The sequence below is a fragment of the Trachurus japonicus genome, chromosome 14, assembly GCF_045865225.1.
Source record: "Trachurus japonicus isolate A0001 chromosome 14, Traja_1.0".
NCBI classification, from domain to species: domain Eukaryota; kingdom Metazoa; phylum Chordata; class Actinopteri; order Carangiformes; family Carangidae; genus Trachurus; species Trachurus japonicus.
The window spans coordinates 29,040,095-29,112,183 of record NC_140920.1 but is presented as its reverse complement, the minus strand read 5'-3'; the positions used below and the strand labels follow the sequence as shown (position 1 = coordinate 29,112,183).

The window sequence follows — 72,089 nt, the reverse complement described above, 5'->3', positions numbered from 1 at the left end:
CCAGTTTGCTTGTTAATGTTTGTCTATCATTATCATTAATTTGTGGTTGTGTTTTATTCCTACAGTGTGATCTCATTATAGCTACTGTCGTTGTATAGGACTGTTGATAGGAATAGACCGATTTCTGACAGAGGAGGATGAATTCATTCAAATAGTTCAAATAATACATAGTATATGAAATGTGAGCATTTGCCTGATGGAAATGGCGTATAAAACCCCCGCTTAGCCAAAGTGGCAAACATTATTATTTTATTGTGGAAACCAAATCTCCCGACTTCCTGTCTAATCCATCTAACCGTATTGGGCTTGACGCAGTCGAGATGCGCCACATCAGAGATGCTGACAGGTCCAACACAACACAGCCCTCTGCCGTTTTTACCAGCGTACATTTGTGCGTAAATTAGCATAAATTATCCAAAGATGGCCGAAGTATAGAGCTCCGCCATCCACAGCTTTGATTCTTCTCCGTGTTCCCTGCAGCTGTGTGATGTGATGCTGAGGACAGGTGGTGAGGCAGTGGCCTGCACGAGCAGAGGAGTAGACTGCACTGTTCCAAGGTTGTTCTCCGAGATAACGCAGATCCCCTAAAAAAGACAGAGGGATCACTCCACCACACACTCTGATGCAGTAACATCTTCTGAAGCTTCACTGAAAGACTGGAGATACAGAACATGCATGAAGATTTAAAGTTAAACTTGGTTGATTTACAATATATGGTTGAAAAATACCTGAACTGTTGAAGATTAGCATAAAGTGAGCTGAAAATGAGAGAAATTGAAGTCTATTATTGGAAACTGACAGCTTATTATTGAAGTATACTGATGTAGATGAAGCAATGGCTGAAAAGTAAAAGTAGAACTTGTAAGAAGGAGGTTGAATGACATTAACCAGTTAAAAAAGACTGAATTGTTGAAGATTAGTGTAGAAAATGCCTGACGTGTAACTGGGACATAGTTTCACTTATCTATAGGTCACATACCAGACACAATTACACTCTGTTATAGCCTTTTTCCATTACACAGTTACAGCTCTACTCAGCTCTACTGAACTTGGAGCCCGTCCACACAGATAGGGGTTTCAGTGTATCCGCCTACGTTTTTTAAAAATCATTTTGGTGTTTCGTCCAGACGGAAACAGCGTTTTTGGGGGGTGAAAACGTTTTTTGTTTTTTTTGTTTTTTAAACATGCCCCAGAGTGGGAAAATCTCAAAACGCCACCCCAGTGTTTTCATGTAGACACCCATAACAGATCTTTTGTTAAAGTAGCACTATCACAAATACAGCAGTAATAGTGATTTTTACAGAAATGCAATAAATAGATCCAGGGGAGCCATAACTATAGGCTATACACAAAATATAGCCGCAAGTATAGTTGCAAATGCAGAATTCCTTGTTGTTATGAGACAAGCCGGCCCAGCGCTCAGCCCCACCTCCTGAACGGCACACCATGTAAAGAGGACGAGGATGTTTATATCTCATATTGCACCACCAGCCCCATCTAGTGGCCGAACAAGAATTGGAATTTGCGATAGTGCTACTTTAAATGATGAAGTCATGATACCCCCACCGCTCTAACCTGTAACCTGAGCCACAATATAACAACAACAGCCGACTACTCAGACACTGCAGCTGAATCTCGCCCGTTAAATCATCATTGATTGTCGTATTTGCACTGACACGATGACTCCCAGTCAACACTTAGTCGATTTGTAATGTTTAGGGTTTGAATACAGCGGGGCAGCTTTCTTTTGTCTTCTCTGTTTTTGGTGTTTTGTGTGACAGTGTTACAGTGTCAAACCTCCACACAGGCCTGGCATGTACTACAGCAATTTGAGTTGTTTTCAGTGGATGCGTGTGTACGATGCCGTGTTTACAGAGATTTCTTTGAAAATCAACAAAAAACAAAATTTTGGTTATTTTCCATTAGAACTGAGTACTGCTACAGTCGCTCAGTCGTCTGCACCTCGATTACGTACCACAGCGTGGTTTTCCACACAGCAGTCATTTAACTTGAGTCAAAGAATAACACTAGTCGCAGTACAGCACTGTTGGCAGTCGGTTGAAGTCACATTTTAGTATTTGGAACCTGACCAAAAAAGTACCAGGTACCAGGTACTATCGCTAGTGGGAAAAAAAACAAAGAAAAACGAGTAGAGTCGAGTCGAATTGAGTTGAGCTGAGTAGTGCTAGTGGAAAAGAGCCAATAGTATAGGGTTAGGGTTGGGTTGGGGTTAGGGTTAGTAGTATAGATGTCCTCACTCACGTGTAATTTATAATGATGAAGTGATAGTCAGCAACATTTCCTACACTAGTGCCACCCTTCATGCTGCAGCAGTACACCCACATTACAAATCAAAGTTAGAAAGTTTTACAGTACAACAAAATCTGAAATGTTGCCAAACTGCTGACATTATGCTAACAGCTGATGTTACACGACATACAATATTTTGTCTGTCTACCATGTGCTTGGTTTTTACTATGCGACACATGGATACATACAAATGTATGGGAGAAAGAGGTCAACAAACCCCTAAAACTCTCAATGTAAGACAAATCTGTACCTAACATGAGCAAAAATGTTATACGGTCAGAACCATGAGACCGTCCTGAACACTTTCATGTTCTATTGTTGTTTTTTGAGTTACATCTTGTAGAAACTGTTGTTATGGATTACAGTAATATGAATGTTTTTCTTTTTTTTCTCCAGCTCATCAGGTACATCTGCTGCACCCGTGAGGTGGAGCTCAGCTGTTGGCTGTTGCTATCAGCCTGGCTGGCAGACTATACAGGAGGCTTGAGAGCAGAAGGTTCAGAGCCATCAGCTGGCTTTCTCTGTGGTTTCTGAATACTGAGTTTGAATGTGAGAATCAAATGAGTCTTTTTTTCAAGCAACCTCTTTTAAAACTAGTGACTCTCACATACCCCGTGGCGTAGTGGGGAAAACAAATCTCACTATCACCTTTTAGAAAACAAAGACCTATCTTTATTTGAAACTCCATTTTGAGCATGCAGATTTTGAAGGAAAGATAAGTTTGTTAGAAAATCATTTCCATAAGAAAAGTGCATGTGAGTGCTGAAAGCTATTGCTGAAGTCATGCTAAATTAGCAGAAGAAATTGGCAAAGAGAGCACTTACAGCAATGACGTGCAACAAACATGTCAGAGGCAGGGATCAAACTCATGACTTCATGATTGGTAGCCTGACGCACTCTTGCACTGTTCGACATCTCCAGAACCTGATGAAACAACCAGCTAGAGTAAAGCACTCGTAGGATAAGTTACAAAACCTCCCCCATCCCTTAGGAGGTCTCTTGCCTCCTACCAGGCTGTTGCCCTTGAAAAGAATGTATTCTTAGCTAACTTGTCTGGTTAAATAAATGTCCATGATGATGATGATGATGATGATGATGATGATGACGACGACAAAAACTGTAGAAACTGACATAATAGACTTGTTCATATGGCAGTGGAGGAGATGACAACGTACAGTATTGTCAATGACATTTTAAAAATGAAGCAAAATGACTCTGACTTAAAGCAGAAGTAAGCAGAATGTTTGTGTTAATCTAAGTCTTAAATAGTTGTATCTTCCGACAGCAATCACTTCTATAGAGTGTTTGGTCTGAAACACGGGTCTGTCAGTCACTCTGCTCTGCTCTGAGCCCAGGAGAAAACTTTCCTTGTATCCTACAACCTTTATCCAATGAGGAGAGAGAGCGGCATAAAGGGGCGGTCCCAGGGGTGCAGATCCGATGTCAGGATTGGGGGGGGCACAAAAGTGATTTTGTTTTTGTTTTTTTTGCCCATATGCAGCTCATAACATGCCACCATAAATCACAACTTAGAGGCTCACCATATCATTCAAAAAGTACTGCACAGGGAATTATTTATTGTGCTTACCTTTCTTGTTTATTTGTCCTAAACAGCCAACAGCACATATCACTGCTGTTATATTAGTAAATTATCATTTTAAGGGTCTCGGACATGTAATGTCTACTCACATTCTTATCTTTCGCCTCCCTCCGACCTTCCCAGATCCCCAATTCTTCTCACCATCTTCCTTATCTCCCAGTGTATGGAACTACTTTATGCATGATTAATTGATATGGAGGAATATCAAAATATGAATCATAAGATTGAGGGGGGCGTTTTTTTTTTTATTTAAAGCCTGCTGATGTCATTAGTGTCTGTGTAAGAAACTACCCATTCATTTAAACATCATAGTGAAGGAGACCAGAGATTTCTTTGTTCCACCATTTCAATCATTTCTTTTTAGATGTTAATCTAAAATGTGAAGAATGTGAAGTCTGAAAATACATTTATTCAATTTGGAATAATTTAGGGTATTTTTATTGGGGGGGACAATTCATGTTTTTCAGAAATTGGGGGGGACATGTCCCCCCCGTCCCCCCCGGGATCTGCACCCATGGGTGGTCCTCTCTGTGTGTGCAGCCAAGGGATGCGCGTGAATGTGGTGACGTAGGGACGAGGGACTGCTAACTCCATCTGCTGACAGGAAGTTAGACAAAACCACCGGATCGCTTACTTCTGCTTTAAAGGGATAGTTCAACATTTTGGCAAATTGGCCCATTGCCATAATCGCTATAGTCATAGCAGTAGGTTCGTTACCTTTAATTGTAGGTGTAAGCTATTTTTAGTACAGCGGAGCGCAGCAGCAGGCTGCTCAGAGCTACGCTATGGAGGCTAAGGGAATTTCTTGGTTTCCCTCATTAAACTCATCAAATACAAAATCCCAAAGCTCCACAGCACTTTTGTAGACAAGTTGTGAGCTGCACAACCACCACGCTATGAGATAATGACGGAACGATACGAAACGGAGCCGTTTTCGAGGTAAATTCATACAAAACCGCTGATGCGCGTTGCGTTCAGGGACAGTTTTTCAGCAAGCAGTCTCTGTATTTACCCTGTATTTACCTCGAAAACGGCTCCGTTTCGTATCGTTCCGTCATTATCTCATAGCGTGGTGGTTGTGCAGGTCACAACTTGTCTACAAAAGCGCTGTGGAGTTTTGGGATGTTGAATTTGATGAGTTTAATGAGGGAAACCAAGAAATTCCCTTAGCCTCCATAGCGTAGCTCTGAGCAGCCAGCTGCTGCGCTCCGCCGTACTGAAAATAGCTTACACCTACAATTAAAGGTAATGAACCTACTGCTATGACTATAGCGATTATGGCAATGGGCCAATTTGCCAAAATGTTGAACTATCCCTTTAAAGCCTGCACACCACAATGTTTCAGTCATGCACCTTCATCAGATTGATGCTGACAGAGCGTAAGGCAGGCTACAACAAGGGGGTGGATCGGACTATGTGCAGGCATAACTCACAGGCAGCCATATTGGGGTCAGGTAACTTGTTCTGACTGTGGCTGCAGTAGATGGTGATCCAGTCATCTGCACTAAAAAAACTATTCATAACTCTGTGAATTTGTATCCGTATGTAGCTATTAACTATTTGCATAATGCTACTATGATGTTACTTCCATAGAAAAGTACAAGTGTGACCAGGGGAAGTGGGAGGAGGTGATTAAGACCAGGTGTGTCTGATTCCAATCTCTCACACCAGTAGGAGCTGTGCTGCCAGACAGCAAGGTGCTGGGAGCTTTGTTTGCTTGTGTGCAGAAAAGCCACGAAAAAGGGGTATGTACAGCAGGACACTTGAATTGCATTAAAATAATCTGATAGGGATTTAAACATTGTTTTATGCAACCACAGTGACGGAGGCCTATCGCACTGTCAGGCAGAGAACAGAGCAAACGGCAGGTCACAATCAATCAGGGTAATGTGCCATTATGTTTTTTAAATGTTTGTTTAAATGCTTGTAACCCTGTTTATGTGAATTCTCAGAGAGTAACTTATATTTTGTCATTTCAGGAGATTGGTGCATGGTGTTGTCAGCCGTTGTTTTAGTTTGGATTTCTTTGATTTTATTGATTTTATTTACTGACTTTTAACCTAAGCCAAAGCATTCTTTGTAGTGGTTGATTTATAGAAAGACAGAGACTGGGCATATGAAGCTTTTACTTGCATGGTTTTATTAGTGTGTTTTTAATTGCATGAAGTGTCCTCCTTATTTTATTTTCATATTGCCCAGTTGAACTGTTCTGTCCTCCACCTACAGTACTGAATGTGATCTCTGTTGAAATTAAAAAAAAGAAAGCGTTACTCTCTAACAGTTGTCCTAATTATTATGGGCCTTACCAAGTGGTTCTAACTACTACACAAGATTGAAATTATTCGTGTTTTTAAGTGGCCTATGCTCATATCTTGTATCATAACGGCAATTCTTATGTTCATAACCAAACCGTTTAAAAATCAGACAAAACTGAGTAAGTTCTGGTTATTTTAGTAGAACATGCACCATACACTTAAAGTAGCACTATCGCAAATAAGCAGGAATAGCAATAAAAAAAATTAAATATGCAATAAATAGGTTCAGGGGAGCCATAACCAGCTGTACACAAAATATAGCCAACAGTGTAGTGCCTGTGGAGCAAATGCAGAATTCCTTTTTGTTATCAGACAAGCCGGCCCACCTTCTGAACGGCACGCCATATAAGGAGGACGAGGATGTTTATATCTGATACGCTGCACCACCGGCCCCATCTAGTGGCCAAACAAAGTATTGGAATTTGTGATAGTGCTACTTTAAAGGGACAATGAGGAGTTTCTATTTGGTTATAAAAAAGTCTCACGTTAATGTGGATGAATCTACGCTACCCACACTTGTTAATGGCTCCATTTTCGATAAATATATTGTTTTGTCTCTATCATTATTTTGTTATTTTAATTAGTGACGGAAATGCTGGGCGAGCCGACCAGTGTTTCCTTACTTTCGGTTTCGCAGACGCTGCCCAGCGAGTCATGGGAATAACGCCGCCTAATCGTCGTTTATGGTCGGAACTACGACGGTATGTGATCGTCTTCGAACCGCCGACTTTCATTGTTGATGAATGAAAACATTCTGGGCAAGACGTCCGTCTTGCGCTGGTCCAAGAATTTCACCGTGCGCGCGGAGGCTCATGGTAAATGTAGTATGAGAACACTTCGCTTTCCAAAACTCCTCATTGTCCCTTTAATGCTCTGAGGGAGAGTTGCCTGACCCACAATGGCCGCTGTGTAGCGACACCGCGTCATTGGGCAGCAGCGTCGGATGAGTCACCTTTCTTCTTATATCTATGGGCTACACAACGACCAGTCACATCAGGTTAGTGACTAACTGCTCACACCTGTGGCTCAAAGTGAGCTCCTCCTCTCAGATTAAACCCAGGTCAGTCAAACATCTATAGAAGACATCAATGCTGCATTTCATTCCCACTCTCTGTCTCCCCATTTTCTGTCTCTCTCCTATCAATAAAAGACCCAAAAGCCTAAAGTAAATCATTTAATATATTATCATATTTGTGTTACAATATATATATTTGTGTAGTCTTCCCTGTCATAAACAAGAGACTGCATGTTACGAGTTGCATTGTATCGCGGTGCCACTGAGATGAGAGCTGGGACACCGGGTCGGAGGCTCTGATCTTACAAGGTTATTTTTTGTCCATGAGACGCTAGGTGGAAGGCAGAGAGCCTCCATTCTCCCTGGAACAACTTACAAGTCATTTATTAAACTCTGAATATGTTTGATTAAGGTAAAAATGCTGCATAGTTCCTCTGTAACTTCATTTTGTCATGTAATGCTTCACAATGGCCACTAGAGGGAGGCAGCATGTAACTTATATTGTCACTGACAATACATTATCTGGTTCGGTGAAAGTATATTAAAAAAAAGGGAAATCCACTGAAAAACAGTAAAAATACAGGTCATTGTGGGATACTTGATCTTAACATAATCATCACATATTGTTCATAGGTTTACTTGATGTCATGCAGATTAAAGATTTAAATGCGAAACATCTAAACATAAGTTTTCTATATACAAGTACTTTACATAGGGACTAATTCCTCTGGTTGCTTTGCTACAATATACATACATAATATAAACAAACAGTCTCTGCTGGTGTGTAGCTCCCCTGCTGAGTCTCTTGGGTGTGTCTCAGTCTGGGACGTGCCCCTCCTGCCCCCCCCCCCCCCCCATCCCGCCCAGGTCAGACCTGCTATGTAACACAGTCAGGAGACAACACACGGTGCTCGTAGAGATAAACCTTAAAAAGATGAGTGGGTTCACGTGTCGAAGGTCAGCTGGAGCGATTGTAAAGTGTGAGGGGGCAGGACAGGTTCACAGTGCACCGTCAGCAGCAGGGCCGAGAGGATGTGGCTCTGAGTTAAACTCTGAGTTTACACAGGGGTGAGAGGTGCAGCCTCGTGTTAGATAAGAGGAGAATATACTTCAGTATTCACCACACATTTTAGTTAGAGGTGTTCTGGAGGTTTCAAATTATTTGAACCTTATCTTAAAAAGATTTTTTAAATTTCTAATTATTATTGTTAGATTATACTGCATCACCTTAATTTCATGTCTCATCATGGCACATCTTACCTTTATACAATCAGCTGAACTCAGCTCAGCTGAACTGCAGCTGAATATAAGGCTACAAAAAAAAACCACCCATATACATACAATACAATCCTTACATATGTCATGTATATTTTCTCTACTTGTGTTAAGTTATATCAGGGCAGCACTTACCATGTGGAATAAAGCATGACATCCAAATATGAAATGACATAAAACCACTGACATGAACTAAAACAGAAGCATGGAAAAAAAACAGAAGTGCAAGATAAATAATCCTAACAATACCAACTTTAACTTTTTTGTTTGAGTAGCCTAAGAGGTAGGGTTTAGAGATATGACTATACATGACAATTTTGAATTATACACATCATTCACCACTGCGACTAAAACACAGAACTGTGCAAAGGTTTTGGGGCTTTAAGAGAAGACTTGGCAACGACACACCACTGTCTTTTTTTGCTTAAGAAATTCCCCGGAAGTGTCTGAGCAGCAGTCGTGAGCTGGTTGAATTCTCTAAATAATAAGGAAATGAGCTCCAGTGCTTCCTATCTTATCTCTTTTAGCATAGGAAACACTGGATCTTCCTTTATGAAAGGAAAGGAGAAAACGCCGTCCCACAGTTCCTTGCTGCAGCAACATTTCAAACAATGAACCACTGTAGTTTCATGTGGGCAGACCCATGTACTGTACCATGTGGAAACAACAGAGCAGCTGTTTTATCTCTGTCTGTAGAGAAGTGGATACATTCTGGAGAGACATGGTGACTGTGGCAAAGATAAATGATTATAACAGATGATTGAGGAAAATGCCTTCTTTGCACGCAACAACATAAATACTGCACCCTGTCTACTACGGTTCATGTAAAGTCACATTTTACTCACTTGTTGTGGTGACTTGTGTGGAGCCATGTAGTCACAGATTCCAAGATCCAATATACAGTTTCTGTCAATTCAATCATTTCAGTGTTTATTTACCATGAAATATAGATGTAATACTAGTGATCATGATATGAATGACTTCCTCAACAATGCATTCAGCTGAAGCCTTTTTTTTAATTCAAGTCATTCATTCATTTACTATTGAAACTTAATAGAGAATAACTATCCAGTCTTGATATACTGATTGTATAACGACAATACTTTGTGTTCCTTTTTGTCTTATTTCGTTTTCCTGTTTGTTTTTTTATTTCTAAAAACCACAGACCACTGCAAGTGTCACTTACTGTATGAGCCCGTACCATTCCACCTGTAAAACTGCAATAAAGTTGAAAAGAAAAAATACAGTAACTAGATTTAAGATCCTTTGTTTTATTCTTAATATTAGATTATAGGAACAGCCCTTACAGAAACCACGTGAATTTCCCATGTATTCCACATGTTATCACATACATATGGAATACATGTGATCAGATTGTATAACATGTGTTACTATGTAGAGCACATGTGGAAAACAAGTGGAAAACATTGTCACATCTGACTCACATTAAATTGGGCCAAAAACACATGTTTCTCATGTGCAAATAAGATGAGTTTCACATGGGGGTTGGCATTGATCTCACATGTGATGTTCCACAACATGGGAATTTACATGTGATTCACATAAAATTGGGCCAAAAACACATGTTTTCCATGTGCAAAACACATTTTCCACATATTTCACATGTGAAAAATCACATGTGAAGTTCATGTGTTTTTTCTGTAAGGGAAGTGTGAGAGGTAATTTAGCACGTGACTTGCAGCAGGGAAGTATTATTGAATTGATATTGAAGATTTCTTCCAGGAAACATGCTGTCTGTACCTGACCGTCTCATGCACACATTCTCTAACTCTCCTTCCTCTTCTCTTCAGCAGGGCTAGTGCTAATGTTTTCTCCTTTGCACAGGAAAGATACACATTGTTGCAATAAAACACACTTCCCACTCCCACTTAGTTGTGGATGCGTTCCAGAGTGAAAAAAAAAATGAAGCCAACACCAAAAAGTACCTTCTCTGACTGGACCATGTGAGGCTGGCTCCAACTCTGACATGATCCCTACTGATGTTAAAATATGCAACTTTACTTTATTTTTAAATGAGTATGATTTAAAAAACAACAGACTACATGATGGTCCATTTGACACACATACATACATATGTAAACACCTTCAGTTTAAAGAGGTGAATACAATGTTTTAATACTTTCCTCTTGTGCATTGACTGAACCTCTTATTCTCTCGTGACTGTGACGTCTTTGTGACGTCATACACAAACTGCTGCTGTTTAATGTGCATCCAACAAAGCAGCTTAATGATAATTAGTATTGAACACAATAGACGAGTCAGACTGCAGGTCAGCACAACCTGCCAACAATGTGGAAACAAACACAGCATGCAATCAAATGCCACGGAGTGAATCCTCTGCTCCCCGCTGCTCCTGGCGCACGGGTCACGCTGGTGTTTACCCTCTCTCTCACCTCCCTCACAGATCAGATAAGCTCTCTTTTGGGGTCTAACGCTCTGAGTTTGCTCTCAATCCTGCCTCAGATTTGGGTTTCCTGCAACACCCCTTCCTGATGGGGTACAGAACACAACGTGCTTACGCAAATAAGCCGGGGGAGAAGGCACAAGGAGCCAAAGGTGAGACCCTGTTCCCATATTTCACCAGAGGAACCATTGTTTAGCTTCAGACTTATTCCTTGCCATGCAAAGTAGTTTCCGTTCTTGTAAAATAACCTGAGCCAATAAATTTGTTGTTAACCTCGGGGAACGGGCGACTTACTGGCAGGTAGGTGAGAAAACAGACAACAGGGAAAACAAAGCGGCGGGCTGCGGAGCTGCTCTTTAATCCCACAAAACAGTGCATCACCTTTGTTCACCAGCAGACACAAACATGTTGTTATCGAGGAAACTATTACAGGACGTTTTTCAGATGTAAACAAAGTGCAGCCACTGACTGACTTATGCACTTATTCTTAAATGTTCCCTATGCACAAACAGACTGTATCAGCCCCACAAACTTCCATGTTTCACATTTTGCTGTCTGCTGTGAGTGTGTTTGTGTTTTGGGGTTAGAACAACATGAAATCAGTGTGAGGGAGTAAAGGTGAGGCCTCTCAGACAGGCCGTGGACTTCCCTCACAAATACGCGGCCTTTAAGGATGTCCGCTCGTCCACCCTGTTTTCCATGAAAAGATCTGACAACGCCGTCACTCACTGTCATCCCCACTCTCTCCTCTGTCCCCTCTGCCTCTCATCTATTTTTAACCCCCTGTGTTTGTTGAGGGTTATTGTGGGAGCTGCAGAGAAAGCAGCATTCAGTCACCAACAAGAGGAGACAACGTTGTTCTAATAATACTCCCATTCTGCAGAGCTACATATTTTTATGACCCTTTGCAAAACAGAAAAACACTATTTGAAATTTACTTTCTGCACAAAATTAAAAAAAAAGAATTGCTACATCGTCCATAGGCAAGACACTGAACCCTTATTCCCACCAATGATACATCAGGAGCCAATTGGTGAATTAGTATATAATACTGTAATAATAATAATAAAATATAAAATTAAAATAAAATAGAAAAATAAGAACAATACTGTATGTAGATAAAAATGCTGTATGAATATGTGTGTGAAGAGGTGAATGTGACTAGTAGTGTAAAATACTAGCAAAGCATAATATGAAACTTATTTACCATTCCATTCACTGTAATTATAGACAGGCCCTAGGATGTTGGTGGCCCCCTAAACAAGATTTTTGTTTGTGGCCCTGCACTCTAAGCGCAAACACCAAATCACTGGTTAAAACTGAATACAGACGTGTTTATGCCCTCTGAGGTTTGAGGCCATTTTCTCAAATTTAACATATTTTCTTAAATGTATCTTTTTAAGATACTTGCAGATGTAACAATACTCAAGTGTTTTATGTCTAAATATTAGAACCTCCGCTGTAAGCACACTGAGGCCAGTTTGTCCTAGAACACTGGAGAAAGAAATAATTTAGGACAAATGCTGGAAATTTGAGGTCTGCTTTTTGAAAAATGTCAAATCCCTTGTGAAAACACTCCTTCAGTCATGAGAATGAACTGTTTTGGTGCTTGAAATAGGATATGAATAGGGGAGAGCGGGGTAAGTAGTGCCAATTTTTACTTAAATTGCCTTTAAAGCAAGGGGATTATAATAATGCCCCCAACTAATATATGTACATATAGTTTAGGATGTTGTGCATCCCTGGGAACAATCACTTTTAATCTTAAATCAACTGTTTCAGAAATAGCTTTAGAAAAAAAAAAAAAAATCTGGCACAACTTGCCCCCGGTGCGGGGTAATGATGATAACGATGATCAGGCCCTCGCTTGTCCCCATGTAGTCGCGGGGGCCTGAGCCACGCTGGGGGCTGTGGCGCAAAGAAACGCCATGTTTTGTTCATCCACCAGGCTACGAGCAGAACCAGACTGGGCAGGTGTGTTCAGGGGCGGTCCCTCATCACACATGTTAAGTTTCAAGCAAATCCGTGCCCACTGCCATGTTTCTCCTACACACAGACAGCACTGCCACTGGCACAACTTAACCCAGGCCCTTTGGCACCAATTACCCCAAGCCCAGCATTTTGAGAAAAAAGGATTCCCCAGCTGTTTTGAGCTGGCATCATGCTAACTGTATAGACTCATGGTGTAGCTTAATAAAGCACTAAAACATGTGTGAACTGTTTTCAAAGTTATCTATAATTGTTCAAACACGGCAATCAAAAAACCTTGATCATAGAAATTTTACTTTGGAGGGCAAAAACTTGTTTTTTGAACATAAATGTGCTTTCCTCTCAAGCCATGTGTCTCCCTTCTTGATAGGATGAGTGAAATGGATGCCCCTTCAAAAATATGTTATCACATGACCAACTTCTTCTATGGTTTTCTAGATAACAGGGGTGGAACTACTTGCCCCATGGCACAAATTACCCCACTCTCCCCTACAGTAATATATAAGTGTAGAAAACAAGTCTAAAATGACATTTTGTAAGATTGCTTTTTGAGCACAAATGTTGTCATTCTGCCGTTCTATTTTCACCAAATGTCTCAAATGTGAGATAAAAGAAGCTGAATATTGACTTCACATTACATATAAAGCTCATAGCTGCACGTGCAGACCTCAGGATGTTTAAATGACTTGATGAACCCCGGTACCTTTCTGATCATGTGGCCCCCCACCTAACGGCTGTGGCCCTAAACAACCACATAGAGTGTTTATGCCAGGGGCCGGCCCTGATTATAGAGGGCATATAGCCTAAGTGGTGAGCAGTGCAGCAAAGCACACACTTCAGAGTTAAATTTAAAGTTCAAGTTCAAAGGTCTTTATTTGTCATTGATACAAGAACAAGACTGAGATGTTTTGAGCTGACTCAAAACAACAAGTTGTGGTCTCCAGGACTGACGTAGAACCTTCGTCACCAAAGAGGCTGACAAACATTTAAAGATGACTTCTTGAGATATCAGGGTCAGTTGAATCATTTTTGCTCAGGTCAAGAACTGAGATCCTATTTCCATCAGGATTTAGTCTAAGGTCACCGTCGTTTTTGTTGTTTTTTTCAAAATGGCCTGTGTGTTTTTTGGTCATTTTCTCCAAAACCACCGGCCCGATTTCAACCAAACCTTCTGCATTGGACTCCCCTCAGACCCCCAGATGATTTATGGTCAGGACCCTACAACATGATGACTCATATACTGTACAGTCAGTGATTAGATAATTAGACACATAGATCTGATGTACTGCAGTAAATCCTTTAGTTGATTCAGCGGTGGTGCAGAGCCAGTAGGAGGCAGGTCATGGCCCGTTTGCAGCCCGTCCAGTGGCATTAGTAGGCTACACATCCAGGGAGAGAGTCAGTCTGCAACAGGACACTCCACATCCCATGTCGCTGCTACAGAGTCAATGTGTTGCTCACTCTCACAACATGCAGCCCTTATGATGTTGTGTGTCTGTTGGACTTGCATGGAGATACATTTGTGTCTTTATTACTCAATCAAAAAAAAGTTGATTTGAACAAAAAATATATTTTCTATCAAAACAAACTTCACTTCAATCAAATAAACCTTTTTTTTTTCCTTTTTTACCTTTTTCTTTTTTCTTTTTTGTTTAAATCAACTTTTTTTTTGATTGAATAATAAAGACACAAATGTATCTCTATAGCCTTGGAGGCGAGTTGTCATTATATTCATTATACAGGTAGATGTCCATGTGTTCTTTGATTACAAAGCAGGTCAAGGTTCAATATTAGTACTATGAAAATAGTCCATGCACGCAACCTGTATTCAGAAAGAGAGCATTAAAACCAGCCGTCAGGGCTTGTGTAACGTTGTGATGTCACAACAAAGCAGTCATCACCCTTATCCACACCCTCAGCATGATTTATTATCTCATAAAGAATTTCTCAATAAATTCTAAATATCTTTTAAACCAGTTGTTTTCTATGCTGTCAAGAAAGTTATTTCTGATAGAGCACTTAATGACGACCACGACCTGGATGAACCTCCACAGATCGACCAGAAAGTGGCTTACTGTTACAACCTTAGGACTCAGTTTAAAGACGTCTTGTGCCCAGTGTTATTAGTCTAACCTGTTTGATGATACACAGTGGGAAAACAGCATGCAGAATTTCTGATAAATATAGTATCAATAACAACGGTAGGCTAAGTAGTAGTAGTAGTAGTGTGTCCAGTATATATACAGTATTTTGAAATGCATATTGATTATGTGTTTTTATTTATTTATTTTCTCATGATGTATAAGAATGTTTTGGATCAATGTGGACAAAATTTTAAAAAAAAAAGGATTATATTTTGTGTCAATTTCATTTATTGTATTATCATATGTGTACATGCACTCGTGTATCTACCATCCAGCCTTACAGGGTTTAGTTTCTTTGAGATCTGCTCTATTTTTATTGGATCAGAAAACAGTCAGGCTGAATGACCTACAGAGCATCGGAGGAAGTCTGGATGAGGAGAAGTAAAACAACACTGAGACAGACTTTGGTTCCTAAAAACACAAAAACATATCTTCTTATGATTCGACACCAAATGACAATACGGGACCTTTCAACTTCTGATCTGTAAATAAAGTATTTCACTTGTTGCTGATTGATTGATGATTAGGTGAAACAAACATTAATGCATCAACAGCCATCATTGAATATCGTTATGAATGATTATTACTTTAAACATTTCAATGAAAATACTTATGACCTTTAAAAAGTACTAGAAATGGGGACTCCTTAACAAAGTTTTTTTTTACCATTACTACTACTACTACTACTACTGTATTAGTACTGCATTTCACAGCAACCCATCCAAAGGTGCAAGTCAGGAGGTCTTTTCTCCCTGCTGCAATGAAACTTTATAATGAGCACTTGTGACCCTTTAAGTGACAGTATGAATGTTCTGGTTTTTAACTTTATTTATGTATGTATGTGAGCTCAATAATGGCTTATCGTGTTAAAAACCAAGCCTATTTTTTAGGCCTTTTCTCGAAAATTGCATATCCATAATAGAATGAGTATCTCTGCAACCACAAGGTCTATTTGAATACTGTTGGTGTCATAGTAAAGGGAAAAAATTGAGAAAGTGCTGAGATGTGTAAATTCCAGTATATGTGTTACTGGTGAAGAGTAAATGAAGATGACACACAGAAAAAGTTTAATGTTTGCCTAAAAAAATCATATTTTTGATGAGTGTCCTTCAGAATAATGCTATCCAAGCTCAAACCCTCTAAACCCTAAAATCATTGTACAACATATGATCTGCAGTGGTTGATTCTGATTAATTGAAGCAGTACAAAGTTATTGAGATTTTACTACAAAATATTCAGGCGAGCTTTCCAAAATGTCCATTTTTGGCCCAGCTTGGAACCACCTGCCACTATAAACCATTGTTTAATCTTTATTTTCACACAATTTGCATAAACTAACACCAGACCTATTTAGATGTAACACCAGTCGAAGTTCAACTGGAAATATTGTGGATTTACCCATAAAACAAACTTTTCACGGCAAAACATCAAAGGTAAGAGGAAATTTACAGCTACGTTTTGGCCAAGCAGTGTCTGTGTTTGCTCGACTTTGCTCGTTGTTGGCTTCTCTCTCTGCCGTGCTTCTGTGTAGCCGCGGGTGCTATGTATTGTTCCAATCTTTGTAGCCGGCTCTGTCAGATGAGCGGCAGCTGATGTGTTTTGCATAATGTACAGTAGTATACAAGTCAGAAATGTGGCGACTGGGTCCACACAGAGGTGCTTCATGAAGTTTGATGTCTAGTTGTTTGTTTGAGTAGTGTTTGGGCTGTGTTTGGGTCATATAAACATAGTTTTTACACATTGTAGCCCAGCTTCTGCTGTTTAATTTGACATATGACTATACAGTATTCTTTCATAATTAGTGCAGTGGTGGCTCTGTGATTGTTCTGCATGTCTTAACTCTTTCGCGACCACACTAATTGCTCATCACATCCGCTCCGGACCACATGTTTTTGGCTATTTTTTACCTTTTTTCTCACGTCGAACCGAACTCTGTACATCACCTAGAAACAAACGGTTTTCACGTGGTTGAAGAGTGACTTTACAACGTGCTCCTCGAAAAAAACGGTGAGTTTTTCCGCCGTTTCATTCGTGAGTACAAAGGAAAAGAAGAGAGCTGGGTTTCTCCAAAAACGGAGCTCCCGCTCTAGTTTCAGAGAAAAATGCACTTTTGTGTCAAGTGGCAATCGGCTCATTTTACTGGTAATCTGCAGTGTGGCGTCTCCAAAATGATTTCTACGGCTAAATAAATATATTTGTAGGTAAATCTGGGGGGTGTGGCAGCGTGGAGTGCAGCGGTGTGGGTCTCTGGCCACAGCGGAGCAGCTCCGTGACACTACTGTGTGACTGGCCGGCGATGAGTGCTCTGGGGCGGGGGCGGCCGGTCACAGCCCCGCTGCTCAGCGCCCGCTGCTCAGCGCCCGCTCCGCTGCACGGTGAAAACAGCAGAGATAACGGGCTTTCAGGTCCGAGTCTCCAAACCAGAAACGTTTGTAACAGCACCGGAAAAAGTCGCCAGATTTGTCGTCGGTCGCTTTTGTCAAAAAAAAAAAGTCGTCAAGAGGGTTTGGAAAGTCGCCAGATTTAGCGAGAAAGTGTCAACACTGCAGCCGACAGCCGCACAGCGCTGCACGCTGTCCCCAGAGCAGCATTCAAGGAGAACGATTACTCAAACAAAACCCAGATCACACAGTTTATAAAAAACATTATGTTTGATTGTAGTTTAAAACAGTTTTTACATATCAGAGGAACCATATTCACACACAGGGACCTCAGAGTGGCTATTATCATCATCTGTAAAAAAAAACAAAAAAAAAACGGTTTTGACGAGTTTACTCGTCAATGGTCGCAAAAGAGCATGTCTTAAAGTCCCCCATATGGGGGACACTGGTTTTCCCCTGTGAAGGATTAAATAAAGTAGACTCACTCACTCACTCACTCACTCACTCACTCACTCACTCACTCACTCACTCACTCACTCACTCACTCACTCACTCACTCACTCACTCACTCACTCACTTACTTCATTAATCATTATTATCATTACAGATACTTGGGGACAATAATTGATGATGCACTCACATTCAGTGCCAACACTGACCACCACCAGCACACATATTTTTTATTTATTTATCAGAAACTGAGGAGTTTGAATGTTGACAGGAGTTTTATGAAGATTTTTTTTATTCTTGTTTTATTGAGTGACGTTTTGTCTTGTCTGCTGGTTTGGGTCTCTCACTCTGAAAAACAAGACAAGGCTGGATTACTGTACATTGTGAGAATGCGCAGTAACTGGGATTGAGCAAGAAAAACTTTTTTATTTTTATATAGAGCCAGAGCCACAAGTAAGGCACAGGCCCTTCTGGCTGCCTGCCCTCACCCTCTCTCTACAGGCTATAAGCTGTTCTGGTCTCAGATATGCCCTGCTGAGATACAGGACTAGGAGATTGAATAATTAATTTGTCAGTACCACTACTGTATTTCTCAACAGCATCATGTGACATGTCCTCCCCCATTGGCTACTGTAACATGAATTGCCCCTTGGGGATAATAAAGTTCACATACTACCTAACTATTCACAGCAGCATGTAGGAGGTGTCTGACCAATGAGAGCTGGGCCAGTCTGAACCAAAAAAGACCAGAGCTGATTTCTCATCCCAGTTCACCTCAAATTCTCATGATGATCCATCCGCCACCGCCACCGTCACCAGCCGGTGGTGAGAGGCTCTCCACCATATCACTAGTTTATTACTGATGGTGGTGAATGTGCTGCTGTAATGAGGCCAGGTCTGAGGGGCCAGGGGATGTGCTCACATAAATACAGACATTCAGGGCCAACAAAGCCAACCCCTGTTTTTTTCTCACTATTATATAGATGTCAAAATAGTTTACACAAAGGAAAACAAATAACTCCACAGGTTGGGATGTTTACAGTGTCAAGTGGCATCAGGCCAGCACAGACCTGAGCAAAAATATTTATATCAGTGCAGATCCACCCATAACTTTTAGCACAAATCAAGTCCAACGGCATTTGAAGGAATCTAACCCAATGTTCTGCTGCCACTTTTTTAAGCAAGGCGAGTGATTTAAGATATTGCCAGAGTTTATTTTGGATTGATGGGCCTGCTTTGAACAAAGGTGAACTTCCCGTGCTCCATCTGTGGCCGAAGCCTGAGAATGATGATTTAATGCGGCTGTTGATAAGGAAACAAACAGGCTGGCGTGTCTGCTCCGGCTGACCTGGAGCTGAGCGGGCACCAATAGGCAGGGCCGCATGCACCTCCTCACTGCTAAATAAAGATGCACTTGATGGATACGCAGTGATAACATAAATCAGGATATCCCATCAGGAGTGACGAAGTGCACCATTGTTTTGGTTCAAGTGGGCAGCCATCCTGACAGACGGAGCAGACTGGATATGGGAGAGGACAGGAGGTTCTCTCTTTTGAATGTCATCCTGATTGGTCATGTCAGAACAGGCCGTTTATATATAGTTATATATAGTTATGTAATGTTGGACCACACCTCAGCCAAAAGCAGACTGGACTGAGTGAGTAAGACATTTTTGACGTTTGACAAAGCTTCTAAATATTCCACCGATGCTCGACTTGACAAGGCAGGTGGGATGAAGGCTGTGATGGAAAACTTCAGAATGAGATCCTGTTTCGTGGGTTAGTCAGAGTAAAATCCGGCCATTTCCAACTAAGACAATATTTAGAACATGGATTGTTACTGTGATGTATTAAAGTTATAACATCTCTTCAAATGACTCAACCTTTGCTATATACAGTACTGTATGTTGCTGAGTTGTGTTCTGATATTATTCCAAATATTTTTTGAGATTTTGATAATCTTTTTATCCCGTTTCAAGTCACATTTTTAAGCTTCATTTTAACACAATGATAATTGTATATTTCCCAAGTGAACAAATTTGGATGTCTGGATTATGAATTACTAGAGAAAAAATCAGAGTCAATGTTTGACACACAGCTCTTCGTAAAACTCTGAGTTTTGTGTGAAACTGTTATATTCAGGGTTTTTACTGATTGTATATCCATTCAGTCTGTTTAATTGAGGAGAGGAGGAAACTTCAGAACACCATTGACCTTGGTGTCAACACTATATTTTCAAGCACTGTGAAATTATGTAATAAACACAAATGTAAGCAGTTCTCATAGTAATAAACAAATCCTTTGGTTTTACAGCGTAGTATAAACTTCACAGAACATACACACAGAACAGTGTGTAAGCGCTACATTGTGCATAAATGATACTTAACTAAGCTATACTGTAAGCGAGTGTTAAAGCATTATTACTTAGCAACATTGGAATCTATGTAGAAAAATAATTTATATTAGAAAATGTGTGTGAATGCTGAGAGATGAAGAATGTTGCTCAAAACAATGCTGAAGAACCTAACAAAGTTGCTGAAGCGATGAAATTTAGCACTCAAATCAGAATAGTTCTGAAGCAATGCAAAACTGCTTGAAGTACACAATGATTTGAAAAGTTAGATATTGAAATTATTTGTAATAATATCATAAAAAATAATATATATATATAAAAAAAAATTGGTATCACTTGTGAATGTTTTTAATTTTGTACATACTGTTGAATCTGACCTGACAGCAGAATGGAAGTCTGTGTGTAAACAGTGTAAATCCAGTAAAATCCGATGTGATAACAGTTTGAATATCTATGTGTACGTACAGTACTGGGGCCATTGTCAAGCTGGATGTATACTGCAAAGAGAAGGGGTCCCAGGACTGATCCTTGGGCTGCTCCAGTGGGGAGGGAATGGGTGTTTTACCCTTGCCAGTGCACAACGAGGGCACACTAATTCAAACCAAGAGAATACTTTGCCCAAATGCCCATGTTGGAGAGGACGGACGGCAGGACAAGAACTGGTGACTGATTTTCAACGGTGGAAAAGGTTGTGAAATATGTGGGCTTAATCAGCACAGAATGATTGTCACTGGGAAGTTCAGACAATTGGCAGCTGATGATTTCACCATTAGAAGTCGCCATGACGGCATGATACTGGAATGAGGAGTGTTTATTTGGAAGCAAGAGCTGAATGATTGTTCATCCATCCATTGTCTATACCAAGGTCTTGGGGGGACAGGCGCCAATCCCTGCTGCTGACATAGAATGTGGGTGGGGTACACCTTGGACGGGTCACCAGTCTAATACAGGGCCGACACAACCTCATACACAATTACATTCTCACCTACTGGCAATGTTGAGTCGCCAATCAACGTGTTGCATGTCTGTGGACTGTGGGAGGAAGCTGGAGTGTCACACCAAGCATGTCCTAAATGAAACGACCACAGGTTTGAATCCAACCTGCAGGGGTATCATCCCCTCTCTCCCCAACTTTCCTGTCTCTCTCCACCATCCTACCATAATAAAGCCAAAAAAGAAAATGTCTCATAAGCACTCTATTTGTTTGTCTCATCTGGTTGTTGTGGTTTTACAGGGGAGTTACCTGTGTAGGAAACATTTTTTCACAGCGACTTCCTGGCAAACACTCGGTGAAGGAAGAACACTCGGCCAGACCAAGAAATAGTTCCACTATGTACCTCACTGTAATACCACTTTTCATTCAGTCGGTGCTGTTGGTATGACAGTTACAAACAAATAGGGTGTAATGTGTTGGAGTTTTTTTTTCTTACCTTTGAACTGAATCAGGCTAAGTGTTTAACCGGCTTGGCTATAGATTACTGTGATATGGGGAGCATTAATATAGAAGTCAGACCCAGACTCATTGGGTAATCTGTAAATGTGTTCTATAGGACTTCAAGCTATATAATGCACGGTTTTATATGATCTAAAACTAAAGTTAGATAATTCATATTCATGCTTAGATACATAAAGTGTTTCATCATAGGATAACAGCTGTATTATTGTTATTATAACTGGGGGTGTTACTGCTTGTTCAACTGGGTCAGGGGTTGGTATGAGCTGAAGAGTAGTACCAAGAGTCAAAACCGCACAGCAGCAGTGCAAAGTTTAACAACAAGGAACCAGCGCATGGTGAGTAAGAGAGAGAGAGAGAGATCAAAGCACAGTGGGTCAACGGCTAAAAACCTCTTTGTTTTCAAAGAGAAGTGTGTCACTACTGTGTGGTGTAAAACTGAAATGAGACACAACACAACTGACCAACTGACTGCAACATCTAGCGGGTGATTAACAATGATGACAACAAATAATAAAAATAAAAAACAACAACAAACAGGTATTTTGCCAGTGAACAAAAAAATCTGTACACTCTAAGAAAAGAGAACTCTTTTTGGTTCTTGGTAGAATCTTTTTATAGAGGACCAACCTGGAACCATTAGTGTTACCAGGTATACTTGAAAACCCATTCTTCAAAAAAGAACTTCTAAAAAGAAAAAAAAAGAAGAAAAGAACCCTTTTGGAACCCTTATTTCTAAGAGTGTAGTATGAAGCAGGCTTTAATGTTGTTATATGTGAGTTACTTCAGGTTAAACTCCAGGTTCTCAGTCCTATGACTGCAGCTCACTTCTTAAATCACCATGGTAACTTACAGTATGCTGAACTAATGATGTGGAGGTTCCATACAGTCAAACCAGAGACTTGGAAAAGCAGAGGCATGGCTCCCAGTGGGGCCTGAAGAATCAACAAAAAACTTTGATGAGTCAGTTTGATCATTTGGTGAGGCATCACTGAACTGACCATGACCTGACTGTAGCATCTCATGTACCGTATCAACTGTCTCATCTAATTCTCTGGAAGTTCCACTGTGTTCTGCCACCTGCTCACACTTCAGGTCAATCTCTTTCCTTTCAAAGCGAAAGCATGGCAAAGGGCAGTTGCTACTACGTATATAGGTGAGTTTCCACTGCAGAAGTTCCCGGTAAAGGGAGGGGGTAGGAACTTTTACAGGAACCGTCCACTCACTCAGTGGCCTTGTCTCCACTGCAGACCGGGACCCGCAGGGCTCTTGAGGCAATGTGCAACAGTTTGTGTAGTCATTGTGCAGCTTTTTTTAAATTTTACTGCTATTGTTGTTATTGTTTTTCCGGCAGTAGACACTTTCTAATAAAGCTGGGTTTTTAATTCCTGTCTCGATCGTCACGTAATCGCGAGATTGCGTATTTATCAAACTTTTTTTTTTACTACTACTATTCTCATATGTCTTTTACTCACCCTTTCCCTCTTTTTCTGGCTGTGTAGACACTTTTTAATAACACTGGGTTTTAAAAATGCCACTTATTTCGGGGCTTTCTCTTGGTGTCACGTCCCACTTCGAGTTTGACCAATCAGCACCGAGTAAATCTCAGAGTAAGTTTTTCAGGGCCAATCTGAGTACTGTACCTACCCCAAGGGACTCCTTTCGGCCCTGTAAAAGTTCCTGATGGCCCTTCGGGGGAGGTTCCTGCAGTGGAAACGCGCCTTATGTTGTGGTATAAATTTTGATGTGGTCTTATTGTGTGGAAGTCTGTTAGAGTGATCAGTGTAACCTTTTGTACCCTGGTAGATGAACCATCTGTTGGAAGTGAGAATGACCAGATGACCACAAGAGAAACATAGGACTTATGACAGTATGGTATAATACCTGGAAGGTAATACGGTAATACCTGAGAAGTAACACTTGATTGCTTTATTGCCTGTATCTTATCTTATAACAGTAAGATGTTTGCCAGAGGCTTACAGTAGAAGTCAGTATCAGAAGGAGCTGCAACCTGGTCAGTGGGAACAAACCTGAGCTACTAGGCAAGGCAAGGCAATTTTATTTGTATAGCCCGTTTTTACAAACAGTTTGTCTCAAAGGGCTTTACATGGCATCGTAACAACATCCTCTGTCCTTAGACCCTCACATCCACTGAGGAAAAACTCCATGGAAAACCCTTTTAACAGGGAAAAATCAGAGAAAGCTCAGGGTGAGCAACAGAGGAGGGATCCCTCACCCAGGACGGACAGACGGGACAGAGATGTTGTTACAGACAAGACAACAGTTTACAGTTTATGTCACAGAATGTGCGAAATATGGAAATGTTAGCAGGAGTTGATGAAGGCAGCCTCTGGTGAAAGGGGGGGGGGCAGCTCAATGGGAGCAGACTGGTCCATGGGAGGGGAGGGCAGGCCGGTCTAACTAGGCCTGTGTTGTGTCCCTCTCTATAGACAATTAAATCATTGTGCATGGTGTTTCATTGGGTTTTTTGACTCCCAACAGGCAGAGCTCAAACTTTACACAACAAATGTTCTGTTTTGTTTAGACACCTTTTCTTTCTAGTACGTTGTTTGAGAAATGGTTATGGAATATTGCTAGAGTGATAAAGTCATGTATATTATTTGTTGCTGTTGTTGTTGTCATGTATAGTACTTGAAGAGTGTTTGTATGCACAGATCAGTCCTCACATTCTGACCACTTACAGGTGAAGTGAATAACACTGAATCGTAATGGCACCTGTTAGTGGGTGGGATATATTAGGCAGCAGGTGAACATGTTGTCCTCAGAGTTGATCTGTTAGAAGCAAGAAAAATGGGCAGTGTGAGGATTTGATCCAGTTGGACAAGGATGACTGGGACAGAACATCTGTGTCTGTCTTCACTCTCTGACAAAAGTTGCTGTGCCAGTTTTATGTATTAAAACCCCACAATCTTCAATGTACACAAAACCAACAGACATGATAAGGTGAAAATGTTAAAAGTCTCATCATCGTCAACAGGAAGTTTCTCAGAATTAATTTCTTGAAAGTTCATGAAAATGTAATTCTCTGACGCAGTTAGAAATCACATTGTGAGTTGGATGCAATGCAATTTATTTCTAGCATGCACATGCGTTGTGTTTGATCTGAATGACAATTAAGTGATTCTTGAATTTTTTGGTCAGCAAAAAAAAAGTGATACATGAATCATGCACTGAAATATAGTTATAATGTGGTTAAATTTCAGTGTACCTGGATGTCATCCGATTTATTTCACTGTGCCACTGTGTCTCAGATATCTGGGGTACCTGGGAGAAGTGCTGCTCTCAGCCTCCACACATTGTCATAATTGAGCTGGTATAGATACAGTAGTCTATATGCTGCTCTGCACGAGGAGCAAACAAACAGAAAAGAGTAGGACCACGAAAAGTGCATGACAGTGTGAACAAAGACAGGGCATGGCTTGCTTCCGAAAACAAACAGCGAATACAACCAGATGGATTTTCCATTGCAGAGCTGTGTTAATGAGAGGAAGCAAGGGAGTGCTTCCCAGGGATTGCATTGTGATACCGAGGACCGTTCCACCTTAAACAGCTTGATCGAGGGAAACCTCCTAGAGTTTGGCCCGCTTGTCTGCCTGCCCTCAGTCAGAGATGGTAATCCCCACCTGGGATACCTGGAAAAACGCCACGCAGCATCCGCCTTCAGTCTGCTATACCAGAGGATGTCTGATAATGTCTCAGATATACATATGACTCAGAAGCCACTTGGCCAAACTTAACATTTAGTTGATGCCAACTACACTTAATGTTCTTCCTGTTCTGACGGACAGATTCGTGGAACTTATTAAAAATAAAAACATCCATGCGGTGCAGTCCCAGGTCAACGACCTCCGAGCTCTATTGTTGGTAACATGTAAACACTCTGAAGACATATTCAAGAATGTTTCTAACAGTTTTTTGTTTTGTTTTGTTCTCGTTTTTTTTTTTAGAAATACAGTATGAGTCTTGTCCTTGTGGTGCATTCAACAGTTTGCATGCAGATCTTGCATGTGGAGAGATCTGCAGGACTGAACCTGTTGCATTCAGAGGGACAGCGCTCTTACAAAGGAACTGTTAATAATAAATGTGGGACAAGAAAATAAATAAATTCTACTTGAACACAAATGCAGAGGAAACGCTTATCTAATATGCTACACTGTAAAACAAACAAACAAACACAAAAAATGACATGCATGAATAATGTAATGAAACTAGTTTTAGTGTTGAATTATTGTGATGGATCGCTAGAAAATAAAACTACGAAGGCAGAGATTTTTATTTTTTTTTGCAGAGACTGCACCATCAGTGAAGTACATTCTGTATGATATTGATATCCAAGTTGATGAGATATTATTGTATTATAATGCATCACATTATGTATAGATATATAATACAAATTATATATAGAAAAGAATGAATACAAGTTGATTTACTCTTAGTTCTGTTGCTAATACTCATGTCATTATGCAGATATGCATAAGTAATTTTTCCTTTTATACTGAGTCCACACATCAGGTTTATGATGTAATTGATTAAATACATGATGGAACAAACATGGTTGAAAAATGTATCTTTATTTCTAAGAGAGAAAAAAATCAATAGAACAACTGGAGTGAACACTGGGTAACAGGGATGTGTGTCAACAACTGTGGATCTGTACATTTAGAAAGAAGTGAAGGAGGGAAGGAGGGAAGGAGGGAGGAGAGACAGGTAGAAAGAGAGGATAGAAAGGATGGCAAGCATCTCTTAAACCTTTCTCTAGAACGCCACTGGTGGGTTTTTCTAGCTCCTGCTCGGTGTGTTGGCTGCCTCCAAATTCTTCTACAAAAGCTCAGAATAGCAACAGAAACCAGAGGCTGAAGATATTATATTATATTATATTATATTATATTATATTATATTATATTATATTATATAAGTTATTTATTTCACTTCTTCAACCCTAACACATACAGGTCTGATCAGTAGAGACACCAGAGGACCACCTCTCACCCCTGCTGCTGTTACTCTGCTCATGAACTGATACAGGACTGGAAGTCAAATGACTGTGTTTAAAGGGCAGAATTAACAAGTACATGAACTGTAGTTGCATGGCCTAGTGTAATCAGCTGGTTGTTTCAGAGTATTTAACTAAGTACTCCTCTACTTTAACTAATGTAAAAATGAGTGACTAAACAGACTGTTTTTGTATTGGTCATATTTGATCATGATGGTCTGTATTCTGCTGCCTTCATTGATGTTTTAAATGCTGTTAGATTTGAGGTACATGATATTTTATGGCACCAGTTCAGTACTTAATACAAACATACAGTATTTGCTCACTCTCCAGAAGCTGGCTGACCCTTGTCTGACATCAGAAACAGAAACACAGCTTTATTGTGAGTTCACCTGAACCCCCTGCTAAGACTGCCTCACTTTGTTTTGAGAAACCCACGAGCAGCTCGGGCCGTGAATAATCCGAGCGGCTGCTGCACCTTCACTCTGAGCGGTGGAGGGGAAGTTCCCTCCTACCGCACTACGTAAACTTGGCTCCAATAAAAGCATCCGTTGGCACCTCAGCGGACAACAGGAAGTCTTTGTTTATCAAAAAACATCCCGTTGTTGGCCCCGGGGTGTGTGACCCCTCTGACACGGCGGCACAGCGTCATGTAGCAGCCGCGGTGGAGCCCCATATTTCAAGATACGCTGCGCTGAACAAAGCCGACCTATCCTTTAAGATAAACAACAAAGGCACCGGTCCTGCGTCAGACCCTGTGGCCCATGTCTGTCACAGAGGTTGGTATGTATTGTTTAACATAGCCAGGGGCCCAGTATAGGGGAGAACAGTTGGGACAGTTCCAAGGACCTGTGACTGACAGGGCCCCTGAACATATTGTGATATAGAAGAAAAGGCAGTACAGTAGTCAGGGATGGACAGTAACTGAGTACTTGAGGACTGTATTTAAGTTTATAGGATTTTTTTTTTGGCAACATCTGACTCTTTTATTACAATAAAGATTAGAGAGATTCATCCATCCATTAGTAACATAGGGAAGGGGTGGGCTACACCTTGGACAGGTCGTCACAGAGCCACACATGAGCATGTGTTTGGACTGAGCACAGGGAGAACATGCTGACTCTACACAGAAAGATACTCCAACCAGTGTCGGCCACTGAGCCGCCAACAGTCATCCATGCAGTTAAATGTCTGCTGTGTTCATCATGACTTCACATAAAAAAATATGAATATGACAATTTATTGTTTTTCTTATTATTTAATGGTGTTTTTATGGTGATGTCCCTTACAGAAAAAAACATGTGAAAAATTTTGCACATGGGAATCATATTATTTGCACATGGGAAACATGTGGTAACACATTGACATGTGATCACATGTGTTACCATGTAGAGCACATGTGTAAAACATGTTACCACATGTGGAAAATGGGTTCACATGGGAATTCACATAAAATTGGGCCAAATCCACATGTTTCCCATGTGCAAATAACATGATTCCCATGTGCAAAAATTTTCACATGTGAAAAATCACATGAAGTGTATGTGTTTTTTCTGTAAGGGGTGTGCTGTAGCCTATCCTGCAACCTTTATATATCACAGGTTCTCTACAGTCAGTCAGTAGGTTGTTTCAGAGTCATCAGTATAGACATGCAACAACAAGAAAAGGTTTTGGCTTTTTTTCCCCCCGTCCTAAATAGTTTTAGCACTGGTGCTCTCCAGTACTGTACTCTGTACTATAAACTCCAGTGCTGGAGCTGCAGACTGTGACAACCCCTAATGATAACATAACCATTACTGTGAGTTTGTTTGAACTGAAATAAAGTATTTATACCCACAACAACAGAGTGGCTGCATCCATTTAATCTGCCCAGTCAATGGGTTTTTATTAGGGTTCCAGCAGCAGATTCATTTCATTCACAGTGAGAGTTCAACACATTTACATTTCATTACACTATTTCCTCACATATATATATATATATATATATTTATGCACTTTATACCAGAGAGTGGGTATATTTGAGTGGGTAAATATGTTAAAACAGGAAACATCCAAAATCATATTGCAGTGCATCTGCTGGCAGTTGTTTCTGCAATGACATGGGGGGGCGAAAGGCTAAAGGAGGCTGAAGAAGTTACATTTGAAGATACCTATAGCACGTATTCATTTATTCATGGGTTTCTCTAGATCAGAATAAAAACTACAACGTCTAATGAACTATCACGATGCAGAGTCTGTTTTCACATTTCCATTAAAGATGCACGTGCAGAGATGGAGAAATGTCAGTGAGTGAGCGTGTACAGTACGAGCAGTACCTGAGGGTCAAGTTTCTTTTTAAATGGCTGGTAACAATATCTGGTACAGTCTTCGGTCAAGGTGCATGTACATCTCATCGGTGCCTTCACAGCGTCTGTGACTGCTCTCCTAACACAAACACCAACAGCTAGTCTTCCCTCTGGCGTCTATTCATGTCCTCCATGTTCTCGGCGGGCGGGGGCGTGGCGTTCCTGCCGCCCGTCCGGCGGTTTCTCCTCGGGCGGTGCTCGGAGAACCAGTTGGAGATGGTCATGGCGAGCCGGAGGAAGCCCAGGCTGATGCAGTGTACCTCTGAGGTGATGGGGATGTCGGAGAAGAGGGCGTGGTCCCGGCACATGAGCACGCTGCTGCATTCGAAATCTTTGACAATGTTGAGGATCTCCTGACGCTCGGCCTGCCGCATCATCCCCCGAATGTTGAGCAGGGTGGAAACGTGCTTCTTCCTGTGGGGAGGAAGGATATGAGACGGAGGATGAGGGAAAGGGAGACAAACTGGTGTTACTGGACGTTTGGTCTGTCTGGCGCTGTCAAAAACTGGAATGGCTTTGACTAATAGTCACAACTGTCTGAGTCACATGTCTGTCTCTCTGAAAGGACAAAAGATTCGGTATCATTTTCCGAAAAAAGGCTCATTTCATTAGAGTTTTATGACCAATCTTTAGGGACGGGCTGTCAGCCAGTAATAAGAGAAACATCTGTTTGGATGCAGCTGAAACATTCCACACTGAATTTCACTTCACATTACTGACTAATCAACCTCTGAACCTTTCAACTCTTGAATCCTCATCAAGCCTCTTGACTTTCTGTTTTGGTGTGACGCTACAGGTGAATCGGGTACAAATTTAAACTAACAGATATCACCATTAAACTTCCCAAGTTTATCACTTACATTAAGACAATTATTTTTGTATTACAGGTTTTGTCAAATGTAATGTTCAAATGTGTAAATGAGGCAGTATCTATCTAAATATGCACTAATTTGAAAGGGACCCACCCCCTGCATTTAGGATTGGAAATTGTGATTTGAAGTGTTTCACTTTTCTAACAGTTTTTTCTATGTTGTCAAGTTTGTTTTATTTGATTTATACTGATGTATCCTCTGTGAGGGAACATGAGATGTGGGGGTTTGAGTTCTATGTACATATACTTCGTAATCAAATATGAAAAAATATAATAAAAAATAAATAAATACAATCTAATTTTGATTTGTTTTGAACTGATTTTGGAAGGTTTGGTGGCTGTAAGTGCTACTCAAGTGGATAATTCTGGCTCAGAGTCTGAGGAAAAACTCATTTTGAGAAAATGGCCCTTAAAGATTTGTATTTAAAATTCCATAGACTGTTATTGTCAGTCATACTTTTACGATTGGCTGCTGATAGGAAATTACAATTTTTGGAGCCCACATCATTGTTCAGGGGAAAGAGAGCTTTACAATGATACCTGGCATGACATGGGTCAGACAACAGGCACGGCACAGTTTGCCACAGTAGCATGTTCACGTTTGGTGAATTTAGGAGAAATTTACCGATGAAAGAAAACAAATTGAAGTAAAATAACCAACTTAATGTAGTTTTCTATCATTAGTTTCCACTATTCTGAAAGAAGACATGTTGAGGAAGCAAAATAGTCCAAAATCTCAAAATTGATCAGTGCTATGAGTCATGTAAATGATAAGTATTCATAAAACCATTATTTCCAATACTCCGTTAAAAAAAGCCTGTTTCATTAATAGAACCAATAGGTCACCACTTGGCAGTTAGATACGTGAGTGAATCAGGAGGAAAGGTTGGAAGGAGGCTGGAAGGACTGACATGTATTCCCATGTGCCACCACCGTCATGTGTCTATGAATGGACTTGTTCAATGAAGCACCCAGAAAACTCCAGGAAGGACGGCCCGCCTTTGATCTCCGAAAATACCAGCAGGGGATGCCACACAGTAAACACAAAGGGGGTGAGTCAAGCGGTGAGTGAGCATGTCTCCAGGTCCGAAACACTGTGTTTTGCTCTCCTCTTCCACACCTCTCCCTCTTTGATTCCGTGTGTGGCACCAGTCTGTCTCCTGCAGGGTGGCAGGAACAGGAAATACTCGGCAGCAGCTTCCTGTCTGCTCCGCCGAGGGTTTATGCGTCACATGCGGGCCGTCGCTTGCCAACTATCACCTGAGTCTTATTCTGTGCACAAACAGCCTGGGCGGTCGGCTCCCACAGGGCCTCTCAGCCTCATCCATTCTCAAAACAGAACCTCGCACACCTCTCCAAAAATAGCAGAGTTAATCTAGATATGTTTCCGCGCTCCTTTTCCTTGTTTTGATCCATTGTGACAAAAAAAAAAAAAGAGAGAGAAAAAAAAAGCCATACATAGTCTTACATTTTCTCTGCTTGGGCGAGGTGCCAAGAACAGCACTCTGAATGTGTAGTAGTAAGCATAAAAGAATATAAGGCCTTTGGGGGTATGGAGCAGACATATTTGTTTTTTTAGATGCTTCCTGGTTCCAACACAGTCAATGTGTCCACAACTCACCGTATATCTGGGAACTCTTTCACCAGGACGGCCACCTCCATCTGGATGGAAGGAGTGTCCTCCAGGAGGATGATGTCAGCCAGGTGACTGATGACACTGTCCAACCAGGAGGAGCTCGATTCCTTGAAGAGACAAAAGACAAAAGATGGAGAAACTATTTAATCACCAAGCACTTAAGACCATAACAAAACAAGAAATCCTCATGCTTCCTTTTGGGGGGGTTTGTTGTGTTGTCAATGTTTATTCAAAGAAGATGTATGATAAGAAATGTAGTGAAGCTTCAGGGGAAACACAGATTAATGTTCAGGCTGGAGGCCAAACACTTAGGGCCATTTACTGAGTGAATAACAAAACCCCACCTCTGTTTTTCTAGCTCTTGCTTTTCTTTTCGACACTCAGGAAAAAGAAGCAGAATTCTTTGGCTTGGCATTCACTAAAAATAACAGCGTCTCTTTTAGACAGCCATTAAAAACCAATCTCCACCCCCGCCTCCAACCCCGAGTTCCCAGTTTCCACAGACACTTCATCTCACTCCTCAGTGAAAGAGGCCATCAAGGCCATCCCAGAGCCACATCAAAGCCGGCCAGCTGACAGGAACAGGAAGTTCCTTCTGAACACAGCGGCTTCCTGTTGTCAGCCGAGGTGACGGACACTTGTTTGAACTTGTTTGTTGGCCCAGTTGTTTTACACCCCCCCCTCCCCCTCTGTGGCAAGTGCTAACGTAAGCCTGGTTCATCCATCTCCATCTCACTGACGGCAGCCATTTTTCAGAGCGCTCTCCTGTATCAACACTGTCTGAGTTTCTCCTGACCTAGGAAGTTGGAGGGTCAGGCTCCATTCGCTGCCCCCCCCCCCCCCCCCAGCTCTGCTCTCCGTTTGCAGCCATCAGCATTTTGTGATTATTTATAATAGTTGGTGTGCTGAAAAAGTAATTACTTGTTGTCTCCTAGATGCAGTGTGTGTCCCCGTGCAGGCTGAGTCAGTTCAAATGTATCCTGTACTATATTATTTAGATAAATAAATCCCACACTCACCAGATCTTTAAAGAGCCCTTTCAGCTGTTTGGCCTCGTCTTGCAGACGGAAAGCCATCCGCTTCCTCATCTTGGAGGATGTGCAGATCACCCGTCCCCGCATGATGGCTCTGGTGTACTCCACCAGGACTCGCCGATGCACCTCGCCCACCAGCGTCTGTCAGTCATTTACAGCATTCATCACTCACTGACTGCACACACACACATACACAGAATCTCCAAGTCAACCCAGACTGTGTTTGTCCTGCAGCTGTTACCTGGTATGGAGGAATATCCATCCTCCTGAACTTCTTGAAGTGCTGCTTGATGCTGGCTTCAATGGCCTCAAAGGCCTCTGTGTTGTTCAGCCACTTTCTCTTTATCAGTTTGTCAAAGAAAGGCTGAAAGAAAAGACCAAGACTCACGTTTACACATTTACACAAGCACCAAGTACAACTTTGAGGCACCTGTACTGTTCATTTCCATTTTCTTTATATTTCTGCCCGTCCAGTATGGCACTTTTTACCTTTTTATTTATCTTATTTAAAATGAATACAGAATATGATTTTTTAAAAATCACCCCAAACACTGTGCAAAACTAGTGTCATTAAAAATGGTTTTATTTAATGGTTGTTGTTTTTTGTGTCTGTCTGTATGAGATTCTGCTGCTGTCACATTACAATTTCCTTCATGGATTAATAAAGTATTTTGAACTTGAACTCAAGCTGTATCATTAAATTCCTGCTTAGATGTTATTGGATCAATAATATTTATAAATGATGAAAATCTGCAGCTTTCTGGCAGAACTTCACATTTGGAGACTTTTCTTTTGTATCAGTTGATGACAGAATTTCATCATCGCCTTTCAGACATTAGATAATTCAGTCAGTGACTAGAGAGAGCAGACATGGGTACTCCACAAAGGGCCGTGTGGCTGCAGGTTTTTGTTCCAACCAATCAAGAGCACACAGTTTGGACCAATCAACTGTCTGAAAGCTCAACCTGCACAGGTAACAGGCACATGGAACTTCATGTGATCATGTTGTGTGTTTGATGGCAAGCTGCAGCTGCATGGCTGTATTTACAACTACTGGCATTTTATTTTTTGCATTCAGTACAATTTGCAGGTGATAATAACTTTACTGTACTTTTTTTGGAGTGATTGTAACTGCCTCTTCTAATGGAGCATGAGCACACTTCCTGCTGGTCATTGGGTTGTAGTTTATTATGGTAACATCAGAGGGATTCTTTGTTTTGTTTTTTTAACAAATGAAGTGTGCACAGTTCTTTCCAGGTCAACTCTCATCTACGATGTCCGATCATAGCTCTCACCCTGATGTGCTCAAACAGTCGGTCGGTCAGCACCTTCACCGACTGGTTGATGATCCTGTCCAGGGAGGAGTTGGCTCTCTGGCCTGACTCCTCGCTGCTCTGTGGGTCACACTGCCTGCAGCGCTCCACAAAGGATCTGCAGGACACACAGGAGGACGCGTTATCAGCTGCCTTCAGGGTGTAGCACGTAGAATGAGTTAACTGTTTCACCATAACTGTTCTCCTACCTGAGAGGAGGGCAGCAGTTAACCAGAGCTATGGTCCTGGAAACATATCCATCCCCTCGGTCTCCAAACTCTGCCTGAGTCTCATGGAATATCTCCACCTTCCTCTGGAAACTGGACACAGAGGACTTTTGTGAGAACCTGTTGAATGCTTATATGATTTATGAAATATTTTTTGCCCTATCCAACTTGTACCCACCTATAGAGAAAGTCAGCCAACCCAGCCAGACTACAACGAGCCACTCTTGCCCCTAGGAACTGGTTCACAGATGTTGATCTGTCCAAATCCACCTTTAGCCTCTGGAATAGGGAAAGACATGGCCAAACACAAAAATTAAAGATTGAAAAAGTCAATTTCTTAGATTTCTTTTCACATTGAAATCGAGGAGTGAGGTTCTACCTGGATGACAGAGCGTGCAAGATGTGACTGATACTCCTCTATGTGCAGGGTCTGGGCCCACAGCCGCTCCTCTTCATCTAGAACCTGCAGCAGCTCTGTGGTCACCTTGTCCTGGAAATCACAGCAAAAGCAAAATAATTAAAACATGACAATCGATCAGGTTTTCAAAGACCTAGACCTTAAAAAGTGAGATTTCTTACCCGGACGATGCTGATGCAGTCTTGTTCCAGTCTGTCCACCGTGTCCTGAGGCAGGATGGGCTCCAGAGGGGAGTAGTTGATGGGCGAGGTTGTGCCGATCGTTCCCAGAACATCCCTGGTGGAAACGATGAATCATTACTGAACCGGTCCAGTCGGTCATCAAACTGAGCATCCAGCATCACTTTCTGTAAGTTAGCGCTCCCTACCTGTTGTAGATGTTGTAGAACCAGTCCAGCAGCGAGTAGACGTCTGTGATCTGCAGGGGGCCGCTGGTGATAGTGCGCAGACGTTTGGCCACGGCTCGGTGGTAACTCTCCACGTACACCTGGAAGGCGGTGAACTCCTCTGGGTAGATGGACACGGCGTTCCTCCTGGCAGCGTCCAGGTCGTCCACCATGCGGCTCCTCAGGCGCTCCAGGTAGGAGGCCAGCTGGCCGGCCTGGGTGTCCACCTGGTGGGGCAGGCTCCAGTCCGCGGCCTCGGCCACGGCCAGCCTCCACTTCATCTTCAGCCGGCGGGGGCGGTGGTTGGGCTGCACGTGGGGGCCCTCTCTCTCCGGCATGGTCTCCTCTCTCAGGGCCCAGGCGGAGTCGGCGTGCTCCTCCTGCTGGATGACCAGCACCACCAGCCCCAGGTTGGGCCCGGCGCTGGGCTGGCGGAGCGACTCCCGCACCACGTCCCACATCTCCTTCTGCAGGGCCTCGTACAGCAGCTCCACGTCCTTGGCCTTCCGCCGGCCCGAGTCCAGGGTGGCGTTGGAGCTGAGGGAGTCGTCGATGGAGGAGGACGATAGGGGGATCATGCTGGAGGGGGAGCTGGGGCAGAGCGGGGTGGCCAGGGCGGGGGTGCTCGGGGTGGGCAGGAGAGCCAGCAGCTCACACTCGCGCTCCAGCTCCTGAATGTGTGTGTCGGCCAGCAGGAGGTCGCGGTGGTTGACCAGCTGCAGGATCTCTAGTACTGTGGGGAGCAGGAGGATAGGTAAGTTCATCTGTCCTTGTAACATTCACAAAAGTGGGTAACACTTTACAATAAGGGTCCCTTAATTAACATTAGTTAGTACATTACTGTATTAAGCATTAATATATACACTAATGTGTTAATTAATGCTGAGTAATGCATACATAATGATAACTAATTACATTATTCAACTTTTAAATTTATTAACTAACTTTGAGTAGTAAACATTAATTAACTGCTTACTAATAGGCTACATTAATTAATGTGTTTCCTAATCCTAAGTAATACATAATAATGATTGTTAATATATTTGTTAACAGTTAATTAATGCTTAATAATGTATTAAGGGACCCTTATTGTAAAGTGTTACCCAAAAGGGTAGGGCTGATAAACAGGGGTGTTATTAGACACTCTGGAGGCCCCAGGCAACAAGCACCTTGGAACTCTAACCCCCACCCCCCCAACTGCGGCCACAAACACTGATCAATAATTAATCAAAAACTCCCAAACCATTGATGATTTTAAGGTCCAGTGTGTAAAATGGGGGGAAACCGTGATATCTAGCGTTCGTGCAAAGTGACCGTGGCCTCCGAGGACAAAAAAAACTTGTTTACCACTGGAACAACTGGGAGTATTTCAGGAGCATGGAGCGATGAGGTGAAGATCTAAACCATTTTATGATATTTCTGCTGTTTCCTACTCCTTCTTCTTTCCTCCCCTCCTTCTTCTAAGTTGGTTTATTTATGAACGCGAAACTCGCGAAACCTGCTCTCTGATTGGCTGGATTCTCCATTCGGGCTGCTGGGCAAACATGGCTGCGCAAGAGGGCGACACTCTATAATATATATAAAGCGAAACCCTTGCTGTGTTGTAGGCTATAATAAGGCTACATTTTTTTATTTTATAGCGATTATACACTTCATATTCATGGTGGTATATTCAGATTTTGCCAATAAACCTTGCCAATTTTTACACACTGGACCTTTAATTTTGCATACTATGCACAATGTTATATCAGTTGCCTGCCCTGCTACAACGTCTCTGCTGACAAAGTGTATACGTCTGTTCTTTATGGTCATTGAGTAGCTGTGGGGGGGGGGGGTCTGACTGACACATTAAGTTTTTTGTTGCTCACACTTCCATTCACAGCCAGGTTGCCAGGTTCCCTGTGGAGCCTGGTTGAACATCTCTGTAGAGCAGCCTGGGGTTGGGAATGTGTGGTCACTTCCTGATTTCACATTCTACTGTTGACTGAACCCGGTGACTCAGGAATCTGTGGAGGTCCCGGCCTCGACGGAGAGCTGGACAGGAGGAGGAATGTCCTGTGACTGCAGGGAGCTAAAGAGCTATTCTTCTTGATTACTTGATATGTAATCTAAGTTTGTGATCAGGGCCCAGATATTTTTACAGCTAGATGATTACCTGAGAGAGGCTCTCGAGTTTTGACCACCGGCTCCTCCTCGCTTTCCTCCTCGGTCTCTTGGGAGGTCTTGTCGGACATGGATTCCCTCTTCAGCTTCCCCAGACTGACCATCCTGAGGAAGGAGGGCCGTCTGGAAGCCTCCACCTCGGTCCCTGTGTTCAGGTCCCCGCAGGGCAGGCTCTCCCTGCGCTCCTCCTTACGCCGACCTGTGAAGCTGCACAACATCCACAGTGGCAACAGAGGGCATGAGCGACAGCAGCTGCAGGGAGCATCCATTACAAGACAGAGACTCGCATTCACAGGAATCTTTTGAACGGGAATGCCACCGGGAGATCAGATGTTTGCATTGTACTGTGCTGTACTGTAGCTACTGTGTACAGTCACACATCTGCTTTACTGTGCTGCTGCTGCTGCTGCTGCTGCTGCTGCTGCTGCTGCTGCTGCTGCTGAGCATGACGGCTGGAGTTATAAATAGATCCATTCAGTAAGCACAGCTAGTACACAACATGTCACAGAAAAACAAAAGAGGTTCCGTAGATCAACAGGTCGTTATGGTATGTTACATAACTCCTTAGGAAATAAGCACACTATATGCTGCTCTGTCGGCCTACGTAACAAGAGCTGTTCTATTTTTTCTTCTCTGGGACTGAGTCTAACACAGGCGTTCAGAAAACTGCCCTGACAGTTGAGTTGTTGTATTGTTTGACATATTTTTTGTAGGTAATCAATTTGATTTATTCATTTTTTATTCACATTACTATATACTATACTATTTTTATATATATATAAAGCTTTTTTTGACATCATGTCGAAACGTTAGCAGCCGCACCTGAATAAATCTATAAAACTGACCGTGTGCTCCAGTGTCCTCCCTCTGTTTCCACTATTTTTATATTCTCTGATTGTTTCTTGTTGGGCGTTGCTAGGAATACTGGGCCCCCTTAAAGAATACTAAAGTGTGCCCCTACCCCCTGACTTTTACACTTTTTTTTTCTTAGACCACATATATATTATCATTTTTTATTTAGCCTACTTTGTTTTGATGCCAATGCAGCATTACTATGAGTATTAGTCAGGGTCGTATGCAGAATAAATCAGTCATACAAAGATTAGACTACTGGGTTTTTTGTGGGCCCCTAGCATTATCATCACCTTTCTCCCCTATACAACGGCCCTGTGTGTTTCAGTAGCTTTATGTTTTCATTTGATTTATACATTGTTGCATAATCAAATAAAGGTATCTATGGCACTATTACCATATAAAAATCTTACAATTCAGTTAATCTTTTGAACTTATTAAGCAGCCCCCAACCCGTCCTCACCGGAGCAGGGTCATAATTCCCTCTGAGCTTCTGCGCAGTCCTTTCCTTTTCTCCTTCTCATGGGGGAGAGTGTTTGAGTCTCCAGGGCTGTAGTGGGGGGAGTTGTTGTTCCCCCACACGTTGCGTCCTGATATGCGAAGCCCCTTCCCCAGCTTTCCCAGGGTTTTGAGAGGCGACACTCCACAGATCCGCTCCAGGGTCCCTCTGAGGGGTTTCCCTTTGGGGGTCCCCGCCCCGTGCCTCTCAGCGTTCACCTCGTTCTCCTCCTCCTCTCCGTCACGGACCGACCTGAGCTGGAGGTTTCCCCTGACCGTCCCCATGATGAGCCCGGCGTCGCCTCCGTTCCTCTCGTCCTCGTCCAGGTCCACATCTTCGAAGGGGTTCAGGTTCTTGTTCAGGTCTTTCAGGTCGTTCAGCTCCTTCAGATCATTGAGATCGTTCAGGTCCCTGAGGTCCAGGTCCAGCCGGGGCAGGATCAGTTCTCCGTTCACTCTGGGGAACTCCTGGCAGCTCTTGGACCTTCCTGGGAGCTTCTTCAGAATGGGCATGGTTGCAACTGAGATTTTTTTTAAAACTGCAAAAAAAAAAAAGAAGAACAATGTGTAAGATTTTCTCAAAGAAAACAAGAAAGCAACAATTTCAAACGTTTTTACATCCGATTATCAGACAACTTGTCTGCTCTTTGATTCTGATTGGACAGGAATCTGCTTTGGCAATTGGGAGTTCACAAACAGGATATGTAAATTCCTTTACCCATGATTCCTTCATTTCAGGACATACAGGAAGTTCGTAATGTGTGACTGAAAATTGAACTCCTGAAATGTGGAAAACTGTTTTTTGTGTGTGTGTGTGTGTGTGTGTGTGTGTGTGTGTGTGTGTGTGTGTTTTCTGGTGGTAAATCTGCTACCAGACAGTTTATATAACCACAATCAAAAACATCCTCTCACATGCTGCTTATGTAATGTACTTCACGAAGGAAATAGGAAATATGTATTCAAAATATTGCTGCATTTACTTGTGCCACAGCGCAGCCTTTTATAAATATTACACCGTTCAGACACAAACAATTGTGTTGAGGTATATTAATAAGTAAGATATTAACTGTAAGGGAACTCATTCCTCATCATCTCGCCCCCTGATTTTTAACACAACCAGTACATTTACTGTTAGAAAATATTGTACTCTGATTCTGAAAGGTTCTCAATGCTGTTAATTCAGAGCAAAATTATATAATTGAAATATGACAAACATTTGTTAACATAATTCTAACACTGTTGTTTAGTTACAGCTGACCAGTGTCAGATTGAATGACTCAGGATTTGCAGATTTATCATTTATTTTAAGAAATTGTGCAACTGAAGACTTTCTGGGTGAATAAGAAATAAAAAATAAATCAAAGCCCACATGTTCACATTCCCACCTACAGGTTAATCTGAGACATCAGTGAACCTATAGAGCCCGTTCAGACACAGGGACAACATGTAAACTCCATATTAAGACCCCAGACCTGGGAATTGAACCCAGAACCGTCTGCTATCGACCACCACAAACAATGAGCCATGTGTTCCCATTTCTTGTTGTCAGGTGCTACTGGTCAGCACAGGTGTCAATGATAACATGTCACCATGGCAACATGGGCCTGGGAATAAGGTGTCTTTTTTGTTTGCTTAAATATGATTCTGTCTTAGAAACAGTCTTAGATATGTCAGACTGGTGTGTGAGCACAGACTGGACCAACACTACACTCCAGTCTGAAGCGTCTACGTGACCCTGGTTCTGAGACGCTCTACGGAAAGTGACGCACTGACAGATGAATTACTGTAAAACAAGTAAAGAAAAAAAGTTCAGGTGACGCAGAGTAAATCTAATTATTTCGAAATTCTGTCTTTGTGTCACTGTCCTTCCTGTTCTAAAAGCAAGGAAACAGAGAGGGCAATCTAAAAAAAAAAAACAGGCAAAAAACAGTGACCTTGGATGGGAGCCAGTTTAAGAGGATAATGCGGAGCCTTGTGAGTTTTGACCGGAATTAAAAGCAGTTTTGCTCCAGGAACCTGAGTTTTTATCTCCTACAATGAAATCTCATCAGGAAATGATCTGTTCACAGCTAGTGAGAGGATTAGGAACAATTAAGAGCAATCAAAACCTGTGCACTCTACAGCCTGGGAGACCATGAACCTCTCCTTACTTGACTGTTCTGACCAGAACCAGAAACAGTTCAGATTTAAAAAAAATTGTATCAATATCAAAGCCAAATACCTTTCAATAAGAAATATTAAAATTCTATCGCCGATAAAACCTTCATAGCATATAGCCTCAATGTATGAATAATCTGATAAATATATAAATCTGGAAAATAAATCTGCTCTAAATGAACATATTTAGAATTAAATAACCTTTAGTTATATCACCTGTTCTCACTTACTATAAAGTGAAATATGTTTTCATTTACAACCTCAGATGTTGATAGAATCGAAGCCCTTTACATCAGTTTTCTGAGTTAATGAGTGCAAGTGGATTTCAGATGACAGTCATCTGATCACAGAGCGACCTCTGTGCTCAAATCACAGTTAGAATGAATATATCAAAGTCAAAGTCAGAAAATCAAAGACCGGACTGGACTGAAAATGACAATCATCATCCCACAGGTCATAGAAGTTGATCCTCTGATGTACAACTGCTATATCTGGCTCTATTCAGTGATGGAACCAGTGAAGGTTTACAATTGAAATGATCAAATATGAAGTAATTTATGGAAATCTGACCTTGAGCTCTCCTTTACTGTGCACTGCTGTCTGTGGGTAAATAAAGTAAACCCCACACGCTCTTCAGTTTGGTCAGTTTTCTACACTTTGCTGTTATAACGCCTGTGTAATCTGATTTCTGAACCAGCCTGAGCAGCCTGTACGCAGGGCAAGAAGACACTGCTGTGAAGGAGTTTACCACTCCATGGAAATACATGTTCTTGATAGAATAATAAGTGATATGGAGATGGCAGACAGACATCTGTACAGGGTCTGCATCAGCAGATCAGGAAGGTCACACATAATCTGAAGTCAGACCAGCAGCGATGACCTTCTCCTGCAAATGTGACTTATCAACACTGTAACAAGACCAGATCACTGAGCAACACGAACAGTAAAAATACCCTTCAACAACTGGATGGGCACCAGCTGTTGGCTTGGTAACAGCTGAATAAATCTGACCTCAACAGTGAAATATAATGGAATGAACTAAACAATAAAAAATCAGCTTGTTCACTAGAAACACATGAGAATGAAGTGAAGAGCTGAGTGCCGGGCATGGACCTACCTGTTGAGATGGCCGTGCAGTGTTTCAGCACACTGTCATCCTGGAGTGTGCTGCTGGCTGTGCGGGCTGCCAGGTTGTGAAGTGTGTGCATGTGTGTGTGCGTCTGATGAATATGAGAGCGTGTCTGAAAGTACTCAGCGACTCAAGAGAGCAATGTGGCTGCCTGCGGTTTCCTGAGCAGCTCTATTGTGGTGGAAGGTGATATGTTTTCCTGAGGAAAGGCCCGTCCCGTCCTTTCTCCCCCTCCTACGCCACTGACATCCCCCCCACCACCACCACCACCACCACCACCAACCTTCCCCCACTCCTCCTTCCCACCACCACCACCACCTCCACCCCCCTCCCCCCATCCCTGCACCCCAGGGACCGCTGTAATCACACTAAATGCATGAACTGTACAGTGCAGGAAAGAGTTGAACAGAGCTCACTGCACTGCACGGCTCTAGTGTGTGTGTGTGTGTGTGTCTGATTCCTCTTAGAAGAAGATAATGAACTGATGATTCAGTGTAAGTGGCCTTGACTGTGAGTTCCATTCATCCACCGTCTGTGTATTTTTCCTCAGTGGAAAACTTAAAGTTGATGAAACTGGACTGAAACTGAGCTGTTGTCTGATTGGTCGACGCAGCGCTTCAAGGTCACTGACACGGCTCAAGTTGAAGGATATATGACAGAGGTGTGTGTGTGTGTGTGTGTGTGTGTGTGTGTGTGTGTGTGTGTGTGTGTGTGTGTGTGTGTGTGTGTGTGTGTGTGTGTGTGTGTGTGTGTGCGTGCGTGTGTTTGCAAGCCAAGCAACTTGTCAACAAGATCCTAGAGATCAGAGCTCAGCGGTTAAAGCTTTCCCACAGACTGTGTGTGTGTGTGTGTGTGTGTGTGTGTGTGTGTGTGTGTGTGTGTGCTGCCACCCAGTGTGCAGTCTGTGTCAGGACAGTGAGTCCCACAGAGACGACCATTTAATAATACAATACACTCATCATCTTAGATTCAGATTCAGAATGACTTTATTGAGGGACATTTTTCTTTGTTACAAACTCCTGAACACCTTCTAATACCTCACATGTATAACTAGTTTATAGGATACAGCTAAAAGCTCAGCATAGCAGCCTCACCTCCTCACTATCATTTCTATATTTAAAAAAAAGTGTCCAAATAAAAGGTAATGTAATGTGTGGTGCATTCAAAGGGTGTCATTATCAAATCATGCATAATCAATTAGAGTAGCCTACTTTTACATCAGATGCTATTATATTATATATTATAATTATTTTATAATTTATAATTCATTGGGTAACACTTTACAATAAGGGTCCCCTAATTAACATTAGTTAGCACATTATTAAGCATTAATATATTAACTAATGTATAATTAATGCTGAGTAATGCATACATAACAAATTACATCATTATGCTTAATAATTTATGAACTAACTTTGAGTAGTAAACATTAATTAACTGCTTACTAATAGGCTACATTAATGAATGTGTTTCCTAATGCTAAGTTATTAAGTAAGGGATAATGTATGTGCTATATAATATAATAAATTTCCCCACTGTGGGACAAAATAAATCTTTTCTTTTTTTCTTTTTTCTTTTATTTCACATGAGGTTGAAACGTCTTGTGTTTGAGGGGGAGTGTGTTTGCATTTCTGTTTAATATGGTTTGTATTTGTGTATATGGGAGTGAAATCTTTGTAAATGCTCAGAAACCTCAGATGTATAGATTTATGTGTCGGCTTGATGTCTTAGAAAACCATATAATTAATAGTTTGACCCACATGAACTTGTATCAATCTCTGTTCTGGAGACACTGGTACAGTTGTCTCTTTATAGTAACTTCTATTTTTGATATTATCAACTATGTAAATCTCTATTTCTATGTTTTTAGCTGTATTCTCTTTTCGTATGTGTTGTGTGTCTGTTGTTGTGTTTGTGTTTGTCCTGCTATCTGAGTCCATAGTGTGTGTGCTGTAGTGGACCGCATATATTATACTCATGTTCCAGTCTGTGTTGAGGACAAAACCCTTTGAGAGTTTAACAAGATTCTCATCTGATCCAGTGTGTGACATGGATTATGCAGGTGTACCAAATAAACCGACACCTCATGTGTATTTACAGTATAACCTGCCCACAGAAGTAGAGAGAACACAACACATACCACACACAGCCTGAAAGAAATGTTTTATTAGTTCCTCCTGCACAGAAGAAACACAATTTAGTGAATGTTTTTGACCAAACTGAAAATGCACCAACAGCACAACTAATAAACATGATGTCGGTGAAACATCATTAAAAACTACAGTGTGTTACATTTTACTGGTGTGTCCATTTCCTGTAACCATGACCATAAAGATCACAAATAGACAGATCCTATGGGCGTATAAGCTGGCAGTGTGTGTGAGTGGCAGGTGGGACATGGCTGTGAATCAGTGTGGAACATGTGATCAACACGAAGCATCCAAACCCCTCAGGTCGTCTGGAGCAGGTTCACTCAGTGTTTCCAGAATGAGAACGAAGACCAGGTAAAGCTGCACTTGTTTGCTCCTGAACCAGCTTCACACCTGAGATCGGCTCAAACTGTCAGCTCAGGTAAAAAAATCACTGTTTGCTGACATCATTACTGTAAATCCTGGTCTTTGAGTGAAGACACGCCTGTTGCTATGTAATGTCCTAAAAACTCTGAAATGTTAATAGCTGCTTAAAGGCACAGTTTGACAGTTTGGTAAACTTGCTTGTTTGCTTTCTTTCTTAACAAGGCTCATATTAAATATAAAAATTACAGGCAGCATGTAGTTAGTTTTGCATAAAGACACACCTATGCTCTGTACAAAGTGGCAGAATCCACCTATAGCTGCACCTCAAATGTCACCGCTGTACTAACTGTGAAGTCTTTGTTTCATTTCCAAAAATGTAAAAACTGCAGTCTGTGGTTTTACAGTGTAGTGTGCTGGAGTCTTGTTATTAGTTAGAGGTTGCCAGGTGACCAGAGGAGGCTATACAAGATGTGAATATGTCATACGTTACTGCATGCTTGTGCATGTGGATCCTCACACAACAAACAGGGACCGACTGGTAAAGAGTTTGCTTCACAGAGCCACTAGTGATGGAACCTTTAAGAGTATGAGCGTGGTGTCGATCTTCTCATCCATGTGTGTGTGTGTGTGTTGGGGGGTGGGCCGTCAGAGGGTCTGATTGTTGCCTCGGGTGTTGTGGTAGTGGTGGTGAGGGTTGGTGAAGTGGTAGGGCTCGTGGCGGTAGTGGCTGTGACAGATGACGGGATGCTCGATGCCTTCGCTCTGCAGCTCGTCCTGCTTCTGGACCCCCTCCAGCCTCTGCACCAGCTCCTTGATGAAGGTCTACAGAGGAGCACAGCAGCCACAGAGAGGGGGGGGGGGGGTCACACAGCTGGTCCACATCCATCAGTACTACCTCTGCTGTTTAACAGAACCTTTCAGTCACTTATGTCCAAAGTACATTGTTTATAATGTAGCAAAAGTCAGAACTAAAATATACAGTGACTTTGGAACAGTCTGCCTGAGGACCGGGCCATTGCATAGGGGAGAAAGGTGATGACAATTTTACAGTAGGGGCCCACACCCCAGTAGGGCCCACAAAAACCCCCCAGGAGACTGATTTTTTGATTTTTTTTAAAACTAAATTCCTCTTATACACAGTCAATCCAAAAAAAATGGCAATGAAAAGTCAGGGGGTGGGGGCCCACTTCCGTATTTTTTTCAGGGGGCCCAGAATTCCTAGCAACGGCCCTGCCTGAGGAGGGCAGCACCCAGTGTTCATATTTCAAAAAGCAATCTTATTACTTATCTTTTAAGTCTAGCTTTTAGCTGAATTTCATTTTATGTCATGTATTTTGTTTTGTTTTTTTGCAGCTGCATTTCTTTATTTATATTAATTTACTCATTTATTTTCTGATTAATTACACATTTTTAATGTTTAAATCTTTTTTATTTTATTCTAGGGATTAGCTTTTACGCCTTAGTTTGTCTTTATTTTGAACTTTTGAACTTTACCTCCTTATTACAAAGTAATAACAGCATTTCTTCAGCCAGAAACACATTACACACTTTGGTCTACTTTCATAGTGAGTTTTGGGGTGAGGGAGGGGCTAGTTTTTTATGTTTTACTCTATGTCTTTGTGTATGTAAAGCACTATGTGCAATTCCCGTACAAAATGTGTTATGTAAATAAAGTTTGACATATGGGTGATTCTTCAATTGCGGTACTATTGACCTCTGAAATATTGAAAAAATACATTTCTTTAAACTCTGTTTTTTCTACTTCAACAGCGTTCTTGGAACAAAGATGCGTTCTTAGAACAAAGATGATTATGACAATTTCCACTTTTTGGAGCAAAAGTCAGTTAAGTTTTAGACTTGTTAGCATAACTCAGCAGCTATCTAACAGTGTACGTTGGTTTTATGTAAATAAAGTGATATTTCTTGTTTCTGAATTAAAATATCCAAACAGTGACTTGTTTAGTAATAACGCCTAATAAACATACTCTCAGATCAGGATGCATCAATCTTCAAATTACTCACAGATCAATAAGTCAATCTTCTGCCATAGCTGACCATGTGCCTACTTTGAATAACAACTGAACAGTATTTTGAAAAAACCTTTATTGCTCTAAAACACTTGGGGCCGGATTTACTAAGATCCCAGATAACGGGCGCTATATTGTTTGCGCCCGCTATAATATTGCGAGTTTGGTTAGTGCACGCAAAACAGGTGATCTACTAAGAGTAACCCGCTAAATGAAAACACGTGCAAACCGCAATATGTAAATGAGGGTTTTGCGCGTGTAATCGTTTCCACCATGGAGAGAGTGGACAGAGAGCTGGACGGACGAAGGGACAGAATGACATTTGATCCGATGCTACAATGACAGCATGTGTGTTCATCTCTCTTGCGCTCTGTTTAGATAAATAAACACAAATCGCTACAGGGCCCAACTCGTCATATAGTGACGAACAGGCAGCAGCTGCAGCGACAATCACACACCTGTAATATGTGTGTGTGTGTGTGTGTGTGTGTGTGTGCCGCCCATGATCCAGTGGATTAATAGAGAGCTCAGGTGGGACACACGGATCTAAACGCTCTGACCACTGACCAGAGGGATCAAAGACGGGTGAAGGCAGCGGTGACGTCTCTCAGTCCGGGACCGGGACTGAGAGACGGAGCTGAGCAGCCAGGTGAGAGGAGAGGAGAGGAGAGGAGAGGAGAGGAGCGCACTGCAGGACAGACGTGCCCCGTGCGTAACGGCGCGTAAAAGACTTTTACCACGGCTGAAAAACTGTTAGAGAATTACCCAGACGTGAGGAAATGCAGAGATGTAAGATCATGGGGCTCTGACAGGTATCAAATCAATAAACGCATACGTTTTCACAAAGTTGTATCAGTTAGTACATGGTTTTCAGACGTGGTGAATAAAGACGCAAAAACAGCCACCGCAATCTCTTCCTGGTTTGGTAAATCACATTGCACGCGCTAAATAAATCGATTTGCATCTACTCCTCCCAGTATTTAGCACGTTCTGGCTGAAACGCCCAGATTTACATATTCATCAAGGCAAACACGCTAAATGGATCGCACGTGCTATTCTGCGCGTGTGAGGGACGCAATCCTCGGTGCGTCCGGTTAGTAGATCAGGTTCCACATGTGTTTGCGCGTGCAATCACGTTTGCACACGTTTTAATACACGCAAACCTTTAGTAAATCCAGCCCTTGGTGTGATGGCTTACTTTCAGTCAGATACAGACTCCCCCGCTGCTCAAGAGAGCGATATAAACATACAACAACATATAAACCAGATGAATTAGATGATTTTTTTCAAGTTGTTATGTGACAAAGTGAAATTTTAATGAATTCAACATTTTATTTTATTACTTAGCTATGAATAAGATGTTCAATAGTCTGGGCTGAGGAAAAGCCCAAAACATTGAAATTCTGGCGTAGTGGATTTTCAGCATGCGAAAAAAAATGTAAATTTTAGTTAAAAATAAATAAATAAATAAATAAATAAATAATTTGTTTTATTTGAAAATTCACTGTGGGGACAGAAAAACGGCCCTAATTGAAGAACCACCCGTATATAATAAGGCATTCCTGTCCACTAGTGATGGTATCTTTCGTTCATATTGTCAACAAATGTCATGGGAAAAGCAAAACCTTCATCAAATGTCCTCTAGGTTTCCTCTGTGAATCTACACTCTGAGACATCTTCCTTCCTACACCATGCTGCTGCCGAAATGCAAATTAATCCGCAGACAAAAATAGTCCCCACAGAATTACCACCCTTTACTCCCATTTGAGTAATAATTACTCAAGTTTTATAGAATTACTTGTAGAGACCGAAAGACAGTTTTTAACACTCATCTCTTAACTAAGACTCATTGGACTTGGCGGTGACTGTAAATTAAAAAGCACTGAGATGGAAAAAAAAAACACATATCTTATTTCCTGGCAATAAGCAAATATGTGGAGTATTTCCAGCCTCATTCTTTGGCTGTGATACTTTTTGTTCTCTTTCCTCTGTTCAGCAGCAGCCACAGCTAAACACATCTGTCAAGTCTCCTCTTCAGCACCAGCTTCAGTTCATACGGATATATATACATACACAAACTTGGCTGAAAAAGGAAAATGGATCTGTACTGAACCCACACTACACAGAAAATACATTATGTATAACCCATGAGAGGCCTTTGTGAGTTTAATCCTCTCAGAAATTAAATCAAGATACACAAACAAACAAACGAATAGAAAGCATGCTGCATCTAACTGATACTTTATAAGGAAACATCTGGAAGTATGTGGGTCACTGGTGTCACTCTGTGTCATTAATAATACTACAATGACCATGCACTTCACGAGTAAAACAATATCCACAGAGCTGTTATCAGACCACTTTCAAAAATAAACAGCAGCGTAGACATAGTGTTAAATAAAAGGGCTTGGCGTGTTTGGAGCGCTCTCACAGCCATAGATGGAAGAGGCAGCAGAGCAGCTGGGTCTCTGGGGGTCGACCCCCAGGCCCAGAGGAGGAAGTTCCCACTGTGTGTTGTGTTGCGGTGTAAAAGATTACAAATGGCCACTGTCAATATAAGATGCATAAATAATCCTCCATGTGGTCTCTCCATCACCACACTGTAAACACAACATCTAGTCTGGATAAGGGGCTGGGTCAGTATGAGGAGGAGGAGGAATGATGACAGGATTTCAGTGTTTAGGACAGACTGTAGAGAAAAAAACCTGGACCTGTCGTTGGATGTCGCTCTAATAACTCCAGTGTGTGTCTGTCGGTCGGCCCTCCCTGCTCTTTTGCCTGTGTTTGCATCTCTGAGCCCAGCACAGCGCCCAGAAAGACTCATTGTTTGCACAAATGGAAACAAAAAGGCAAGGGAGCACAGAACGTCTTTGTTGGGGCATGAGACGAGGTGTTGGCCTCTACGGGTTCAGTTTAGCCCCGTGTGCATGTGCACATAGGCGGGTGAATGCATAAAATATGTGATGTCATGACTGATCGTAATTGGGAAAATCATTTCTGAAAACATACCTCTGTGTTCTTCCTGCAGTTTCGGAGAAGCTCCTGTTGGGAAAAAAAAAAGAAAAAAAAGATCATGTTGTAACAAACCAGCCACACCATCACTCCTCTACTACACACTAGCTCCTCCCTAGAGGATTCAGAGTGAGGCGGATGTGACTGAAGCAAAAGCTTCAACAAGCCTCCCTCTCTGTCTTCATATTCAAACCTTCAGCTCCACCTGACACAGGCTGAGTGAGGCCATCACACACTTCACCTTACCTTTAGCTTTTTCACTTTCTCCTCAACGGTGGGCAGGTCAATCAGGTCATCAATGTTCACCTCCTCTGGCATGTCAGCAGCCTGAAGTCAGCACACACACACACACACACACACACACACACACACACATGATCTTCTCTTCTCTTCAACCTTGCCACATCATCTTCCCATGCATGCTCATGGCAGATCACAGTTACAGTGAGTAGAAATGTTTGTTTTTACAGGTGCATCAATGCAGGAAATGGAAAATCCAACATGTTTTGTGTGTGGTACAGACTCTCTGCTTATTTAAAGAGGTCATTCAAGCCAACCTTACATGGGAAACCATTAAACACATCAAAAAAGAGTGTATGGTGTGATGGTGCAAAGGCAAAATAAAGTTCCTGGGGTTTTTCCGCCCATGGACCCAGATCTTCACACATTTACCTTCTCCATCTTGGCCATTTCAGTCACCCCAGCGACAGCGGCCTGTGTGGGCCTGTGGCCGGTCACAGTACAGTAACAGGGGCCTAGCTATGTGTGAACAGACGGCCATTGTTAGAGCCGAGGGAGGGGACAGTCCCACACCACACCACTGCACTGTCTGTGTGATCAGGCAGTGACATCGGCTCATACAGTGGCATGCTGGTCAGACCGTCTGTTAATGTGAACAGTTCAGCAAGTGGAAGATGAAATGATTTCCAAAAGACATGAAGTTAAACATGAAACACTTAGTTAATTATTCATTCTTTTTTTAATAATTTGTTTTCTACAGTTTTAGAGTGAAAAGGGGAAAGAAAGCAGCAGCCTGCAAAGGAACGGGAAACCCAGGAGACTGGAGCTCTCAGATAACTTTGACCAATCAGACAAGATATTTACTATTTACATAGTTTCCAAAGCGGGGGCTACTAGCTACTAACTATGCAGGGTGGCCAAACACTTTTCCATTTCTGTCATTTTGGAAATGTAAAAGATGAAATATATTTGTATATATAGTTTAAAATGTAAAGAGAATGTGTCATCTGTAACTTTATAACTTTTGGAGATAATTCCATCTTCAACTGAACTGTTCACGTGAAGTTCGTGAACAGAAATTTTGACCAGAGGGCCCAAACTTTGCATGAGTCTGCAGCTCACAGAGCAGCTTCATCTCCACTCTGACTCTGACGTGCAGCAAGTCCATCTCAACTCTTGTGTTGTGCAACGTGACTTTGACCAACACAATAACACTTGTCTTGAGTTATATAACCCACCACAGGCTGTTTTCCAGTCACACTGATTACAGTAAAACTAATTAAGAAACATTCTGACTGGCCCATAATCTCTTTTTTGTGATATATTATTGGATATAGTTGACATTTTGGGTCCATGGGACTACGCCAGCTCTCTGTGGAGATAGGACCTGTTTCCTTACAGTCCACAAACTCCACTCTGGCACCACAATCAACTACACATTAACTACTAAAACGCAACCCCCCCTCCAGCAACAAACAGTGCTTTCCCTCTAATCTTTTCCTCTTCCTTTTCCTCATCCTTCACCCTTGTCTCAGTTTCATGCTGCCCATGTAAGGCAGAAACCCCCAAGACTGATCCAGGTCTGAGAGAAGGGGACAGCTCCTCATCAGGAGGCCCATGGCCTTGTAAGGAGAACCAGGCGGCCCCACCTCCCCATGAAGAACACCTCGTATATTATAGGAGGCCTGTTGCATGTGTGTCATCACATTTTTGACACTTTTCATGTCATATTTATATCTCTTCTCCATTTCACTGAGGAAAAGCATCTTTTTAAAAACGCACCAACTTTTTTGTTGGGTTATATACAAGACTGTGGACCACAGTATTGAAACAGTGACTTAAACCAGCTTCTTTCTTTCTTTCTTTCTTTCTTTCTTTCTTTCTTTCTTTCCTCACCCACCTGGCCCGCGTACAGCCGGTCCAGGCTCTCGTCGATCCACTTCTCCACGTCCAGCCGCTTCTGCAGCTCCTTCCTGTTGTACTTGACGGTGACCCGCGCGTGTCTCTTCGGGATGTTTCCTCCCTGCTCCAAAGACTCCAAATCCGATGGATCGGCGTCCTGGAGCCTCGTCCCTGTCCGGTCTGCCATCTCTGCTCTGCGCTGCTCCGACTGGTCTGAGGTCTGCTGCAGCGGCGCGGCGCGCACCCACTGGTTTCTCTCTCTCTCTCTCTGCTGCTGTTTATTTATACGTTATCTACACACGCACACAAACAGAGAGAGAGGGAGGGAGGGAGGGGTGGGAGCGGGGGCGGGGGAGCTTTGTCTTACTGTATCTGGTTAAACAGATTAAATCAGTGGAGGAACTCTCGACCTGCTCTATGTTTTCTGAATCTGTTGCTATTTTTCACCATCTTCAACTAAAACGGTCAAACCTGCTAAACTTGTTTACACTCTAGTGTCATCACTGACTGATCTGCAGCAAACACTCGCTCCTGATAGGCTACGCGCAGCTTCTTCCAGCGCTTTTTTTCCCTTATGAAAATCTTTATTTAACATTTGAAAAAATACAGACAATCAGTATGTCTGTAAAAATAGACATTGAGTAATGAGACAATATAGAAAAATAAATAGCCTATAATATAAATAGAATACAATAAATGAATAAATAAAGCACTTCTTATTTTGGGGTTAGTGAAAATGACTCTTTAAAGTGTTGCAATGTGCGCTCACTTTGACATTAACTTCAAGGTGTCCATATAAAAATCCAATCCTTCTGTGAAGACATTAAAGTTGTGTGTATTGTGTAATGTGTGTGTAATGTTAGAATCACAAGGTTTATTATGAAGCATATTGATTTGTCATTACATTCAAATTCTGAAATAATAGGCTATCTTTGGGTCTAATTGTTTTTAGTTTTATTTTAGATACTACATGTTTCCATGTCCCATGGGCAAACACAAAACAAATGCAAAATTGTCTCTGGGTTTCTTCCAGTGCTGACGACAGGAAATAGCAGCTCGTCACAAGGTGTGGCTTCACTCACTCAGGCTGCAGCAGGGAGGTGGGCCGTGTGGTGGAGCCTGGAACATGTCAACAACATTGGGTGGTTGTAACATTTCTGACATTTCTGCGTGTATCTTTGAGGCCAGTGTGTACTGAGTTAATGCAAACTGTAGATACACGTGGCTGCTTGTGAACACAAACAGAGGATGTCTGTTTAGTCTCTAAACACAGTGAGATGTTACAATCAGCCCTCAGCAGACCACACACCTCAATGTACCAGTATGACATGAGGATTACTTGGTACTGAGGCTTCTTCTTATTCAACACTTACATTACTTTTAACATACTACTTGGTGTGTGTTTGTGGGTGTGTCAAGTGTATTACTTTGTCAGTCATAGCACTAATTATAGCCCTTCCTTGTCTTGCAGGTTGTTCTGGGTGACTGGTTTCACCTGTGGAGGTCGTCGGCTGATGTTGCTCAGCTGGTGCAACTGGTGCACGTTTGCTCCCTCCCTTCCATCCTCTGACATCAGTTTTCCTTCTCTTTTGGCACATCCACCACCCACAGCACATACAGCACTCATCCTGACTGCATTCACCACCGAATGCATTGTGCATTTGCTTATTGCCACACCTACTGAGCCAGTTTGTGCAAATCTTCACCAGTTCCACTACTGATAGCCTACAGTGGGTACGGAAAGTATTCAGACCCCTTTAAATTTTTCACTCTTTATTTCATCGCAGCCATTTGCTAAAATCAAAAAAGTTCATTTTATTTCTCATTAATGTACACTCAGCACCCCATCTTGACACAAAAAAACAGAAATGTAGAAATGTTTGCAAATTTATTAAAAAAGAAAAACTGAAATATCACATGGTCATAAGTAACCCTTTGCTGTGACACTCATATTTAACTCACATGCTGTCCATTTCTTCTGATCCTCCTTGAGATGGTTCTACTCCTTCATTGGAGGTTACAAAAGAATTTCTGCAGCACTCAAGGTTCCTAAGAGCACAGTGGCCTCCATAATCCTTAAATGGAAGAAGTTTGGGACGACCAGAACTCTTCCTAGACCTGGCCGTCCAGCCAAACTGAGCAATCGTGGGAGAAGAGCCTTGGTGAGAGAGGTAAAGAAGAACCCAAAGATCACTGTGGCTGAGCTCCAGAGATGCAGTGGGGAGATGGGAGAAAGTTCCACAAAGTCAACTATCACTGCAGCCCTCCACCAGTCGGGGCTTTATGGCAGAGTGGCCCGACGGAAGCCTCTCCTCAGTGCAAGACATATGAAAGCCCGCATAGAGTTTGCCAAAAAACACATGAAGGACTCCCAGACTATGAGAAATAGGATTCTCTGGTCTGATGAGACGAAGATTGAACTTTTTGGCATTAATTCTAAGCGGTATGTGTGGAGAAAACCAGGCACTGCTCATCACCTGCCCAGTACAATCCCAACAGTGAAGCATGGTGGTGGCAGCATCCTGCTATGGGGGTGTTTTTCAGCTGCAGGGACAGGACGACTGGTTGCAATTGAAGGAAAGATGAATGCGGCCAAGTACAGAGATATCCTGGAAGAAAACCTCTTCCAGAGTGCTCAGGACCTCAGACTGGGCCGAAGGTTTAGTTTAGTTTAGTTTAGTTTATTTAGATCCCCATTAGCTTTTGCCACGCAGCAGCTATTCTTCCTGAATAAGGTTCACCTTCCAACAAGACAATGACCCTAAGCACACAGCTAAAATAACAAAGGAGTGGCTTCGGAACAACTCTGTGACCATTCTTGACTGGCCCAGCCAGAGTTTTAAGTTTTATTATAATAAACTAGTTTCTCAAAATGTTCTCAATTTCAAACAGATCTAATTAAACAATAGCTGGCAGTGGCTGGGGTCTGGAGAGTGTTACAGACTAAGAATGCTGTCTTGATTTGAATTAATTTTACAGAATGACTTGGCAGTGGAAGAGAAAGACTGACGGAGATCTTCTTCTGATGAGGTCACGAAGAGGATCCACTCATTCAGATCAGTTACAAATCAGGTACAGGACATCTGTCATGTAACAGGGATCAGACTCTGCAGCTGGGAGGTCAGGTTCCCATGATCCTCCAGGTGCAGGTTTGTTATTGATGGTAATGTAAGGCTTTTATGAGGTGAGGGGGAACTGGAGCTGAGTGTGGCAGGATGTACCCAGATCAGTGAAACAGACAGAGTACTGGTTATTACCACTAGGGGGCGCTGAAGCAGCACTGGACCAGTCACACCACTGTTCCACTGGAATTAGCAGGTTCACACAAATCAGGCAAACCCACTAATAAAAAACAATTGTCTCCTGCTAGTCCAGTCGTCTCTTCTGTCTGTACTGAGGACTCACAACTCAGACACACAGAGACGCGGTAGACAGAGTGAGCTGCCAGTCATCCTGCAGACTGGTGACACAAGGTGAGATGTGAGATGCTTCAGTCAGTGACTGTGTGTTTTAAAAACGGTGCGCAGTGTTTGAGTTTTAGTTTAGTCTAACTACACTGTGTTTTTTTTTAAATGTTTGATATTGCAATGAGTGCTGACACCTTTAGATTCTTAAAGATTCTTTCTCCAGATCAATAGTATTTCAATTAAAAAAAACATGTGTACATACAAAAGTGATTATGGTTAAGTACATTTAGTTTTACTCTGTTCAAGCATGCTGTGTGTTGACTGGTTGAGTACGGCCTCTCTGCAGTCATTAGAGGCTGCAGTTTCAGGACCATTTTAGGACCTAAACCTAACCCTAACCCCATAAACAATAAAACTGTTCCCACTTTCTCCCACATGTGTTTTGATAATCATATGTCAGAGAGTAGTTAACACAGAAATGAGTCAAAAGTGAGTTTTAAGTAATTCAAACAAACACTATAGGGACAGTTTGATAAAATGACTCTCATGACCCCAACAACAGACTAACTGAGCATGTGCAGTATGTCATCACTATAAGATGTTTCTGATTAAAGGGATAGTTCATTTTGGCAAATTGACCCATTGCCATAATCCCTATAGTCATATAGCAGTAGGTTTGTTACCTTTAATTGTCGGTGCAAGCTGTTTTTAGAACGGTGGCTATGGAGACTCACTGGATTTTTTTGGTTTCCCTCATCAAACTCATCAAATACACAATCCAACAACTCCAAAACGCTCTCAGCTCTTGGCTCTGCTCCTGAAACTATAGGGATTATGGCAATGGGCCAATTTGCCAAAATGTTGAACTATCCCTTTAAGGGAATCAAACTTGTTGTAACCGTCCTCTAACCAGTTTGGTTGGTCCAGGAAAGTATGTTCAACCTCAGATCATACCTCATATCAGGCTGAAATGATTCTCAAACTCCTGTATTTTCTTGTAACAGAGACTTCAGTCCAGACTCATGTCAAAGCAAATCTTTTATTCCATATAACAACAACCATGTGATGAAATTAAATAATATGAATGAAAACATGGAAACAAAACCCAAACTTTGGCATGAAATCAAAATGGCACATGAACGAGCATCAGTGATCAGTAGTACATATATAAATTACAGTGATGGCTGTTTCTGCACCATAAAGCACATTTTTCCACATATCCCTGCTCTGAATAGTTTTTTTTTTTTTTTTTTTTTTTTGGGATACTTCACAGCAGCGTGTACAGCCCAGGTACAACATCAAACATCTTCATCAGCATTCAGCATCATATAAATATATCTTTGTGACAATCAATGTGAAAGTATAAACATAAGTTTTCAAATAAATAAATAATATTAAAGAATAAAAATGATGGTACGCACAATAAGGTAATAATGACCAAAGGAAGATTGAAAAGCAAAACAAAAAAGTCTGTGTTTAAAATTATAATAAAAATTAAATAATAAAAACAAAGTGAACATGTTAAAGCCGATGACCCAATAAAAGATCGGGCTGGTTTTTCCAGAGGCGGCCTGCAGAGTATTGTGACTTCCTGTATTTGGTTGGTGTTGTAGGTCCTATGAAAAGCGTATCATGTTATTTGTCTCTTTGGGTCTTACACATGGAAGAGCTTTGCCCCATATACTTTTTTTTAATAATCTTTGTAAATCATCTTCATTGAAGTAGTTCATTTATCAATTTTTTTTTTGTCTTTTGTTTACATTTGTGACAGTAAATGGTCTCCAGCACCAGCAGAAGAGGTTTCAGCTCATGAATGTGCTCCTGTCCTCCCTCTGCATGAGAGAGAAGCAACAAGTGCTAATGTTTTTTTAATATTATTATCATTCCCCCGGTCTGAATGTCGACGTTTCATCTCATCCCTGCTCCAGCCAGGCCAGCCTCGTCCCTCCACATGAAGTCCTGCCGCTCTGCTCTGGCCAGGCTGCTCTCCACGGGACCGTGCCTGTACCCGGGTCTGTCGTCGGGGCACAGGGAGAGGCTGAGGCGGGCCGTGCTGTTGCTGATCTTGAACAGGCCGCTGGGGCCCAGGAAGGCTTCTCTCTCGCTCCCTCCCAGGTTGTTGACCGTCTCCAAGTCGTTGTAAACGGCGATGTCGCTCAGCTGCTTCCTCCCTTGCAGCCTCCTCCTCCTCCTCAGGAAGACGATCCCCGCCACCAGGACCAGCACCAGCACGGCCAGGACGCAGGAGACGGTGAGGGTGGCGGAGGAGGGCTGGGAGGTCTGGCGCAGGGCCGGCTTGAAGCTGGGCTGGAGCGTGAACTCGCAGCTCGGACCCATGAAGCCCTTCGGGCACTGGCACACCGGCCCCGTGAAGTGGGTGAAGCAGGTGCCGCCGTTCTGGCAGGGAAGGGCGCCGCAGGCGTCGGAGCGCACGCTGCAGTTCTTGCCGGTGTAGCCCAGGGTGCAGGAGCAGGTGTAGTCGTTCACACCGTCCTGACAGGTGCCGGCGTTCTGGCAGGGGCTGGAGGCGCAGTCGTCCACGTTGAGCTGGCAGTTGGCGCCGCTGAAACCGGCCTGACAGCGGCACAGGATGCTCTGGCCCAGGTCCAGACACTCTCCACCTGCAGGCAACACACACTCAGCTCAGCATCCAGGAGATCAGGAGGAAACACTCACAGCAGGCAGACAATTCATGGGATTACATTTAAAGGGATAGTTCAACATTCTGGCCAATTTCCCTATTCATTACCTTTAATTATCGGTGCATGTTGTTTTGAGATCAGTGGGGCAGAGATGCAAGCTGATCACTGAACACAACGGAGGTGAATGGTACACACAATCCAACAACTCCAAAATGCTCAGGTTGTCACATTCACCACGCTATGAAATAATCATGAGACATGAAGCAAATACTCTGAGCTGCATTTACCTTTACCTCTGTCTTGTAATGTTACATTATCATTTCATAGCGTGGTGAACCTGCAGCTCACAACTTGTCCACAAGAGCATTTTGGAGTTGTTGGATTGTGTATTTGATGAGTTTTGAGGGACAGAAGACCCGTACCATTCACCTCCATTGTGTTTGTTGAGCAGCTCACGTCTCTGCCCCGCTGATCTCACAACTACATGCACCGATAATTAAAGGTAATGAACCTATGACTATAGGGATTATGGCAATAGGCGAATTTGACAAAATGTTGAACTATCCTTTTAACACTGTCTCTGTAGAGCTGAGTGCTAACAGTAATGGAAAAAAAATCATCACAATGTTTGTGGAGAGGGGGTCTCACCGTTCAGACAGGGCCTGTTGCTGCAGCGGTCCAGCTTCTTCTCACAGTTGGAGCCGGTGTAGCTGGGGGGGCAGCCGCAGGTGTAGCCGCCGGTCATCGTCTCCACGCAGGTGCCGCCGTTGAAGCACGGACCGTCCGCACACGTCATGGCGATGATCTCGCAGTTCTTGCCGTAGAAGCCTTGCGGGCAGGTGCAGGAGTAGTCGTTCTCCAGGTCCTGAGGAGGGGAGGAGGAAAAGCTCCGGGTTAACGCGGCAAAGAAGGAGTTGGAGTGAGAAGCGTCTGACTTTGATTTGATTTGAAAGTTAAAGCTTTTGATTTTTTAATGTGTATTAAGTCCAGCAGAGGTCGACAACAGACACTGTATAAGCCAGTGGCTATTACTGCTGTGTCTGCACAACTAGACACATGTGACTGGTAACAACACATATTATTAACCCTTCTGTTGTCCTCCTGGGTCAAACTGACCCAATCTGTTTCAAATGGTCCTTCTTTCCTCCCTTCCTTCTGTCTCTCCATCCATCATTCCTCCCTCCTTTCTCTACTCATTTCCTTTCTTTTTCTCTTCCTCCATCCTTCTTTCCCTCCTTTCTCCCTTCTTCCCACCATCATTTCCCTTCCTTGACCCAATCTGTTCTTTCTTTCTTTCTTTCTTTCTTTCTTTCTTTCTTTCTTTCTTTCTTTCTTTCTTTCTTTCTTTCTTTCTTTCTTTCTTTCTTTCTTTCTTTCCCTCCATCCTTCCTTCTTCTTCCTTCCTTGACCCAATCTGTTCCTCCTTCCTTCCTCCTAACTGGACTCTATAAAAGACCATAAACTATTTTTTAAATGAAAGTTTCTAAAGTTAGAGCTCTGTATCTCCTCTTGAGCTTCTTAGCCTCTGATCAGATTTTCATTTCAACCTATTAATGCTCCTGTCCTGTACTTACGTTGCAGCTGCCTCCGTTCTTGCAGGGGTTGCTGTCACACTCGTTGGTCTCCAGCTCACAGTTGGTGCCCCCGAAGCCGGGCCTGCAGGTGCAGGTGTAGCTGCCCTGGCCCGTGTTGGTGCAGGTGGCGCCGTTGGCACAGGGCTTGTGGTTGGTGCAGTAGTTGAGGTCCTGGTCGCAGAAGAGGCCCCCCCAGCCCTCCTGACAGTTGCACTGCCAGGGCTGGCTGCAGGTCCCGTGGAGGCAGCCCGGGTAGCGCACGCACTCGGTGCAGGAGGGGCCCTGCCAGCCCATACGACACTTGCAGCCCCCAGGGGCCTCGCAGTAGCCGTGCCTCTCGCTGCAGTCCGCCGAGCAGATGGCTGAGGAAGGGGGAGGGAGGGAGGGAGGGGAGGGTGTGTGATTACAATGGGTACGCCTTCTCATACATCTCACACACACACACACACACATGCAGAGGGCCCCCTGTCTGACCCCAGCCCCGCTTCAGACTTCACTGTTGGTTAAGTATTAAGCCAAGCAGCTGGTAGGCACACTGCCAGAGAAAAATGCTTTCTTTTATCTCCTTTCCATGACACACACACACACACACACACACACACACACCAGCACTCACACACACACACGCACGCACACACTGATCACCTTGAAAAATGAGTGTGTGTATCTAATAGGGGCCACAGTCTCATTGTAACAGGGAACAAAAGGCAGATGGAGCAAAAACACTCACGCAAAGGAGCAACGCCACAGGACATTACATTAGACAATGTGTTCTGAGAGATGTGATGAAACTTTTTTCTTTCTTTCTTTCTTTCTTTCTTTTTTTTAACAAAGTTTTCAAGTTTGACCTCATGCTGAAATGTCTTTGTCCCCTGTGTCTAATTACCCTCAGTTCCTTTATCTATTCAGACTTTTATTGTTCTGTAGAATACTTTGTTTACACTGTCTTACACTGACTGGAGACAATGGAGATGATGGATCTTCCTGCCTCAGCTCTCAGTTATTCTTATTATTTTATTCTATTCTGTATCGTACAGTGAACTTTTACTCAGACTTCCAGATTCCATCTTATTGTAATGCTGTTTTGTCACTTACAACCTAGTTTGTCACTTTATTATAAAAAAATATGTTGTGATTGAAGGAATTGGTTGTGGATGTTATCTTTTTTTATTTTATTAAACTGGCATATAATTTGCTATAATGTGTTCTTTTGTTTTAAGAAAGCTGCAAGTATTATACGTTTTCTTCATTCTCCTCCTTTTCAATCCTAGGATTAGAATGAATAATAAACGAATGAATGGTGCCATGTAAACGAAGTTATTAAAATTAGAGACACGTGTAATATAGCTAATTCTTCTTGTGGTGATACAAGATTAAAGATGGAGTGAGGTTATATTATATTGCGTAGGCCTACTGTATATATTTTTACTCCATTTACTTCCATCATACTTTAAATCCATATAAGGATATTTGAAATTGAACTTGACTTACGCTCAGAGCAGTAGTTTCCCTTCCAGCCCTCCAGGCAGATGCGGTTTCCCTCCTCGTCGCAGGTGTAGTGACCCAGCGTGTCGTCCCTGGGGCGGCAGTAGTCCGCGCAGCCGTCGCCGAAGTAGTACTCGTCGCAGAAGACGTGGTAGGAGTAGCGCAGCTCGCTCTGCTCGCCGAAGTGCACGTCCTGGGACCAGTCCTCTCCGATGGCCAGCCTCCTGCGGGTCGCCAGGCGGCTCACCAGGTTGTTTTGGTTGTCTGAGGAGAGAAAGGGACGCTGCTTAACAACTCCATCCATGCGCCAGATGGTGCGTTTATCTAATCCAGAGCATTGGAGAGAGTGCAGGCGCGTCAGGAGCCAATAACGTACCTGTGTATTCAGTCGGTGACTCGGCGTTCCAGGCTTCGATGATCAATGAAAATGTTCCCTAGAGCAATACAATGATGGATTAAGTTAAAGCTTGGTTTGATGCAGTTCTTAGTAGATTATAAACCCTGGAACACGCAGCAGCGCGCTCTGTGTTTGACGCGCAACTCACCGGCCACTTGAAGTGGAAGGGCACCCTGATGGGCGCGCTGCTGGAGATGGAGGTGTGATCGGCGCGGATCACGTTGGTGTGTCCGGTGCCGAAGGTGCAGGGCGGCTCGGCGGAGATGACGTCCTCCGGGTGCTTCAGGCAGATCCTGAAGAAGATGTGACAGTCGCGGTGTCTTCTGCAGATGCGCTGCGCCGTGTGGAAGGAGTGGATCTTCAGCTCGAACATGCCAGAGGACAACACCTGCAGAGACAGGAGGGACGGCATCAGACACTACACACACACACACACACATAAACAAGTGGACAGACTTGTTTTGGACACACACACACAGAGAGAAGTCAACTTACTGTGTGCACTAAGGCCAGAGCCAGGAGGTATCTAAGGTGAAGATGTGCCATTTCTGCTCAGAGCGTGTACTCCAGTTCTAAGTGAACGTCCGCATTCGTTGCGCGCAAAAAAATAATTCCAAAAGTTACTGATGGAAAAGGAAAAAGGTTTCAGCTCTTTGTGGTCCTTCAGACGTCTGTTAAATCCTTCTTCTTCTCCTCCTTCTTCTTCTTCCTCTTCTTCTTCTTCTCCTCCTCCTCCCTGCTACTGTTGGTACTCCTCTTATTATGGTCTGCTGAATTCAGGGGGGACAGAGGTTTTATACCCTGAGATGCTGCGTCACAGGCAGAGAGGTGGAGCCGGGGCAGACCCCGGGGGAGCAGCCCGGCGCAGGAGGGCTGCCTAGCTGTCTGGGGATTTGGACAACCTACACTACATCTGGACGAGGTCCTGAAGAGGAATATGCATAAGAAGCTGGCACGAGGCGGATGTGCTGATACAGACAAATCTAAAGTGGTGATGGAGCAGAGGAGGTCTGATGGATGTCCACCAGGAGACATGGTGAAGAAGCAGATGGGAAACTTGTTTTTTGCTCTGATGTTTTGCGAAACAACTTCCTAATCGATTCAGTTCCTTTTGGTCCAACTGCTCCTATTACTGTAAACACATAAGCACGTTCCTCTTTTGCAAATGATTAATTTTCCAGACATACTCTGTACTTTGACCTGTCTGGATAAACATCACTGTATATAAATTTGATCCTCTCATCAGTGTGTGTCCAGTCTCTAGACCCCCGTGGTTGATAGACACTGCAGCCTATTGGGCCGAGCAGCGAGACTTGGTCTGTGAATCTATCTGATGATCACAGGTGACTATTGCTGGTTGTTCATTCTGATTTGATATAGGCTACTCTGTAATAAATCATTTACATCTCAGTGAGACTTGTTGTTGTCTTCACTCACTCACCATGGAGCAAACCTTTTGAGGAACAGATTGGACACAGAATCCGTGTAAAAAAACAAAACAAAACAAAACAAACTATAATTTCATCCAAACTTTCTACAGGCAAACTGTCACAGAGTGCCACAACAGTGACTCAGACGTGGATGAGAGTAATTAACTTGTGTAGTTTGGGAGCCTTCACATGATTTGGGGCCATTGTTTTGGAGGTTGTTTTCACTTTAGGAGAGAGTCTGCACAGCAGCACAGCACACAGAGATCAGAGGGAAGCGAGGAAGAACAGCAGCAGCCTCCCTCTTTACAACCACCTTATAATTACTCTGACGCGTGTGAGGTGACAGGGAGTGGGGCAGGAGCGCATTGTGCGTCCAGCGCCTGTTGAGGCCTCTTCTGTTGTTACTCTCGAGGCTGGAGGAGCGTGAAGGAGGGGGGGGGGGGGGCGTGTGTGTGTGTGTGTGTGTGTGTGTGTGGGGAGGGGGATTGGACTATCATGTTGCTTTTGTCTGGATCTCCCACGAACAGCTGTATGGTAATCAACGGCACATGGGGCTTCAAGCCCTGCTATTGTCTCCACACAGCGTCTACCTCCAGCCACACACACACACACACACACACACACACACACACACACACAAACCGCCAACCCCCCCTTATTTATATAGGAAGGATTGCGGGCGGCTGTCTGTCCAGCACCTGTCACCGTGTGTGTGTGTGTGTGTGTGTGTGTGTGTGTGTGTGTGTGTGTGTGTGTGTGTGTGTGTGTGTGCCTGCCTATGCGCTGCTCTAACAGAATAACAAGCAGCCTCGGATATTGATATTGAAATGAGCAGGACACGTGCCTGCAGAGCTCCTATATCCTGGCACGCTTCTCCACAGGACGACACGGACAAAGGAGGAGGAGGACAACAACTGTATATAAAGAAACTAAACTCAGATGCTCCGGTGTTGACAGCCTCTAGATTTGGTGGTTATTGATAGGTGGAAAACTTGTGTGGAAGACGCATGGAGTCCTGCAGCGTCTACAAGTGGGACCACGGACCTCCAGCTCTAGGGGGTCCTGGTGCTTGACTCATGATGTCTAAATGACATTTTAGACATTTTTGGAGATGAAAATTTCCTCATTGATATTATTATTGATATTTGCCTCTCAAATTAGAATATCATGGAAAAGTTCATTTGTTTCGGTGGTTCAAATAAAATAATAATGAAACTCATATATTATATAGATTACATGAAACCCCAAATTCAGTAAATCAAGAAATTTGAATATAGTATAAAAAAGAAAGAAAAAAGTTCACCATTGTAACCTGCTGTCACACTCTCAGCTGGTTAACTCCAAACACCTGCAAAGGTTGATGAACCAAATGTGTCTTTGATCATCTTGTATGAGGACAAGACCCCTTCACGTATCATGGTTTTAGTTAGGCCTGACTGATCAGCTTATGAAATTGTCATTGTCTAGTGCAGTAGAAGTATGACCCTATATATTCTCCTTTCTTGGGTGTAATTTTATGGGTTTCGAGACTAAAGTCCTAAAGGTCTTCTATAAATAAATCACTCTGTTTGGCCCTCTCTTAGTGAAGTCAACCATTCTCTGAACACTTCATTGTTGTTTTTAAGTTCCTACAGTATTATCCTCTCTCCAATAACTCTGAGGAAACCATGTGACAATATGGTGAAAATGCTGCGTAATGTTAACGATGAGCTGCTGGTCACCAGAGCCACACACACACACACACACACACACACACACACACACACACACACACACACACCATCTGTGGCTCTTCAACATCCACCTCAGATTCCAAACAATAACAACAGTAACACCTCTCTTCTCATGCCTCAGTAAAAAAATGCCCTTTAGGTAAATTCATGCAAAACCACTTATGGATGTAGGGGCAAAAAGTTTGCTCCATGATGAGAGAATAAAGACAACAATAAGTCTCACTGAGATGTAAAGAATTTATTACAGAGTACATCAAATCAGAATGAACAACCAGCAATAGTCACTTATGATCACCAAAGAGATTCACAGACCGTCTCTCTGCAGTGTCTATCAACCACGGGGGTCTGAAGAGACTGGACACACACTGATGATAGGATCAGATTTATATACAGTGATGATCACGTACACATGTTTAGACAGTTCAAAGTACAGAGTATGTCTGGAAATGACTTCAAGCTTTATTTGCCGAAGAGGTATTTGTTACATAAGAACAGTTTGACCGGAAGAACTGATTAGAAAGTTGTTACACACAAGTTTCCCGTTACAATGCGTGTTCCCGTTGGGGGCAGATTTCCAGCAAGCAGTCTCTGCATTTGCCTCGAAAACAACTCTGTCTGGTATCGTTCTGTTATTATCTCATAGCGTGGTGAACGTGCAGGTCACAACTTGTCCATGAGAGCATTTTGGAGTTGTTGGATTGTGTTATTGTGAAACCAAGAAATCCCATTAGCCTTCGTAGCGTAGCTCTGAGCAGCTCACGGCTCTGCTCCACCGTTCTAAAAAAAGCTTGCACCGACAATTAAAGGTAACGAACCTACTGCTATGACTATAGGGGTTATGGCAATGGGCCAATTTGTCAAAATGATGAACAACATAAGTAAAAGATGTTACAACCACCCCCACCCCTGTCAGCCATTGTTTGACTAGCTCGACCAGCGCGGTGGTTTGAAATGAACATCGATGAAATGACTCATATTTTACCTAAGAACCTGATCTTTCATTATTATAGAGGGGAGAGTGGGGTAAGTTGAGCCACTTTTTGTATTCAGGATCACTCAACAAGACAATTATAGTTTTGTTGCTAACTAACACATCTGCATATATTTCAGGATGTTTTGCATCCCTACAAATTAACAGAATGAGTGTAAATATAACTGTAACTGCAGGGACTTCCTGCTGAGCCACCAACTCACTGAGATTTGGGGAGTTTTGCAATTACGTGGCATCTTGGGAAGAATCCCAGAGATTTTTCTTTGAAAGTAAAGTTTGGCCTCACTATAAACAACTTTTCCTGTTTATAGGAACATACTTACTGTAATCACAAACATACAGAATCTTGATTTAATAATTTGGACATTTACAGCCAAAATACATTCACTAAGTGTATAGGATAGGTGGCTCAACTTACCCCTGGCCAAATGGATCAACTTACCCCACAGCTACCTTAGCTTGGGTTTATTGCTCTCACAGCTAAAATGGTGCAGTTTCATGCTATACCTCATGTTGTAGCTCATAGATACCACAACCCATGTATAAAACAAATTTGCAATCATCTCTTTTGGTCTAAACACAATTCTCATGAAACTTATGATCGAAAAAATTCACTCTCGAGAGTGAAAAATTATTTTTTGGTCATAAATGTTAAACCACTTTACTCACGTGGTTCTAATCTTCACAGACTCCATGAAATGATGCCTGCCTCCCAAATATTTGGTCACATGCTAACTTTTTCCTATAGTTTCCTAGAAACAAGGGGTGGGTCAACTTACCCACTGGCTCATCTTACCCCACTCTCCCCTACCAATCAAAATTTAGACTTGGTCCAAAATATATAGTTTCTGACCTTAAAAAAATGTTTTTTGGCCGTAAAACCTACACACTTCTTCATACAGCCATGCAAATTCACATGCACGATCAGGGAGGGAGTGGGTACACATGATTTTGATCACATAACTCTAATGTTATCCCTTGTTGGTGAAAGTGATGCTGTTACAACCATCCCTGGTCTCCCGCATAGAGATACATATGCATATACAGTACATACATACAGTAAATCCTCATCTTCCTCTTTTCCTTTGTGAGAGGCAGATGTGGGTGTGAGCTGTGTGTTGTGCTTCCAGCTACTGTACCTGCTGCACCTTTCAGTGTGGAAGGGTGTGTGTGTGTGTCTTTGTATGAGCATGGCAGATGGACAGGGCAGCTTCTCTGCGACTGTCATCTGTATTCCTTTCAGGCGTGTGACATGAGCGTGCCATGGGGCATGGGAACCAAAGAGGAGTCATGTCATCTTCCCCCCTCGGACCCTTCCATTAGTCTGAGTGGCCGGCATCTGCCTCCTGCGCGGCACCACAGCAGCTTGGAGATCTCTGCTCCCCAAGGACGGGTTGAAACGGAGAAGGGGGAGCTGCTGCAAATCTGACCCAGGCAGGGGCCTCGGGGGAGAAGTCGGCCCGGTGCGGCCACTCCTGCAGCCCCCCAGCCTGCTGTCTGCCTGTGGGACAATGGGAGGTGTGTGGTTGGTGTCTGGTGGGTTGTGATCTTGTGTTTGTGTATGCGAGTGTGCACATGCGCTCGCAAATTTATGCATGGCATTTGGTTGATCTCATTAAAACCCTGGATGCTGAAGCATGGCTACCAAACAAAGCCCCACACCAAATTTATGGGCGAAGTCAAAGGAGGTGTGGCGAATGTGAACGTGCAAATCAAAGGTTAATGATAATTGTACAGAAAGAAATAATGTGTCTGATGGCTTCTCTTCACTGTCCACGGCCACAAGTCATGAAATCAGTGTTCCAGAGACAACAAGGGATTTTACAGGCCGCTTACTCCCCATTGTCTCAGGACATCTGTGCTGCTTACTCATCCTTCAGCCCTCCTCCACACTCTGGTGAGACAGCAGCTTTACAGTAACACAGGGAGGACGTTTAGTCACTGTAGATCTTTTAGTTCAGGCCATCTGTGCCTACGATTTACACTGACAACAGTAACACGGTTCAGTAAAAAAGCTAAATAAGACATTTTCTGAGGGAAATTTGTTTTTTTTAAAAAGGGTAAAAGAGGCAACATACGAATATTTCTTGAACATGTTCTCTTTGGTCCTCTGCTGCAGGGCTGTGGGTTTCTGACATGATGCTGGTGTCTTCCAGAGATGTGCAGGGTTCAGGTGCAGATCATGTATCACTGTAGGCTACAACATGTGGTGGGAAAAGTGTTCAGAACCTTTTGTAAAAGTTGTTACCACAATGTAAAAATACTGCAATGAGTTCAATTCATGTGGTCAAACAAAGTACTTTAACTTGAGTAGTGTACTTGAAGCTTTGAACCAGTGGATGAACAGATCATATGGTTCCATCAGAGAGGAACAACCAGTCACAGCAACTCCACCACTGTCAGTCGTGTTAGAACCTGTCAGTGTCCTGATGATGCTGTTAGATAAAGATGAGGCACCAGAGACAATGATCTGATCTGAGGTCTGTGCTTGTAGGGTTGGAAATAAGGAGAGATTCATTTAGTTTCACATGTTTTCTGTGTTTCCCACGACTAAAGTTCATCACAGTCTGAAGAAGTCTGATGAATACAACCTGTTTGTGTGAAAAATGTACTTTTGAAAATCTAAATCTAAAATCTAAGTCTTAAATCAAGTCCATAACCACTTTACCCCTTTATAGGTAACTTGTTTAAATACTTGGAAATTCAAAATGTCAACCCAGGACAAGTATTAGAAGTTTGTTTTTTTTCTTAGTTTTTTCATTTTTTTATTTATTTTTTTCACTGCAAATCAAGGCCAATTAAGTTACTATATATGGTTTGTCGTCCTTCAAAGGTAATACTTTTTCCAAAAAGGGTATGTAGCCTATATAATTTATAAATATTCTAAAACACATAGATAAAGGTAAAGGAATATTTAATACAAAAATGTGTAGAAAATGCAACAATATTTGGTATTATGAACTTAAGTACTTAGCCTAAACTCTGATAATTTATTTTATTTGTTAAAAAAAAAATAGTCACTGAATGTGGTCACTTGCTCATAAAGGGTTAACTCAAGTTCAAATGGGACTGAACTTTCACCTGTATTGGAGTCTGTGTGACCGAGGATCTGGACACTGACTCTAGATGGTTATATAGAAATTCCCCAAATAAGGAAATGAACTGGGCCTTAGAACATTTGTTTAGAGTCTGAAAACCACTATATAGCAATTCTAATTAATACTTATCAGCGTGTGGTCCTAGTGTGATTTTCCACACCAAACAGCAGGGAACAGATTTAGCCTTTATAAGAGAATCAGTGTGTTGTCACCTGAGTGCAGCTGAGAGGTCACAAACCTGTGGACAGGAAACTGGGTGCAGGAGACCTGCTCTCCGCTCCCTGTGAACATACCTGCTCAGTCATTTACAACATTTGATATAAAAGAAAAATCTTAACAGAATCATGAAGTATCAGTGGAAAATACTCAAGTACAGAAACAGAACCTCAGTGTACCTGACTAAATATTATTGTTACATCCCACCTCTGCATCCACACAAATTGATTCATTTGATGTGTCCAGATGAAGATGTTGGGTCCATATTTCATCTGCAATACAAACCTGTCAGTGCATGAATTCACTTATCGAACAACATGATCATCCATGTGTTACATCACCTCACACTTAAAATGTTTATGTACATTCATTATGCATGAATAGTGAACTATAATGGTCATTTGAATTATACTCAAATCTTAGCATATTCCCTCCATATTGGAACCACCTTAGTGTATCAAGCCATCTGGGAACAACAACCATGGAGTGCAGGCATGGGCAAGCTCAGGCTGGTGGGCCCGTGAAATACTGATACAGAATTGTCCAAATTATAGCAAAGACCTATGGTTTGTCATCCTTCAAAGGTAGCTAAGAATTTTTCCAAAATGTGTATGTAGCCTATACATAAATATTCTAAAACACACACATAAAGTTAAAGGAATATTTCTTAATACACCAAAATGTGTAAAAATTGTAGAATTGTCCAAATTATAGCAAAGACCACAAACTCTGATGCACCGTTAGGTGACTAACAACACAACTTGAAACTGAATGTATTTTGAATGTAAGTTTTCTTTGACTTTTAGGTAATGGCTTTTACATGTCATCGTATTAATTCACACAAACACTCTTCATCCATCTGATACAGGCCCGGCCCGGCCGTCATCATTGTGGCCCCTGAGCCAAAAGGTTTGCCCACCTCGGTGTAGATGCTGACGCTGTGTCTTGTGTGTAAACACGGTGACTGTTTCTAATACTGTCAACTTTTCAGGAACAAAGAGAAACAGTGTGACTGGCTCAACTTTGAGGAACAGGATTCAGTTTACAATGATAAAAGCAGTAAAACACATACAAACAGAGTATATGTCATAGTGACTGTATCAATGTATCCTTGTATTGTATAAATTGTTTCTCCACAGATCCAGTTAACATAAAAAGCTGCACTGATAAACATTGTGTAGGGGAGATAATATCTGATAATTGCCCCAGCATATGGAGACAAAACAGATACGATGAGGTAAATAAAACTGAAGCAAATTTATATAATGACTCTTTTGTTGCAGCACAGAAGCAGCTGTGAGATTAATTCAGTCTTGCCCGAGCCGGGAGACAGATCTGCCTTCCTTTAGTCCTCCTATACCTTTACTGCACCCAGACTCTGTCCTGCAGCAGCTTCAGTGGCAGATGGGACATGAAAGAGTGAGCTGGGAGGAGTGAGGGAAGGAGAACAGGTGGGGGTTAAAGCTGAAGAAAAGAAAAGGGTCACAGGGTCAAACTGGGGCAATAGAAAGGGGAGGAAACGTACATATAGATTTGCAGAGGGAACGATCGATGGTTATACTTTTTTTTTCTCTTTTTATTGTGCCTCTAAAAGTCCGAGCTTCTTTTTGCCAGATGTCAACCAACTGAAGTTACACAAAAGAAATTATATACGGTGAGATTTAGAGCAAAAAAAAAAAAATTAAAAAACAAGTGGTATAAACCGAAAAATTACAGTCACTGTTTTCCATACTTACACAACTATTATAATTTAAATGTATTTATTTGAACCTAATAAGTTTTAATGTTGAGAGTGTATTAGTGTATTTTTGATCCTGAGCATTTGTTGTGCTGGTGTACGTAGCTCTGGATTCAACCACATGATCTGAATGCACCAGACTGCAGAGTAATGCTGCCTATGGAGGCATTTATTACATCAATTTAATAAGGACCATTTTAGGTGTGAGTATTCACTTCCTAAGAACAATAGACAAAGTTGTATTTTACTCTTTAGAGTGGAGGAGAGCGATGACTGAGGGGGAAAAACAGTTTTACAGGCGCTCAAAGTGAATAAAGCCTTTTCAGAGAGGCTTAAGTCTCAGGTTTAAGGGCTGTGTAAAGAACTGAAGGTGAAAGAGTGACCCACAATGTGAATACAGCTGCCTATTCACAACCCCAGCCCCCTCAGACGGGCACTAATGCTGCCCCCTGCCTTCCTGCCTCGGAGGAAGCCCCAGCAGACTGTTGAACTCCTGCTGCACGTCGCCCTGCACCCTCCCTGCTGCGGCATGCTGCCTGGGCCGGCCGCAGCAGCTGTTAAACCAACTGAAGCAGAGGGGGCTGCAGGAGAACAATGCAGTTAACTCTCCCTCTTTCTGTGTGTGTGTGTGTGTGTGTGTGTGTGTGTGTGTGTGTGTGTGTGTGTGTGTGTGTGTGTGTGTGTGTGTGCGCATGTTAGCGTTAGCATGTAATTAAGAATGGACCTCTGCAGATCTACAGATCCTTCATCCTAAATTGTGTTAGCCATTAAGACTTTCAATAAGAAAACACTGCTGTCTTGATGTTAATGTGATAATGTCCTATATTGAGGCGGGGTGGGGGGTGCATCATGTATATTTTCTTTGTCCTGCAGTCTTTTATTTTTTAGCACCCCATATTGATAGCCTACTCCAGGACTTTGTAGGATTAATTAAAAAAAAGGAATCATAGGGTAGTGGACACTTATAGATACACCATGTTGTCTTGTGCAGAGGACGACAACACTGTCCATGTTTCAAGGACTCCATTAAAACTCAGTGTCATCTCTGCCATCAGTCCACTGAAACCTCTCTGGTAGCAGGGGCAGGTCTTCCATGGTGGCACGGGGGGGCACCCGCCCCCCTTGCAACCTGATTGCCCCCCCGCCCCTACTCATGGTCATTGACTTGTGGTAATATAAATCATTGTGTAAAGCTCTTTACCACCACTATGTTCACTGTAAAAAGCACTAACTTACTGACAAAGGCACTTAAATAACTCTGTACAGCAAACATCCTAGTGGTCTGTGTAGTAAATAAAGAAAACTGTGTAAGATTGTCAGTTTCACCAATTGAGTAATGTTTGTTCTGGTTATTCTAAATTGACTGACTGTTACCCAAAACACTGAGATGTTTATTTTACAGAGTTGAGCCCTACTGGGTAGAGTATAAGATATTGCTGTTCACTGTGAGAATTTATTGTGTTGTTAATTTTGCTAAGACTCTTTATTTACAAAATAGAGCTGATTATTGATTGAGTATAATTTTGATATTGACAAGTAGAAAATGAAAAGGTCATAGGCATCTTCCTTACAAGGTGAAAGATTCAATGTGGCCAATAAAAGCAAGATGAGGACATCCTGTAAACAGTGTGTAACTGTACAATATTCAAGAGCGCTCAATGGCAGCCTTCATTTTTGTTACTTTTGGGTGCCCCCCCCCCAGATTCACTGTTGTTACCAACTGTGCCCCCCACCAGAAAATACTCTGGACCCGTCCCTGTCTGGCAGAATGTCTTGTCATGACTGAAATACAACATTTAGCTTCCATTCTGGCCCCAGTCCAAGCAGCATGCTGAAGGCATGAAGGGACAGTTACAACAGTGATCCTCATTCACCCCACTCATTTGAAGCCTCCACCACCAGCGGGTGAGATAAATGCAAAGTAAGGTG

General features: G+C 42.4%; 3 protein-coding genes across 3 annotated transcripts; all 3 read right to left on the bottom strand.

Moving 5' to 3' along the window:
* Positions 1–28,583: 28,583 nt before the first annotated feature.
* exoc3l2a (exocyst complex component 3-like 2a) lies at positions 28,584–41,942 on the bottom strand. The gene is made up of 13 exons (XM_085798741.1): positions 41,741–41,942; positions 38,432–39,005; positions 37,109–37,323; positions 34,936–35,686; positions 34,730–34,844; positions 34,530–34,640; positions 34,329–34,429; positions 34,133–34,243; positions 33,906–34,041; positions 32,852–32,974; positions 32,596–32,751; positions 31,562–31,683; positions 28,584–29,483 (listed from the first exon to the last, which is right to left on the bottom strand). The coding sequence occupies exons 1-13, from the start codon at positions 41,829–41,831 to the stop codon at positions 29,168–29,170; spliced, it is 2,922 nt and encodes a 973-aa protein (XP_085654867.1). The 5' UTR covers positions 41,832–41,942; the 3' UTR covers positions 28,584–29,167.
* Positions 41,943–44,776: 2,834 nt separating this feature from the next.
* On the bottom strand, positions 44,777–51,682 carry ppp1r14aa (protein phosphatase 1, regulatory (inhibitor) subunit 14Aa). The gene is made up of 4 exons (XM_085798740.1): positions 51,448–51,682; positions 49,554–49,634; positions 49,305–49,337; positions 44,777–45,090 (listed from the first exon to the last, which is right to left on the bottom strand). The coding sequence occupies exons 1-4, from the start codon at positions 51,634–51,636 to the stop codon at positions 44,914–44,916; spliced, it is 480 nt and encodes a 159-aa protein (XP_085654866.1). The 5' UTR covers positions 51,637–51,682; the 3' UTR covers positions 44,777–44,913.
* A 4,199-nt stretch (positions 51,683–55,881) lies between these two features.
* Positions 55,882–61,723, bottom strand: dlb (deltaB). The gene is made up of 7 exons (XM_085798739.1): positions 61,450–61,723; positions 61,103–61,342; positions 60,934–60,991; positions 60,564–60,821; positions 59,073–59,434; positions 58,147–58,363; positions 55,882–57,477 (listed from the first exon to the last, which is right to left on the bottom strand). The coding sequence occupies exons 1-7, from the start codon at positions 61,498–61,500 to the stop codon at positions 56,765–56,767; spliced, it is 1,899 nt and encodes a 632-aa protein (XP_085654865.1). The 5' UTR covers positions 61,501–61,723; the 3' UTR covers positions 55,882–56,764.
* Positions 61,724–72,089: the final 10,366 nt, after the last annotated feature.

Excerpts from the sequence above, each read along its gene's own strand:
- exoc3l2a (XM_085798741.1), bottom strand. The coding sequence starts at position 41,831 with ATGCACACACTTCACAACCTGGCAGCCCGCACAGCCAGCAGCACACTC. Across the intron at positions 37,324-38,431 it reads GGAATTATGACCCTGCTCCG|CTTCACAGGTCGGCGTAAGG; the intron begins GTGAGGACGGGT and ends GATGTTGTGCAG. Across the intron at positions 34,244-34,328 it reads TTGGCTGACTTTCTCTATAG|TTTCCAGAGGAAGGTGGAGA; the intron begins GTGGGTACAAGT and ends CTCTGTGTCCAG.
- ppp1r14aa (XM_085798740.1), bottom strand. The coding sequence starts at position 51,636 with ATGGCAGACCGGACAGGGACGAGGCTCCAGGACGCCGATCCATCGGAT. Across the intron at positions 49,338-49,553 it reads AGAAAGTGAAAAAGCTAAAG|GAGCTTCTCCGAAACTGCAG; the intron begins GTAAGGTGAAGT and ends TTTTCCCAACAG. Across the intron at positions 45,091-49,304 it reads ACTGCAGGAAGAACACAGAG|ACCTTCATCAAGGAGCTGGT; the intron begins GTATGTTTTCAG and ends GCTCCTCTGTAG.
- dlb (XM_085798739.1), bottom strand. The coding sequence starts at position 61,500 with ATGGCACATCTTCACCTTAGATACCTCCTGGCTCTGGCCTTAGTGCAC. Across the intron at positions 60,992-61,102 it reads CCTTCCACTTCAAGTGGCCG|GGAACATTTTCATTGATCAT; the intron begins GTGAGTTGCGCG and ends GTATTGCTCTAG. Across the intron at positions 58,364-59,072 it reads AGAACGGAGGCAGCTGCAAC|GACCTGGAGAACGACTACTC; the intron begins GTAAGTACAGGA and ends TCCCCTCCTCAG.